At 32.8% G+C, this 72,089-nt stretch overlaps 6 protein-coding genes across 9 annotated transcripts; 4 read left to right on the top strand and 2 right to left on the bottom strand.

Annotated features, from left to right (window-relative positions):
• Nucleotides 1-4,196: 4,196 nt before the first annotated feature.
• On the top strand, nt 4,197-6,792 carry LOC100807933 (beta-1,4-mannosyl-glycoprotein 4-beta-N-acetylglucosaminyltransferase). Its single transcript, XM_003542584.4, has 2 exons — nt 4,197-4,477; nt 5,354-6,792. Exon 2 carries the CDS (start codon nt 5,400-5,402, stop codon nt 6,510-6,512), a length of 1,113 nt encoding a protein of 370 aa, XP_003542632.1. The 5' UTR covers nt 4,197-4,477; nt 5,354-5,399; the 3' UTR covers nt 6,513-6,792.
• A 15,068-nt stretch (nt 6,793-21,860) lies between these two features.
• LOC100799941 (topless-related protein 4) lies at nt 21,861-30,137 on the top strand. 2 transcript variants are annotated; one of them, XM_006594174.4, is made up of 26 exons: nt 21,861-22,083; nt 22,243-22,381; nt 22,495-22,674; nt 22,786-22,899; nt 23,001-23,159; nt 23,255-23,432; nt 23,520-23,643; nt 23,896-24,008; nt 24,249-24,417; nt 24,545-24,654; nt 24,756-24,825; nt 24,929-25,002; nt 25,163-25,258; nt 25,340-25,435; nt 25,805-25,932; nt 26,030-26,264; nt 26,349-26,513; nt 26,579-26,671; nt 26,760-26,906; nt 27,267-27,377; nt 27,465-27,644; nt 28,436-28,564; nt 28,669-28,764; nt 29,026-29,214; nt 29,334-29,497; nt 29,587-30,137. In XM_006594174.4, exons 2-26 carry the CDS (start codon nt 22,302-22,304, stop codon nt 29,783-29,785), a joined length of 3,399 nt encoding a protein of 1,132 aa, XP_006594237.1. In that variant the 5' UTR covers nt 21,861-22,083; nt 22,243-22,301; the 3' UTR covers nt 29,786-30,137. The 2 variants fall into 2 exon arrangements, with proteins under 2 accessions (XP_006594237.1, XP_006594236.1); XM_006594173.4 differs by having other exon boundaries at nt 21,892-22,083; nt 23,893-24,008.
• Nucleotides 30,138-32,417: 2,280 nt separating this feature from the next.
• On the bottom strand, nt 32,418-36,936 carry LOC100807397 (BRAP2 RING ZnF UBP domain-containing protein 1). Its single transcript, XM_003542583.5, has 11 exons — nt 36,549-36,936; nt 36,363-36,471; nt 36,154-36,268; nt 35,927-36,024; nt 34,798-34,904; nt 34,367-34,622; nt 33,720-33,773; nt 33,246-33,389; nt 33,112-33,176; nt 32,946-33,000; nt 32,418-32,856 (listed from the first exon to the last, which is right to left on the bottom strand). The coding sequence occupies exons 1-11, from the start codon at nt 36,839-36,841 to the stop codon at nt 32,698-32,700; spliced, it is 1,455 nt and encodes a 484-aa protein (XP_003542631.1). The 5' UTR covers nt 36,842-36,936; the 3' UTR covers nt 32,418-32,697.
• A 4,086-nt stretch (nt 36,937-41,022) lies between these two features.
• On the top strand, nt 41,023-43,935 carry LOC100806865 (ABC transporter F family member 4). The gene is made up of 2 exons (XM_003542582.4): nt 41,023-41,141; nt 41,466-43,935. The coding sequence occupies exon 2, from the start codon at nt 41,475-41,477 to the stop codon at nt 43,635-43,637; it is 2,163 nt and encodes a 720-aa protein (XP_003542630.1). The 5' UTR covers nt 41,023-41,141; nt 41,466-41,474; the 3' UTR covers nt 43,638-43,935.
• A 6,668-nt stretch (nt 43,936-50,603) lies between these two features.
• On the top strand, nt 50,604-52,888 carry LOC100799406 (probable clathrin assembly protein At4g32285). Its single transcript, XM_003541427.5, has one exon. The coding sequence runs from the start codon at nt 50,781-50,783 to the stop codon at nt 52,617-52,619; it is 1,839 nt and encodes a 612-aa protein (XP_003541475.1). The 5' UTR covers nt 50,604-50,780; the 3' UTR covers nt 52,620-52,888.
• A 1,854-nt stretch (nt 52,889-54,742) lies between these two features.
• On the bottom strand, nt 54,743-67,926 carry LOC100798884 (WD repeat-containing protein 11). Of its 3 annotated transcripts, none has more exons than XM_006594171.4 (20): nt 66,781-67,926; nt 65,387-65,873; nt 63,529-63,616; nt 63,231-63,412; nt 62,897-63,033; nt 62,315-62,381; nt 61,837-61,969; nt 61,599-61,716; nt 60,902-60,977; nt 60,624-60,806; nt 60,119-60,279; nt 59,347-59,452; nt 58,579-58,783; nt 58,205-58,491; nt 57,966-58,087; nt 57,495-57,639; nt 57,291-57,383; nt 55,704-55,777; nt 55,529-55,582; nt 54,743-55,453 (listed from the first exon to the last, which is right to left on the bottom strand). In XM_006594171.4, exons 1-20 carry the CDS (start codon nt 67,767-67,769, stop codon nt 55,153-55,155), a joined length of 4,008 nt encoding a protein of 1,335 aa, XP_006594234.1. In that variant the 5' UTR covers nt 67,770-67,926; the 3' UTR covers nt 54,743-55,152. The 3 variants fall into 3 exon arrangements, with proteins under 3 accessions (XP_006594234.1, XP_006594235.1, XP_014621064.1); XM_006594172.4 differs by having other exon boundaries at nt 61,599-61,713; XM_014765578.3 differs by lacking the exon at nt 62,315-62,381 and having other exon boundaries at nt 61,837-61,964.
• Between the last annotated feature and the right edge of the window lie 4,163 nt (nt 67,927-72,089).

The following is a 72,089-nucleotide window of genomic DNA, read 5'->3' as shown; positions in this document are numbered from 1 at the left end:
TTGGAACTTTATGTCATAATTAATTAAATCAATTCAAAGATTAAAATTGTCAGACAAAAAATAAATAAAATCAAAGATGAAAGTTGAATCGCCATTGCACCTTAAGAAAGAATAATCTCGAGACAATTTGTCGGTTATGAATTAGACAACTTTGTTATACTCCTATCAACTATTTTTTATGGGGATAGCTGGTACCAAAATTGCTAATATATATTCCAATGCAGTAAGATAGATCCATGGAATAAGAAAATTATTTCTTTAATTTTCTTTTACAGCTTGAATTGCCGCATCATTCCATCAAATATTACAACATAACAAACAAAAAAAGTAATATTAAACCACCTCAATAATAAATAAAATGATAAGAGGACCACGTCAACTTCACAAATCCCAACCAACTGATTCAATACAAGTTATTAATATATGATTAAGTATTCAATCCTTAGAAGAAGAAAAATATTTTTTTTACAAGATTTTACTTATATTAAAAAAAATCACAAATCAAAGCTTCCAAATCTGGAATGGAACTGTTTAGTGGTAATAATAGAGTTAATATTCACTTTACCGAAGATGAGCATAGCTAGGTTACAGATTTATCTGAAACTTAATACAACAACAACAACGCCTTATCCCACTAGGTGGGGTCGGCTACATGGATCAACTTCCGCCATAATGTTCTATCAAGTACCATACTTCTATCCAAACCATTAATTTCGAGATCCTTTTTTATAACCTCTCTTATAGTCTTTTTGGGTCTTCCTCTGCCTCGAATTGTTTGTCTTCTCTCCATCTGGTCTACTCTCCTTACTACAGAGTCTACCGGTCTTCTCTCTACATGCCCAAACCACCTAAGTCTATTTTCCACCATCTTCTCTACAATAGGCGCTACTCCGACCCTCTCTCTAATAGCTTCGTTTCTAATTTTATCCTGTCGAGTCTTACCACACATCCACCGCAACATCCTCATCTCCGCTACACCTACTTTATTCTCATGTTGGCTCTTGACCGCCCAACATTCTGTTCCGTACAAAATCGCCGGTCTTACCGCAGTCCGATAAAACTTTCCCTTTAGCTTGATCGGTACCTTTGCATCACATAACACCCCCGATGCTTTTCTCCATTTCATCTATCCTGCTTGAATGCGATGATTCACATCCCCTTCAATTTCCCCATCATCCTGTATTACAGACCCAAGATATTTAAACCGTGTGACTTGAGGGATAATATGGTCTCCTATTTTCACCTCTGAGTACCCTCCTTCTTTTGTTGAACTTACATTCCATATACTTTGATTTGCTTCTGCTTAGGCGAAAGCCATGTGTTTCTAGAGCTCGTCTCCAAGTTTCCAACCTCTCATTCAACTCCTCCCTCGACTCTCCAAGGAGGACTATGTCATCTGCAAAAAGCATGCATCTCGGCGCTATCTCTTGGATTTGTTCCGTGAGGACATCCAGAATTAAGGTAAAAAGGTAGGGGCTAAGGGTTGACCCTTGATGTAAACCAATTGTGATGGGAAAATCGTCTGACTCTCCACCCTGTGTCCTAACACTAGTCGATACCCTATCATACATATCTTGGATAGCTCGAATATATGCAACCCTAACCCATTTCTTCTCTAGAGCTTTCCACAAAATCTCTCTAGGCACTCTATCATACGCTTTCTCCAAGTCAATAAAAATCAAGTGCAAGTCTTGTTGGGCCATGCGATATTGCTCCATCACCCGCCGTAATAAATAAATCGCTTCCATGGTCGACCTTCCCGGCATGAAACCAAATTGATTCTCAGTAACTTGAGTCTCCTTTCTTAATCTCCGTTCGATCACTCTTTCCCATAATTTCATGGTATGACTCATGAGCTTGATTCCCCTATAATTTGCACAATTTTGTATATCCCCCTTGTTCTTATAGATTGGCACTAACGTGCTTCTCCTCCATTCCTCCAGCATGCGTTTTGACCTCATAATTTCATTAAAGAGTTCGGTGAGCCACTCAAGACCTCTATCTCCAAGAGTTTTCCACACTTCAATAGGTATGTTGTCTGGCCCCACCGCCTTACCATTACTCATTCTTTTCAACGCTTCCTTTACTTCCTGTTTCTGAATTCGACGATAGTACTTATAGTTCCGGTCCTCTTCTCTTGTGTCTAGACTGCTAGAGTCATATCCATATTCATCATTAAATAAGTTGTGGAAATACGCCTTCCACCTTTCCTTGATATCTTTTTCATGCACTAAGACTTTGCCTTCTTCATCCTTAACACACTTTACTTGATCCAAATCTCTAGTCTTCCTCTCTCTACCCTTAGCAAGCCTATATAGAGATCTTTCTCCGTCCCTGGTTCCTAGAGCTTGGTATAGTCCGTCAAAAGCTTGGGTTCTTGCCTCACTCACCGCCTTTTTGGTTTCATTTCTAGCTATCTTATACTTATCCCAAGTTTCAGAATTTCTACACCTAGACCACTCCTTGAAACACTCCTTTTTTACTCTAATTTTGCTTTGAACATTTTCATTCCACCACCACGATTCTTTACCCCTAGGTCCAAAACCTCTAGATTCACCCAACGTCTCTTTAGCCACTTTAATAATCTCTTGGGACATCTTGTTCCACATATCATTTGCACTTCCTTGTGATTGTCCACACCAACCCTCCCATATCTTTTGTTGGAAGATTCCTTGTTTCTCACCCTTCAAGTGCCACCATTTGATCCTTGGTGCTACCAGAGGACTTCTTCTCTTTGCCCTATCTCTAATTCTTACATCCATAACCAAAACTCTATGTTGGGTAGTCAAGCTCTCTCCCGGGATAACTTTACAGTTCAAGCAATACTTCCTATCAGACTTCCTGATAAGGAAGAAATCTATCTGAGAACATGTCCCTCCACTTTTGTAAGTGATAAGATGTTCCTCTCTTTTCTTAAACCATGTATTGGCTATAGAAAGATCCAAAGCCTCCGAAAACTCCAAGATGGATTTACCCTCCCCATTCATCTCCCCTAGGCCAAAACCCCCATGCACCCCCTCAAAACCTCTAGCCACGCTACCTACATGTCCATTGAGATCCCCTCCTAGGAAAACTTTCTCTCCTTGGGGTATATCCTGAAGTACCCCTTCTAGATCCTCCCAAAATTTTACCTTAAAGTGTTCTGCTAACCCAACCTGAGGTGCGTACCCACTAATAACATTAAAGGTGTCCTGTCCCACTACCAATTTTAAGACTATGATACGATCTCCTACTCTTCTTACATCCACGACATCCTTCTTCCACTCCTTGTTCACAATAATCCCTACCCCATTTCTTGATCTGATTTTTCCCGTATACCACAGCTTAAATCCCGAGTTGTCTAATTCTTTCGCTTTTTCACCTGTCCACTTAGTTTCTTGTAGACACATAAAATTGATCTTCCTCCTCACCATAACATCCACTATTTCCATAGATTTTCCAGTAAGTGTGCCTATATTCCATGTACCAAAGCGAATCCTCCTGTCATGAACTAGCTTCTTTACCCACACCCGTTCACGAAAATGTGGGAACCCTTGCTTACTTTTCACTACATCCGGGCGGCGATGCAGCGGCCCTTGCTCTTTTAACACTGTACTCGAGCCATACAGCACGTTGCTTCCGGACAACGACCTAGCATTCACATTATTACGTAATTGATCCATGTCATAGAGATTCGACAAAGTTTAATGTTGACTGTCGAAAGCCTAACACAACCCTCTCCTTTTATCCGGGCTTGGGACCGGCTAAGAATAGCAAAGCTACCTTAGGATTTATCTGAAACTTAATGTGAATATATTTAGATATAGATATTATAGGATTTACTAATTAATATGCATGTCTTATTTAAGTCTTTGAGATTAAATGTACGTAAGAAAATAATTAATTGTTTTAAAGTATATTGGTAGATTTAATTAATTTTAAAAATTATAAAATTACATTCATGAATGATTATATTTTTAATGCAGTATGTTTAAGTTTAAAATGTAATAATTAATTTAGTTGAAGGAATTTTTTAACTTATAAGTTTACCAATTATGACCGCCCGCGAGTAATATGGGCTAAGGAAGGAAAAATTTCATTTGAGAGATTAAATGGAGAAATTATTTTTATTAAGATACTTAAAATTTACTGTCTATGTTTTTATTTTTACTCTTTATAATGAATTTTAGGTTAAATAGTGGTAATGAGCCTAGTGTTGGTGTTGCTATCGAGAAGATGAACGTGTTATGTTGGTGATGGTGATGTTGAAGGTGTTGGTAACCATAACAGTATACTATTATTGTCCTTGTCTTCTCCCCCCCTTTCCTCTGGCTCTTTCTTTCTATTCCTACCAAGGATAGGATATTTACACCACCACCAGTGCACCACCGATTTTCTCTACTTTCCTCTCCCCTTCCATCGCACTTCTCGGCCTTTCTATGGATTCTTCTCTTCCATTTCCACCAATTAATCCTATCTCTTCTGCAACTTCTCTATGGTATTTCTTTCTCTTCTTTAGAATTATTTAATATTTTTTGTTTCATTCGATGTGGGGCAATATGCCTTCTTCACAATTCCTCCGAGAGGTCAATTCATTATTTTATCCTTGAGGTTTTCCATTCTATAGAGATAGATTCTGAGGAGGGTGGATCGGATAATTCGTTTCTCTTTTTGTTTGGGGGGGAATCCATTCAAATGATTCCTTTTGGGTTCTCTGTGTTCGGTTTTAGAAACAGCTTGATTCCAAGTTTCCGATTCCGTTCCTTTATGATTTATAACCCGGGTTTAGGAACGGACTATTATTAATTGCTATTTATTTAAAAGTTAAAGCCATTCCTTATACAGGAATGTCATGATACGAGGAAACAATAAAAAGTTGGAAATATTTGTGTTAGGTTAAATGATAGTATTCCTTTAAAGAGTTATGCTACAAGTTAGACAGATTGATTCATGATTTATTATCATTGACGATATAAGTGGACGACTTGGATCATAAATTTCTACAGTTTTCTTATTAAGAAAGCATACTCAAGGATCCTCTGTTCATATTTTCTAACTCTTTATGGAAATGACTTCAATGTGAGACTACTTAACAACCGCAAACACACCTCACTGCTTGGAAGTTTTGGTATCTCCTGCTAACAACTACAATATCTAGTTTCAAAACTCCCTTCTTTACCTGGAATTCCATATATGTAGCTTTGTGATGTTTTTGCATGTACTAACTAGATCCATGCTAAGAAATTCACTTTTCTTAGTAAAGTGTTTTCATCTTTATTATGGGGACTTATAATGCATTTTCATAGAATTTTCATTTCATATAATGTTCACATTTTATAATTGTTTTTAATCCCTTTTGTTGAAACTGCTGCAGGTGAACATGGTCTTTCTGAAACTGGGGAAATCCGTTAGAATATTAAATGTTTCCCCTTCAAGTTCGAGGTTTGGCTCCCCGGCCACACCTCATTTCTAGGCAAAAACCTCCCATGTTCTTTTGCGTGGTGCTTCTATTACTGGTGCCAATTTGTATGATTGGAATTTTTATCCATGGCCAAAAGATTACTTATTTCTTCCGACCACTTTGGGACAACCCCCCTGCCCCCTTCACAAGTATACCTCACTATTATGCAGAAAATGTCTCTATGGAACACCTTTGCCACCTTCATGGCTGGTCCCTTCGTTCCGAGCCTCGCCGCATTTTTGATGCTGTTATCTTCAGCAATGAGTTAGACATGCTTGAGATTAGATGGCATGAACTTTCTCCCTATGTATCAAAGTTTGTTATCCTCGAGTCCAATACTACGTTTACAGGCATTCCAAAACATCACTTCTTCGCCTTAAACTGGGCAAGATTTGCCTTTGCCAAACAAAAGATTGTCCATGGCATTCATCCTGGCAGAGTTGCTGTCCCCGGATCACACGAGGACCCATTTGTGCTTGAGTCAAAACAGCGTGGGGCAATGAATGCATTGTTATGCCGTGCAGGCATTTCCAATGGTGATATTCTTCTCATGTCAGATACAGATGAGATCCCAAGTCCTCATACTTTGAAACTGCTTCAGTGGTGTGATGGGATTCCTCCCATAATGCATCTTGAACTGAGGCATTACATGTACTCATTTGAGTTCCCCGTGGACTACAGCAGCTGGCGCGCCACTGCCCACGTCTATGGTCCCCAAACACAATACCGGCACTCGCGCCAGACGGATGTAATTTTCTCAGATGCAGGATGGCACTGCAGCTTTTGCTTTCAGTATATTTCAGAGTATGTGTTCAAGATGACTGCCTATAGCCATGCAGACCGCGTGAAAAGGAAATATTTTCTGAGTCATTCAAGAATTCAGGACAAAATCTGCAAGGGAGATGATCTTTTTGATATGCTCCCAGAAGAATACTCTTTCCATGAGTTGATTAAAAAAATGGGGTCAATACCCCGTTCAGCTTCTGCTGTTCATCTTCCTGCCTACTTGATAGAGAATGCAGATAAATTTAAGTTCCTTCTTCCTGGAGGCTGCTTAAGACCCCCAGAATAAGGACCCTTTTTTCAAAGTATCACATAACTTAGATTTGCACTTTAGCTTTAGATTTTGGTAGGATACATGACATAGCACTAAGTCTCGTAGTTTTATCATTGTTCTTGAATATGAAGCAGAAGGTATAAATTGCATGTAGAAACAGAACATAGCACAGTCACTATACATTTTGTAGCTGTAGATCGAAACTCATCCCGCTCACATAACTTTTTGTTAAGTGTAGGAGATAGTGGGAAGAACTAGTAATGTGGTGGCTTAATAAACAAAGACCTTCAACTGACAGAAATGGTGATAAAAGAAAATTAATACTTTTGTGGTTTTTGTGCTTGTTATGAAAGCGGTTTATTTTCACGAATGGATTGGAACCAGAAATAAATAAATTTCATTTGTCAATTATTATTTCTCTAAGAGGGTAAAAGACATATAGAAATGTTCGAAAGAATTGCATATATTTTTCTTTCTTTTTATCCTTTCTATGTTCTTGAATCTTGTTCGCCGCTTCTATTTTCATTTTCTGGAAATAGTTATTTTATAATATTATGATTATGGTAAGATTAATTTTTCTAAAGGACAAGTTCAAGATTTTGATTTATAGTTGTCATAAAGTCATTGTAAGAATAATTGGTTAATTACTATGAGGTAATTATCCAAAAACATTTCTTGGAATGCAAACCAAGCGTAACAATGTTTTTGGCGATGATAATAATTTTTTTTTGCTGCTGTAACGAGAATAAAATATACTAGCATAGAATATTCGTTCTTTTTTCAATATTTGATGCATGAGGGCTGATATTTAGTACGAAAGGCTTTTATGCACGATACTACACATGTAAAGCTTTTTAAGGTGAGCAAGTAATTACTTTGGATTTAACGGAAATCAAAAGAAGATCAAATATTAAATGCGTAACCAATCAAAAAACATTAGTCAATTTTTGTGCGGTCATTCTTCGTAAAGTTAAGCATTTTCCTTATTTTAATTGATTAATTGTTTGTATTAAATGCATATACCAAACATAAGATAAGATTAAGGATTACAGAAAATTATCATTGTAAAGTATTAAATGCATATTCAAGTATTTCTACTTAGATATCTTATCTACTTCTCTGCAAAAAAAAAAAAAAAAATCTTATCTACCCATATTTGGAGTATATGTAACATATTTTAAAAGATTGAAGTAGTAGCTAAGTATATTTTTCTTAACAAAAAAAAAAAAGCTAAGTAGTATATTTATTCTTTAGTTTAACTATTCAAATTTGAACTTTATACAACTAAGTATTAATTAATTAATTCTTCTAAATATATCAAGGCATAAATAATTAGTTGTCATATCTTCGGTTGAAATTATAATTGATAATGAGATTAAAATTTATAATATTTTGCGTACTACTCAAATTCTTCCATCATTGGGCCGATACTAAGTTGATAATTCATACCCTTGGAATATCAAAATTATGGTAAAAAAAATGAAAAATATAATTAGTCAGGAGTAATGGAGTAGTTTTTTTAGCCTTGGCTTAAATGGTTAGCTCAACAAATTCCTTCATGATGATAGCACCAGTTTGTGTTTCAGTTGGCTCTTGCTTGTTGGTTATTGTGGAAAGATAGAAATAATCTTGTATTTTCAAAGAACTCAACGCTATATATTAGTGAGAAAGGGTTTTTTAAAAGCAGGGGGAAAACTGGAAAGCGTACACACATTTAATTATCCATTTCAAAGTTTAAATGTCAAATTTAAAATCTTAACTTAGATTATAATAACTCAATATAATATATTTTGCAGGAATTACTTACTAATTCAAGTTCTATAAAGACTAAACTCAAAGATCTACTTTGTCAGTTTATTGCAATTTTCTTACAAAAACTCTTGCTAACGTAATTATATAAATACAGAAAAACATACGATATTAATAACGTTGGAGAACTTTGAAGAAAGACACTCTTTATATTTTCGTTCTTTTTAATTACATGTCAGAAAGTACTCTTCCTGCAAGGGGTTTCTCAAGGGATTTTGAAGCTTATACATGTCAAAAAGTACCACCAATTTGTAGATATTTTTACCAAAACCTTACCTCAAAATACCTTTCTTAGTATCATTTCTAAGCTAGGTATTGATAGCATCTTCCTCCCATCTTGACTGGGGGTATTGGATCAAGGCTTCTAACCAACTTTTGTTTTTTTGTTAATTTTGTTGTAATTCTGTTTTTAATTTTTTTTTTTTTTGTTTCTCCTCTTATATATGTGTATAGCTGATAGTTAGAGGAGATACAACTTTGTGCTCTTCCTGCAAACTAATCAACACAGATTCTGAGTTTCTTCAGCATCCTTTTGTTTCTTTCTTCCTTCATATATTTTCTTTTCAAATTATTACAAGGCTAATAAAATTTAAAAAAACTCTAATATGATAAAGATACTAATTATTTTTAATACATGTATTGTTTCTGAAACAAACTGATAAAAAAAACAGAAAGTAACTTTTTTTTTCTTGTATAATTAAGCTAAAATGACAACAGACTTTTAACCCGAAAAGAACTCCAAAAATTAATTGCACTTATAAAGTGATGTGAAATAGTTGACAACAATGGGGTAACGACATAAATAAAAAGGAAACTAATGAGAATAATTTCCTCTTACTTTTTGGTAGATGAAGGAAAAAGCAAAACCAGAAAACAATAACTAAAGCCTCAAGAAAGAGACTAGCATGACGTCAACCCAAAGTAAGGAAGCTAACTCCAAAAGAAGAAGATCGTGGAACATGATCACCCTTTTCTTGGCTAGGGCATCCGCACACTGATTCCCCTCTCCCAGAGAATGCTTCAACTCCACCCTTCAAGAAGTCTCTAATATGCTCTACAATAGCAGCATATATAGTAGCCTTGAACTTGCTGCTTTATCAACTGAACCGCATGCAGTAGTGAATCAGAAACACATAGAACATTGCTACAATTCTCCTCCCACGCAATTCTCAACCCAAAGTGCAGACCCAACAACTCGGCCTTTAAGATATCTGCAAAGCCAATGTGCCCACAAAAGCCCTTGATCCACTCATCCTTGGGTCCTCAAATAAGCATAGCAGCTGGCACTCCTGCTAGGGCCCCTTTGCACCTGTCTCTTTAAAAATGGATGGACGTAGATTTTATTGAATCGAGAGTGATTTTTTATTTATCAAGAAAATTGCATTTTGTTTGTTTTCTGCTTCCAACTCTCTTATTCACCACAAAAAAAAAAAAATGTATTTTTCTTCAATTGGGTAGGATACACGTAGGATACATTGGATAATTATTTATCATTAAATCTTGTTTCTATTTAAAAAACAATATCTATATTAAGAAGTATAATTAATATTTTCTATTTAAGTTATGACTAAGATATGTTTTTTCTCATAAAATTAGAAATGTTCGAATTTTATACTTGATAGTTTTATAGTATTTTTTTCATCTTCCCACCTTGAATTTGTGATATTGTGATATTTTGGTTCAGATATATCTAAACCTATCATTTTAATTTAAATTTTAAAATATGATTTTTTTTGTCAAAAATTGTTACAAAATGTCAAAAAAATCACCACAAATTTTTTAACCCCTTTTCTTCTAACCTTCATCTTGTTCGAATCCTATTAAACCACTATCCCAAAATCACAAATCAAAACCAGAGTCATTGAATGTAATGACAAAGCATAAGAGTCAAGTGCTAAGAATCGAATGTAAACAACACAACATGCAAGCATATCACAAAAATCACAACTGAAAACAGCTAAAAACGAATTCCCAAAACCTTTATGAGAAAATGCAGATCATAGTTTCATGGAAGGAGTGAGCAAGGTTAGGGATGGTGGTGGGTGGCGAATATAGCCGAAGGTGGGTGTTAGTGTTTTTGGGATGGTGGTGGGGTGACAGATCTAGTAAAGGTAAAGAAACCCTCATAAGTGCTCCTACTACTCAAGTTCTAGATCCGGACCCAGATCAAACAACAAGCAATTCTTCTTATTTTTCCTTTTTTTTTATAGGCATTGTTTTGTTCCCTCTATGCGTGTTTCATTTTGTGTTAATTTTTTATTTTAATTTGTGGGAGGTTTAACTCCTACAAATCATAAGAACAAAGTAGCCAACCATGAGATAGTGAGGGAGGGACACCTAAGAAAGAGAGTGACACATAGGTATATGAATCAATTGAACCTAATTTCATGTTAAAAAATAGTATACTTCAATTTTACAATGATAAACAAAGTATTAAAAATTTTGTGAGATTTTTAATTTTATGACAACTAAAAATATATTTTAGTCTAAAATTTTTAATTTTTTAAGGTAGCTTTATTGTTTTTATTGTTAGTTTATAAAAAAAATATTAATATTGTCTTGGATTTTTAAAAGAAACAAATAGTAACAAATTTTTCATTTAAAAGCAGACAAATATAAAGTAAAAGATTTTTAGCTGCAATTATTTTAAATTTTTTATATAAAAAATTAGAAATTACTTTTGATTGGATCCTAATATGCATATTTTACACTAAAATAAATAATAAAAAATACATTATTTATTATATTAGATCAAATTAAACACAAATGAATATGATATTTAATCAAATTTAATACAAATTAATGTGTTGTTAAATTTAATATTTTTTCATTCATTCACTTAATTTTTTTTTTCAATATTTTTTATAGATGTTAAATTGATAATCTCCATAAAAGTGATTATGATGAAATATTCTATGATTTAGTTTTATTTTAAAAAAAAATGTATTACTATTTTTATGTGAGTTATATTAGTTTCATTTGTTCATACAAACTTTTTTAAATTTAGGAGAGCAATATTGCCAAAATTAAATTTATAGTTGTATTAAAAATTAATCACGTTTAATTATTTTTTATTATATTTTATAAATAAGTTCTATATTATGAATATTTTAATTGATTATAGAAAAAATTCTTCAATAATATAAAAAAATGATGTTCCAGTCCCAATTTTGCACGGGTACTATCTAGTGAGTATGGATATTTTGATTGCACGTGATAAAATAGTGATCATTATGGAAATTTGTCCTTGTGCACTAATGGGTTTAGTCTTAGTATGTTTGTTAAAACTCGAAAGAGCCAAAGGAGAATTGGTTGGAGGGGATAGTCAAATAAAGCAAACAAAAGAGCGTGAAGGGATGTTGCCACCACTGGTCCATGAAGCAACCACGAAAACTCAGAGAAAGCGACTTGTGTTGGAGAAGATGCATATCAAAGAATGGGGGTCCCCCTGCAAAGGAAAATGCTTTCTTTGATGCTAAAGTAGTAAAGTACATCACTTGCCGCTATAGTATGTTTTTATTTTTGGGTCTTTATTAAGCCACGACTTTATTTGTTATAAAAACAGAAAAAAAGTCAAAATCTAGTACCTAATTACTATTCTCATAATAAAGGCTAATCAAACCGCATTTAGTCGTCACCTTTTATTACACAAACTAATAATAATTTATAAAATGAAAGTAAAATAAGGACAAACTGAAACCGAATCAAGTTATTCAAATATGGCATATTAAACCTGGGAGGAAGAATATACAAATTTAAAGAATAAATTGTAATTTGGGTTCCTCTAAAATTTTAAATTTATGATTTTGGTTTTTTTTTTAAATCAAGATATTTAGTTTTTTTATTTTTTCAGCAATTTTGATGTGGTATATTGATACTAACATGACACTTATATAGACTATTCATATGAGGTTTATGTGACAAAAGGTTAAATAAAATAAAAAATAAAAAGGATTTGAACTCATGGCATTTTATTCAAAGATAAAGTAATAAACAACTAACACACACTTGTTATGTTTATTTAACTGTAATTTTGGTTCTCTTATTTCTAAATGAAGATATTTAATCTTTTTATTTTTCATAATAAACAATTTTTGTTCTTCTGTTAGTTGATCGTTTAAAGTTAAATATTAATTTTGATGTAATATATTGATGTTGACTGAATGCTTATGTGACAAGGTATTAAATAAAGATAAAAATAAAAAAAAATTTGGTAGGAGTTGAATTCATGACCTTTTATTTAAAGAAAGATAACAAATAACTAACAGGCTTATTTTGTCTTGGTTAACTTTATAAACATTATTTTGTAAATATCATTAAATAAGAGTTATTATTTTTTTTTAATTATAATTTTTTTATAAAAATTTAATATATAAATCTTTTAAATTTTATTTTATGTCATTTTATATATTTTTATTTTGATTAGTTTGCATATTTTATTTTATTTTACCAGTTTATAATTAAATTTTATAAATTAATATATAAATTATTTTGTAAATTGATTTTAATACACATTATTTCTACTCTAATGATATAAATCAATATAATTACATCAATTCATTTTAATGGGAAAACTATTTTTTTAACTATCAAAACTTATTTATTAAATGATTTTTTCAATACCAATTGCACAAATCAAGAAAATTACATTAATATGAAAATTATTTACATAAAATATTTTATGTAATTTATAAAAAATTATGTAAATTTATTTTTATATATGAATAAAAAAATATTTTATTTTAATTATAAAAAGGTAAAAAAATATTTTATTTTTTATAGTATTTAAATATTATTTTAAATTTACTTAAATTTATAAATTGCATAAAGTAATTTTTTAAATAATCTATATACTAGTTATGTAATTTAAAAAAATATAATTAAATAAGAACAAATTTTATATATAAGAATTTATTAATTTATGTTAAAATGAAATTTTATAATAAAAATAAATACATGTGAAATTAAAATATTAAATATTATAATTTAATTTATAAATTTTTATAATTAAAAAATAATAGTAATTTTTTACTAATGATATATTTAAAATAATTTTTATGAAATTAACAAAACAAAACAAGTGTCTTAATCTTTTATTGTTGTGACTTTAAATAAAAAATCATGAGTTTAACTCACACTAAGATTTTTTTTTATATTTTACATTTTATTTTACTCATTATCACATAAGCTCATGTCAAAAGTCTATATATGCGTCAAGTTAGAGCTAATACACTCCATCAAAGTCAATATTTAACTTTAGATTATCAACTAAAATTGATAGAAGGAAGATCAAAATTATCTATTATGAAAAATAAGAAAACTAAATGTCTTGATTTAAAAATAGGAAAATCAAAATCGTAAATTTAAAATGATAGGAAAATCAAAATCACAATTTAATCAAATTTAAATATAAAATTACTTAAGATTATATATAAAATATACATAGTAAAATTTTAAAATTAAGAAAATAAAAATCAATAATGACATACATTATTTTTAAGAATATCATATTGTATGCCTTTAATTAATCAAATATTTTACATACGTAACTGTGAATAATAGTGTTTTCTGTTTTTTTTTATCTTTATTTAAATTTTAGGAATAGTGTCACAGTCTAAGATAAAAAAAAAAAGTTTTTAAACTCAAAATATACTTATAAAAAACTTACATTTATCCCACCTTATATAGACAAAAACTGAATTTTAATCTATGCAATGTATGAATAACGTTCATTCTTTTAATAATCCTAACATTTAAAAAAAAGTATAAAATATTATGTATTTTAAAATTTAAATAAAAACATTTAAGAGATAAAGATATTTTTATTTCATTGTTTGTTTATTATTATATAAAAAAAATCATGTAAACAGTATAAGACGAGAACAAATTTCAAATTTCAAATATTAAGATTTTTCTTTTACTTTACTTTATTTTAAAAAATGTTCCTACATTGTTAACCAATAAAAAAAATTAATTACTTTTTAAATAATTTTTAATGTAGTTATTATAATACTCAATAAAGTTATAGTACATGATAGTTTGTAAAATGATAGTATAATTTTTATATATTCTTTATACATACATTATCTATTCTATTTAAATATAATAATAATAATTATATAGGTAATGTTAGATAAGGATACGTTTGAAATTTTGTATTTATAAGAAAAAAAATTATTAATAAAATTGTCATTATAATTTAAAATTAAATTAAAATAAAAATTTCACATGAAGATAATGAGAATGAGAAATATTGTCTAATCTTAATAAGTAAGTAAAAGTCACACTCAAAAATTAAATTAGAAGAACATAATAGTGTTAGAAAGCTAATATTAAAAGTAAAGTATGTTCATAGCTGTTATTCATTTCTACTATAGCCAATAATTATGTGGCATTTTAAAAAATATATATTAAGTGAATGTGTCATAAAAATGTGTTTTATTTAATATATAAAGGTAATGTCTTGCAGATAAGACTAAATTGACATCTGAATGTAAACTATACTCTTACTCAATTGAAAATATAAAAAATTACGTAATGAATTTATTAAAATAAGTTTAATGAAAAAAAAATAAAAAGATACTATTAAAAAGATAAAACTTAAAAATAATATTATTCTCTAATTAAGATTGACATTTTATATTATTGATGATAATTTTAGTTATTGAAATTAGAGTAGTAATAATTATCAAGATAAATGTGAATCTGATTTGGAGAATAATATTTGTAATATCATATACAGGTTTTGTTTATTAAAAATTGACTATTTTCAATACCAAACAAGAGAATAGATAATTTATGTATTCACGATCTAAAAGGATTTTATTATAACGATTAAATATTTTACATTATTGATAATGTGTAAATATTAATTTTTAAATAAAAATACTTATATTAATTTTATTGATTTAATTTAAATTAATAAAAAGTAATATTTATCTTCCGAATTAAAAAGGTCTTAAAATGAGTACTGTTATTTAGCAATTCTGAGTTTCTGACTCTTGATGCTGTCCAGGTGCCAGGAGGATACAATCAATCCGTATTTATTCTCATAAAAACGACAAGTGGCACTTTGTAATCCATATTAACATCAATCACGTGGAGGGTCAAAATCAAATATAAGTGATAAATAAATTAGGACAAAAATAGTAATAATAATAATTATTATTATTATTATAATTAAAAAAAAACTATTTGTCACAAATTGCCCATAATATCAAAACATCAGGAGCAGATATTTATACAGTACCAATTCTGAGTTAAGAAAAAAGCTAAAAAGAAAAGAAGAAGAAAAATGATATAGAAGTGGAGAGAAAGTCGCACTTATATATTTATTATTATGATAATGTGAATGGCACTCCTTCTTTCTAGATAAATACAAAAGCGACCTGATTGGAACCGTTTAAAATGTCTTGCGTCACAGTGAATCGACTTGCGGTTCTTTCTTCACGAGACAATGACGGGAGATAAATTGACACCGGGATTATATATATCGCGATACGAAAGGTGGCGATAAATTGAGTGTGACTTTTCATTGCGTTTCTTTTCTTTTGTTTGTTTATCCAATTTAAATACAAGTCTGTCACACGCATGTATAAATTATGCAAGGCCATTGATGTGAACAATACGCGCGCGAGTAGGACTGAATGCTTACTCGCCCGTGCGTGCGCGTTGTTTTGGTAACTCCAAAGGTCTCATTCAATCCAAACTGTTTCTAAGTTTCTTTGCTTTGCTGGGGTCCATTCTTGACATGCTGTTATATTCCATCCTTTCATTCTCCTCTAGCGTTCAAGCCATATATATCCTTTTCCTACAATCTATGTCATTCCTAAAACAATATTAGACTTTTTAAATATAAGCATGTTTAGATGAAAACACACACAAAGGGAAGATAAATAATCAAATTCTTCCTTAAAAGTGAGCGTTAATAAATTACTCTTTAAAACACCATATGTAGTAGCTTCACTCATTCTCTCACACTTTCTTTGTGAACTGACCCATCACCCAATTACTTTTGTATCCCTGTAACAAAAAATACTTTTGTTTCATCTAACCCAAAACACCCATCAAAATCACCGAAAAGTCGAAAACCTCTACTCCATCAACCATTGAAAACATAATCATATAATTTATAAATTATTAAAGATTACAAAACACATTCAAAATTTCTTAGTATCACTCTCACTCTCAGTGTTTTATTTGAAGTCAAGTGAGATAGAAATCCATATCAAATTTCCCAGCAAAATTAGACGTGTTAAATGACTAGAGATTGCCTAAACCTAAGTTGGACGTAGGAATCACCAAAGACAAGTTACCAATGTCACTGATCTAATTGAAAATGGGTACAAGAGAGGATGGAGTGAGAGAGAAACAAAGATGTAGGGACAGGGGGAAAAACGAGATAAATTTGGAGAGAAAAGAGACAGAGTCGGGAAAGTTTAACGGGTTGGGCGAAAGAGATAAACTTTGATATTCGCACATCTTTAATAACACAAATTAATATTCTCTCATTAAAATTAAAATATTGGTGAATATGAAAATAGTAAGAAAGAATTCCTAGAAAGGAAACGGTAAAAAAAAATGGTGTTGTTTTTGTATTGTTTGATATGGAAGAAAAGAAAAAGGAATCAAAAAGACAAAATAAAAATTAATAAATTGTTGGTATAAATGAGACTCAAATCCGTCCTTGAGGTTATGCCACACATATTAGTTATCAGCAAAATTATAAATAATTTGTATTAATGTCATGGGTTAAAAAAATGATAATAAAATAAATCATTCTTTCTTTATTTGATTGGGTAAAGAATATGAATAATAAATATTTTATCTCAAACACAAATATTCTATTTTGTATATAAAAAATGAGTATATTTGAAAATAAGTATTTTTCTTTCACTTTTCTTTCTAAAATGGGATAAATGAGATAAATAAAATTAAGGTGAAACTCACTCATTTTTTCCTCTCTTTCTTTCTACCCCTCGTCAAATAAGTAAATTTTGTAAATAATTTAAACTCTTTCTCACTTTAAGATCAAGTTTTTTATGAAAAAAGCACTATGGTTAATTAGTTAAAGTTTATTTTAATAAAATAAATATAAGAAATGCAAGAATTACTTTAAATATTTAAAGGAACAAGAACAAGATTTTTTCTAAAAATTACAATACTTACAATAACCATGGAACACATAAATCAACTAGTATTTGAATGTATTTTTTTAGTCATTTAAAGATTTCAAAAGTTTTGTTTCAATTGGTATTAGTGTCAAACAATGTTAATCGATGACATACCACTGACATGTCTATTGACTTGTTATGTTATCAAAGAATCTGACAAATTAGTCACATGTATTTTTTGTTATAAATTATATTTTTTAATTTCTTATTAATTTGTATGACATCATCAACTATTTTAAACAAACGAGGATTTATACAAAATACACTTAGGAAGATGTAACAAGTCAATGAATTATCAATATTGTGTTTACAAATTTTTATTACATGACAACAAAGACTAAAACAAAAAAAAAATCTTTAAAGGATCAAAATAAATAAATGAATAAAAACCTATTAAAACAAAAATCTTTAAAGGATCAAAATAAATAAATGAATAAAAATCTATTTTTAGGGACCAAAACATTATTTAAGCCTTGCTTATATTAGTATTCTTCACAATGAATTATATAAGGTTAAATAACAATTTGATCCTCATAAAATGTCTTATATTCTGTTTTAGTGCGTCCTTTAAAGTTTTTTTTATTTAAATTTTTTTATACTTATAATATACTTCTTTCTTAGTTTATTGTCTATTTTTTTATTTTACTATTTAACATTTTTTAAAATTTTACTTTTGATTTCTACGGTTAGTCTAAGTCTGTTAGGTGATGACATGATATGACATTCTGTTAACCTATCACACCGTCAATTAAATCGATAATATGATATTTTGTTAACTTGTCACATCATCACTTAACGAATTGAGACTAACAATAGATATCAAAAGCAAAAGTTTGAAAATGTGTAGTAAAATGATAAAAAATAGACAGTAAACTGAAAAAGTGATATATTACATGCACAAAAAATACATATAAACTTTTTTTGTCTTAGTCCCTATATGTTTTGTTTTTTAGTTTTTCAGGTCAAGTAACAATGTTAGCTAATGATATAATAATAATGTTGTCAACTCATTGATTTGTCACGTCATCAAGGAGTGTAACAAAACAATCATGTGTATTTTTTTTTCTTTTTGGTAAACTATGTTCTTAGATTTTCATTTATTCATAAAACCCATGAAGATTTACTTTTTAACCAAACATAACTTTAAAATACTCAGGAATGTTATCACTCGGTATATCATTCATGGGAATAAAATTAGATAACTTGAAGCACATGTGATTATTCTATCAAATTCTTTGATGACATGACAAATCGATGAATTACGAACGTTATTGTTATGTCATCAATTAGTATTGTTACTTAATCACGAAGACGAATACATGATTATTTTGGTCCCTATGCATATAAACCGGTGACAATTTAATTCCTAGAAGAATTCTGATTAAATCTCTAAATGTGTAAAAAAAGCTTGACAATTTCACCTATCGTCAAGTTTGTAAAATCATTTTATCATTAAGTTGTAATATTAAAGAACCAATTTGATGTTAAGTTATATTGTGTTATATAATATCATTTTAAAGTATACCTAAAATTCAAATAAGGTTATACTTAATTCAAATAACTGCAAAGTAGACCTGATTATCAAAAAATTATGATTTGTACTTAGAGTTTAATTCTATTAACAAATCATCATTTGAATTATTTTAAGATAACTATTTTAAAAGTTAATAAACTTATCATATTATTTTAAGATAATTATATGATAAATTATGATTTGATAATTATATAATTTTTTTAATTATTTTAAAAGATAACCTTTTTACTCTTATACTTAATTCAAATAATTGCAAAGTATACCTAAAATTCAAATATTGTTTATACAATATATCATTGTTGCCACAAATTTCGTATGTCTAAGGTATTTACATAAACAAAGTTTGAGTATGGATAATTATCTAAAAGGTTTTTGAGGTATAACTGTGAATCTGGGTAAGGTACTACCTAATCTTATCGTGCGGTTAATTTATTTCTAATAAGTGTGGATAATTATCTAAAAAAACTTTATGATTAAGATTTATTTTCTTTATTATCATAAAATAATTTTATTTATATTAATATATATATATATATATATATAATCTTATACAAATAATTAAAATTAATGTATAAAAAATGCCATTATTTTATTAACTGTTATTTTTTATTTTCTATAATATTTAAATTTGTATTATTTTTAACTTTTATGCGTAATTGTAAAAATTAATATCTAAATGAAAAAATAAGATATGTATTGATAATTTAAAATAATTTTACATTGTATCACTAATTGTAAATTTATAAATTGATAAAGGAGGTGATGTAAAAATATAGAAAACATTAATAATACTGGCCTTTAAGAGAATACCCATTTTAAATATTTCAAAACTGGTAAGATATTGTTGAAAAAGAAAAGTTTTTATATTTATTAATACAAATTTGTAATAAACATTGTCTTTTTAAACAATAAATTAATTATTAGATGATTAAAACGAATCTTAAGGCTAATTATCAACATAATATAAATTTAATAAGAAAATGATAAATACAAAACTTGAACATAATTCTCCTCTCTCTGTATAAATTAGTTTTTTTTTAGCGTGTGATGCATGAAATAAGAAGAGAGTTAGATTGTGTTTTATTTAAATTTTATTTAATTGTGAAAATGAGTATAATCAGACGTTTATGTGAAAGATATAACATTTATTTGGGTGATTTTTATGTCTTAAAAGTTAATCTTATGACTTATTTTGAAAGTTAATCTCATGACTTGTAGCTTATGGGAATATCTTATTTTTAGAAGTTAATTAAAATTAAAAAATATTTCAATTCAAATCAATGATATATATATTTTTCATTTTATTTATTTGTTTGCTTGTAAATTCAATCCCGCAAGATAACATCCATTATTTATTTATTTATTTTACCAGGCCGAGCCTTTATATATTGTACTTCTTGTCATTAACATCACTATTTTATTATTATTATGTTACTTAGAGTGTTATAATTACGTGCCAGTGCTTCGCAAGTGGGTGAAGTTGGGTGTCACCGGAGGGGGTTACCTTTTACAATTCTAAAAAACACGCATATAGATGACGATGATAACATGGGATCCACCACGCATGGAATAATAGTAACTTTACCGATAACATCCTAATCTTCCTTATCAGGGAAAAAAGGGTCAAATATTTATATTCTAATAATATAAGAAATATTTTGCCTTTTCAATCAATCAAAAACAGAAAAAAAAAAGTTGTATTTCCTTTCTTTTTATTACAAAGAAGTTGAAATCTCTTCCTAATAAAACCACACAGACGTACCTAGACACAAAAAAGCCTAATAGAGGAAACTCATAGATGACAAATATGGCCATAACATAATATATTTCTTGATTTAATCTTTTTCAAAATCTTAAATATTAAATTAAAAAAAGATTAATTACTGTTTTTGTTTTAGTTCCTGAATGTATACTTTTTAGTTCCTAAAATTTTTAAAAAAATTTTAGTCCCTAAATTTTGATAAATTATTTTATTAGTTCCTAATATAATAAATTAACACTTTATATATATATATATATATATATATATATATATATATATATATATTAGTATTTTGTGACAGTTTTTTTAATACTTTATGATAACTTTAAAATACAAATTCAAAATGAATTAAAATTATGACTTAATTTGAAAAATTAATTCTTTTTTTTGTCAAATTAGTTTTTCAAAATTTTTTAAAATAAATATAAAAATTGATCTTTGGTATCAAAATTAATTTTAAATAAGATTTAATTCCTGTTTTAGTTTTCAAATTTGAAATATGTATTTTTTTAGTTCTTAAAATTAAAAATTAGATTCTTTTCTAGAATCTTTACAAATTGTTCTTTCTACTTCTTAGTTAATAAGTTGATATTTTATGATAATTTTTAATTTTCATAAATTAATTTTAATTTTTTAATTATTTGAATTAACATTTTAAAACTGTCATAAAATGATAAAAATTATCATAAAATACTAATTTATTAGGTAAAAAATTAAAAAAACAAATGATCAAAATTAAGAGATTAAAAAAATATTTTTAAATTTCAAACACTAAAAAAATATATCCTCGAATTCACAAACTAAAACAATAATTATACTCTAATTTAATAACAAATCTAGCCCATAGCAAAAATTAGAAAATAATTAATGTTACCGGTGGTTGAAAACACCGCGAGTCCACCCGAAAATAAATTCAAATCTAGGACTCTTGATAAGCCCATAGCTTATCACAGACCACATAAGCATGTCTGCTTATCAAAAGCGCATATAAGTCAATCTACTTATCCAACGACTTATAATACAAACCATGATTCCCCATCTCATCTCGTGCTATTTAAACTGTCTGATGATACCATTATTTCGTCGCTCACAATAATTCTTCTCTTCTCTTTCTATCCCCGTTTTCTCTTTCTCTTTCTTCAAATCCCTAGCCCCCTTTTGTTGTATAAATACTTAACCAGAAGAGCTCTAACACAAGAAAAGCTAGAGAGAGAGAGAGAAAGTGGAGCGAGAAAAATACTGAAACCCTCCTTCGCCATTCTCGTTCTGCTCCGTCCCTCTCGATCTTCGCCAGGGATTCTCTGGCAGGTGAGAGCTCCTTCGCCCTCTCATTTTTGTCTCTTGTCGCGCGATTTTTCGGTTCAATTTAAAGTTCGTTTTGTCTGTGATGTGTTTGTGTCTTCGTGTTTTTGATGAATTTGTGGTTTCGGATGTATCGGCGGTTGAATTTCGTGTTTCGATGTTCAGGTATTGTTGATCTGTTCGGTTCTAGATCTTTTCGGGCGGGTTTTGTTGACGGCTCCGTCATGTCTTCCCTCAGCAGAGAGCTTGTTTTTCTCATACTTCAGTTTCTCGATGAAGAGAAATTTAAGGAGACTGTTCACAAGTACGTTAGTTTTTGCGAAAAATTAAATTTTTATTCCAGGTTTTTGTTTTTGTTTTTTTTTTTATATATTTAATTTAATTTGTTATTATGTATCTGAATTTGTGAACGTGAAGGTTGGAGCAAGAATCGGGATTTTTCTTTAACATGAGGTATTTTGAGGATATGGTGACGAATGGGGAGTGGGATGAGGTGGAGAAGTACTTGTCTGGTTTTACGAAGGTGGATGACAATAGATACTCCATGAAGATCTTCTTTGAGATACGGAAGCAGAAATACTTAGAAGCATTGGACAAGTAGGTTATCTGTGGTGTTTGGCTGTTGTGTTATTATTTTCCAATTTGCTTACTGCTTAGTCATTTATTTTGTTGCTAGTTAAAAATTGAATGGGAAAAATATTGTCGCAGGCAAGATCGAGCTAAAGCGGTGGATATTTTAGTGAAGGATTTGAAAGTATTTGCTGCATTTAATGAAGAACTTTTTAAGGAAATCACACAGTTGTTGACTTTGGACAACTTTAGGCATGGAGATGGTTACCCTTGGATTTTATGTTTTGGTGCCTGGCTTATTGATGTATTTTTTTTTCCTGGCCTATATAATGTGGGTTTTTATGATTTTCCAGACACAATGAACAGCTATCCAAGTATGGAGATACAAAATCTGCACGAGGCATAATGCTGGCTGAACTGAAGAAATTGATAGAAGCTAACCCTCTGTTTCGTGACAAGCTTCAATTTCCTACTTTAAAGAACTCCAGATTGCGGACTCTAATTAATCAGAGGTTATTAAAAGATCTTATCTTTGATGTGTAAATATAATCCATTCTTTGATAATTGTGATGTTACTCACGTTTATTATTTGTGTATTGACTTTCAGTTTAAATTGGCAACATCAACTTTGTAAGAACCCAAGGCCCAACCCTGACATAAAGACCCTTTTTGTGGACCATAGTTGTGGGCAACCAAATGGTGCGCGAGCCCCATCTCCCGTTACCAATCCCTTAATGGGTGCTGTCCCAAAGGCTGGAGGATTCCCACCCCTTGGTGCTCATGGTGTAAGTAAAAGAGCAGGAGATGATCCATCTTTGTTTTACTAGTAATGCCTCTTTATACTTATTATGACTCTGTTTATACATTTTCAGCCATTTCAGCCCACACCAGCTGCTCTTCCGACATCCCTTGCTGGATGGATGGCTAACCCATCTCCTGTTCCACACCCTTCGGCTTCTGCTGGACCCATAGGTTTGGCAGCAGCTAATAATGCAGGTAAGGTCATAAGTAACTTTTTTTTAGTGTTTCTAATAACACACGACCTGGGAATTGGCATTAGTTCTATGCTAGCAATATGTGGTTTGCTATCGATTATGAGTATAATCACTCATGATGGAGAAAACACATGCAGTATGCAATAGCGGCTAATGTTCCACCATTCAATGAAACTGGATTGCACGCTTCATTTTCAACCAAATTGATTTTCTTTTGCCCTTTTTGGCTTTCTACTTGTGATAATGGTAGCAGCTATTTTAAAGCGGCCGAGAACCCCTCCTACCAATAACCCAGCTATGGACTATCAAACTGCTGATTCAGATCATGTATTGAAGAGAACAAGACCTTTTGGATTATCAGATGAAGTACAGTACCTGCTTTCTATTTGTTCCTTTGTCTCTCTCTTCTTAATTTAAAAATTAGAGTTTGAAGTTGTTATCTATACCTAAGGGTATTCCCTTTGTTTCATTGTTGTTTGTGTGCACATGCATTTTATAGTGATAGTTCATTGTATATGTTTTATCCACTAGACATTTTTGAAAAGTGTAGTGGTTAGAGTGATAGTTCATTGTATATGATTGGTCCCTGTTAAAATGTTTCAACAGGTCAGTAATCTACCAGTAAATTTGCTTCCCGTTGCTTACTCTGGCCAGAGCCATGGTCAGAGCTCCTATTCCTCTGATGACTTGCCCAAGACTATTGTGATGACTCTCAACCAAGGTTCAATTGTCAAAAGCATGGATTTCCATCCACTTCAGCAAATTCTACTTCTTGGTAAGCCTCTTTTGGTGTGTATGTCAGCTATGTATTGGTAATTTCTTCTTTTTCTGTTATGTTATATGTTATATCAGTGTTATATTTAATATTCATTATTTACTTATTTATTTTTGTTGATTGTTAGTTGGAACAAACATGGGTGATGTCATGGTGTGGGATATAGGCAGCCGTGAAAGGATCGCACAGAGAAATTTTAAAGTATGGGAACTTGGATCATGCTCTGTGGCTTTACAAGTATGGCTCTCAAAATAAAAAATTTCAATGCTGCATATTTGTTGATTGTTTTTTAAGACTGTTGTCATGTGGTGATTACTAATTCCCTGATTCTTATATAGGCATCTCTTTCCAATGATTACTCAGCATCAGTCAATCGGGTGGTGTGGAGTCCTGATGGAACACTTTGCAGTATGTTCTAATGAGTTTTTGTGTGTTGTGATGTTTCTGCTGTTTGCCTCAAAGACAAATTTGCAAGGAGTTAAAGTTTGATTTATCCTCATTGATATTTCAGGTGTTGCTTATTCTAAACATATTGTTCACATATATTCCTATCAAGGTGGGGATGATCTTAGAAACCACCTAGAGGTTTGTTTGTCTCTCTAATGTCCATTAGATCTTCTATAAGCTTGTTATTTTCTATTAAATTTATAACCATTCCTTTTATGTCCAATCTATACATTGAAAGCAAAAGGCCCACAACTTATGTGCTTGATATGTAGCTGCTTACTCAGTTTTTGTGGTTCAGATTGAAGCTCATGCTGGGAGTGTCAACGATCTCGCTTTTTCTTATCCAAACAAACAGCTTTGTGTTGTGACCTGTGGAGAGGATAGGGTCATCAAGGTTAGTTGTCACATAATTTGTCATAGATATCAATATCAATATAAATAAAAAAACCAATTTCAAGTGTTCAAGATTTTGCAGGTATGGGATGCCGTTACTGGTGCAAAGCAGTATACTTTTGAGGGTCATGAAGCACCTGTATATTCTGTATGCCCTCATCACAAAGAAAGTATTCAGGTAATAATTTATATTAGTGTGTATGTCTGTGTGCATGCACACATGTTTATCAATTGTCTAAATTGAGAGGGACCAAGTAAGAGGAAAAAGGAGAAAAAAGAAAAATAAATTGTGCAGGGAGCTTTCATATATGTAATTCTATAGTTCATGGTATATGTAATTCTCAGTGAGCCACAGTAGTTAACTGGTTAAACTAGATCAATAATAGCATTATAATATGGACATATTTCTCAATCTGGAAGCTTGCGTGTGGTTGTCATATTTTCACATTGTTGGACTGGCCTTGATATATATATATATATATTGTTTTGATTCACATTTTCGATTGTGTTATAAAATTTTCAACTGTGTTCTAATATGGCTCTGCAGTTCATCTTCTCAACTGCAACTGATGGAAAAATAAAAGCATGGTTGTATGATAACATGGGTTCTAGGGTTGACTATGATGCACCTGGTCATTCTTCTACTACAATGGCATATAGTGCTGATGGAACAAGGTTAAAAGATAAATGTTTTTCCTCTTTTTATCTTCCCTTGCTCTGTTTGATGCATGAATTAGTTTAATGATTTTCTTATTATATGTCTGGTTTATAGATTGTTCTCGTGTGGCACAAATAAAGAAGGGGAATCATTTCTAGTGGAATGGAATGAAAGTGAAGGAGCAGTAAAGCGTACTTATCATGGTCTTGGGAAGAGATCTGTGGGTGTGGTTCAATTTGATACCACCAAGAATAGGTTCTTAGCTGCTGGTGATGAGTTTATGATCAAATTCTGGGACATGGATAATACAAACATGTTGACAAGTGTTGAGGCAGATGGTGGATTACTGGTAATTACTGGGTTGACATTGTGTTTTATTTATCTGATGATAATTTCATTATGATGTAGTAATACATGTCTATAAAATCTGCAGGCTTCTCCCTGTATTAGATTTAACAAGGATGGAATACTGTTGGCTGTCTCCACAAATGACAGTGGAGTTAAAATTCTAGCTAATGCAGAAGGAATTAGGCTGCTTCGAACAGTGGAGAATCGTACATTTGATGCTTCTAGAGTTGCTTCTGCAGCTGTTGTGAAGGTAAACTATTAATATTTTGTTAATCTTTTGCAAGTACATCTTCTGAATCCTTCATGTTAATTCAGGCACCTACCATTGGAGCTTTTCCTTCTACCAATGTAACTGTTGGAACAAGCCTTGCTGATAGAGCTCCTCCAGTAGCAGCCATGGTTGGGATTGTGAGTTTCTTCACATACAAATCTTTTAATGAATGAGGATTCTTTTTCTCTTTCTGTTTTTAATTGTACATTCTCTTTCTCATTGTAGAATAATGATACTCGAAATTTAGCTGATGTGAAACCCAGAATTGTTGATGAAGCTGTGGAAAAATCTAGGATATGGAAGCTGACAGAAATTAATGAACCATCACAATGCCGCTCCCTGAAACTTCCTGATAGTTTATCATCTATGAGGGTACTGTCAGATATTAAAATCGTATATATTCATAATATTTTTTTGGTATGTGAAGCTGATGGCTGTACTTGTATTCTATTCTCATCAATGCATCCATGCTCTGCTTCCCTATTAAATCATAACATTTCTGCAAAATTATATATTAATCTATAAATAGATGTTATATTGCTTGTACAGTTGTACTTTTTGTGTAGTGTATGACACTTTTGCCTGTATAGTATTTCTGTTTGCTTGCTGTGTTCAAAATTTTCTAGTGGGGTATTCACCTCTCTTTTTTCTTTTAGGATGCATGCATCTTATTACAAGTATACAATATTCGTTCAACTGAGTATTCATTTAACATGTTAAATATTTTTTCAGGTTTCTAGGTTAATTTATACAAATCAGGGGGTTGCAATTTTGGCTTTGGCAGCAAATGCTGTTCACAAGCTTTGGAAATGGCAGAGAAATGAGCGGAACACTACTGGGAAGGTAACGAGCATCTATTATACTTGGTTGTGTGTACATGTCATCATGTTAATGTTCATAAGATTGTTAAAACAAGTATTTCTTATACAGGCAACTGCAAGTATTCAACCACAACTATGGCAACCTTCTAGTGGAATACTGATGACTAATGATATAAGTGATACTAACCCAGAGGATGCTGTGTCATGTTTTGCACTGTCAAAGAATGATTCATATGTTATGTCTGCTTCAGGGGGAAAAATTTCTCTATTCAATATGATGACATTTAAGGTATGTGGCTTTCATTTTGGATGTTCTTATATTCTAATAATTTAGGAAATTATTAAGTAGGTCATGTTGCTAATTCTTTATTTAGAAAGAATCTATGTACTGGTTATTTGTTTCTGATTCTTCAATAGACGAGATAATAAGCACAGTGACTGTCCGTAGATATTTATGCATTTACTGGTAGTTAATATTACTATATTGAATTAGGACTGCGATTGTTGTTGGGATCAATGAACAGTCCTCACTTCTCAGTGCAACATTATTGTTGTCAAAGACTAGCAACTATTCTATTTGGTGCACAGAATAGCCTGTTCTCAGATTTATCATATACCCCATTAAATTAAAAGTGTCTACAATTGAGGCTTTTATGAATGCCTAAGATTGGAAAGACAAATAAAAGAGACTTAATTTAGTTATGAAGTTGCAACCAAGACAATTGGAAAACACCAACTTGGTTGCTTCAGTTGGGTGAAGTAGTTTGGAGCCTAACATGTCTTCTCACTCCTTGTTTCTCTCTCTCTCTGGGGGGGAGAGAGAGACAGAGACTAATGGTGCTCAGATTATTAGTAGTTCCTATTCTCTTTGATCTTTAAGTGGTATTGCCAAAATGGACAGACTATATTAAGAAAAAAAATGCAACTCCACATAAATTAGATGATAGTCTACTATCTACTTAGTAATTCAACTATGCTACCTTTTGATGGTTTAGTTTAGTATTTCCAGACCTCAGTATCATTTTTTTTGTTGCAATTGTATATTGTGGTTACATTAATTTCTGTGAATTTCAACTGCAGACAATGACAACTTTCATGCCACCTCCACCAGCTGCTACATTTCTTGCATTTCATCCTCAAGACAACAATATTATTGCTATTGGCATGGAGGACTCTTCCATACAAATCTATAATGTTAGAGTGGACGAGGTATTATTCTATGCACAATGCCTTAAGATATTAGTTTAGTTTCATGCATTATAGGTGTTTTAAAAATTTGACATTGAGCTTTTGTTTAATTTGTTTTAATCTAGGTCAAAACTAAGCTAAAGGGTCATCAGAAGAGAATTACTGGTCTTGCCTTTTCTCATGTTCTAAATGTGCTTGTATCATCTGGAGCTGACTCTCAGGTAAGGAATTTTATCTTTAAGCTCTCTTGTTATTAGTTGTCAAAAGCTGAAGTAACCTACATGGAAGAAATTGGCTTTTGTTGCTCTGACAGTACAGAATATTTTCCTGAGATTTGTTGTGGTTTTCTGTGCATGTATATGTATGACTGGGTGGAAAATGATTACATAAAATGACTGATTTTGGAAGCATAATTTTGAAAACCATCTATTTATTGAATAGAAATCATGAATGTATTCCGTTGATTTTCTTTATGTCAACAGTTGTGTGTTTGGAGCACAGATGGATGGGAAAAGCAAGCAAGTAAATTCCTACAAATGCCCAGTGGACGACCACCTGCGCCTCTTGCAGATACTCGGGTCCAATTTCATCTAGACCAGACACATTTACTGGCTGTTCATGAAACCCAAATAGCCTTGTACGAGGCACCAAAGTTGGAATGTATAAAGCAGGTGTGCTAGTTATATATATTTAATTTAATTGCCAGCTCTATTTGGCTTTCTTCATTTCAATGTGATCTCTAGCTCAAGCCTGCAAGCATAACATTGTGCTTCATTTTTTGTATGATCAGTTTTCACCTCGGGAAGCCAATCCAATCACACATGCTACATATTCATGTGATAGTCAGTCAATATATGTAAGCTTTGAAGATGGAAGTATTGGCATTCTTACCGTCCCAGCGCTCAGATTAAGATGTAGAATAAATCAATCTGCTTATCTCCATCCAAATCCAAGGTGCGTTTTTATTATTAACTGTAATGGATCTGTTATTGAAACTTGAAAGTTTCTTTCCTCGTATCTCTGACGAAGTTCTCTTTCGACAGCTTGAGAGTGCATCCTCTTGTGATTGCTGCACATCCCTCCGAACCCAATCAATTTGCATTAGGACTTACAGATGGTGGAGTACATGTACTTGAACCACTAGAGGCAGAAGGAAAATGGGGTACTCCACCTCCAAACGAGAACGGTGCTGGGCCTAGCACTACTTCAGGTGCTGCTGTTTCAGAGCAAACCCAAAGATGAAGGATAGCACATTATGTAGAACTTTCTCTAAGGACCTTTGAGTGTTTGTTTTGATTGCATATGATCCCGCTCCCTGGTGCCTCCATTCAGTTTGCAAAGGGAAGCTGCGGAACGTAGGTGTTTGTAGGTTTTAGGACAAAATCAAGTTGAACCAATCACCTTGTTATTAGTGGCTTCTTAACCGTGGGATTCGCACAGTATGTTATTTTTTCTAACATAGGATTACTGTTGTAAATTCGGCTGGGGCGTTGCAGAGTGGAGGCTCATTGTTATTATTATTTTTTTCTTTGGTCCTACCTTTATTTGTGTAGTATTTTTTTTAATATATATATATAGTGAACTAGTCGTTATAGATTTTTTTTCCAGCTAAAGTTAGCTATTCTGATATTCTGTTTTATTTTTGCCATCTATGCAAGGGTTTTTTTTAGAGCCTATTTACGTGTTGGTTGAAATATTTCGGGCAACGATCAACGATGACTTTATTAATGGATTTTTCAGATGTGCTTTTGGATCATTCAGATTTCGCAATAACAATTATGAATTAATTGCTGAATAGTAGTTATAGTTGACTTTGTTGAAGATTTGATTTTAAAATAATGCTAAAACATTTTAGTAATGGATTTTGTTAGGTATGCTTTGGGTTTATTTAGATTTCGCAATAACAATTTATCAGAATTAACTCTTTATAGTCTATAGTTGACCTTGTAGAAGATTTTAGTTTTACCCCCTTTACTATAGTAGCCATCGTAGGTGGTCGTGAGCATGTCCCATCTCATAAAAGTAACAGACCTTTTAGGATAAACTAGACACACAGAACAAATCTTTTAGGAAGAACTAAACACAAAACAGATCTTTATAGGAAGAACTAGACACAGAGATCTTAGACAACCTTACTAGATGATGCATTGCATTTTAGTTAATTGTTAGCTATAATTTTAGTTAAAATTAGTTGCACTATTAGTTGGTTAGGTCTTAATTTTGCATATTTCTATTTGTTTTCAACTTTTTGTCAAACCTGTTAGACTTTAAGGACTAAGCTATTTTGAAGTAGATTTAAAGCTATTTTGGTGCTAGCAGAAGGTTGCATAGGCATGCAAAACTGTGTATGAGCGAGCACATCCCGAATGGTCTGTTTGGGTGCTGAACGCAACTTGCATAGGCGTGCAACGACCCTGCAAGAATTAATTTAATTTGTTTTTATTTTATTTAGTAAGAATCTGGCTTAAAACTGTTTTGGCCGGTAGGTTTAAACATGATGTTTTCTTTTCTAGTAGGACTTCGAACCCATACACATTTATGACATGACGATTTTTAACATTTGTGATGGTTTTAAAATATAAATTCTAATGACTAGAAAATAAAAATCAATTTTTGGCCGCACCAAACGGTTAGTTATTACCCATACTTGCCCTGCTCCAGTGTTATCCCTACCTGTGAATACTTATCTAAAATTATGCTAAATTATATTTTGACATGATTTTAGATGCCTCAAATGTAAAATCAAACACATTTATTAACTGAGAATTGTAGTTTAAATTCAATCATCATCTGTTTAGACATGTAATATATATGAAGTATTTTTTGTACATGTACAGAAATGAAAATATACAAAAAAACATTTATAATCTTGAAAGAATAAAATATTTGTTAAAAAGAGGGATTTGATGGTCAGTTGGTTCATCCAATTTGACTAATTCTGATGACAAGAAACATTTATTTGTTATCACTTGTTTCTTTTTTTAGTCAAAAAAGAGTTGCATTGCTCCAAAGGCAGAAGAGGGAGACATCCCAACTAAATTGGCATCTCACCCTCTACTGCTGGTATGTTGTCACTTGTTAGTTTGACACATTTTTAATGAGACGCAGACTAGCATTATTGGAGAGCCTTTCAAATCTCTCACTGTGGAAAAGTAAGCTGGTGCGTCCAATATAGGTTTTTTTTCGAGATATGAGAAAAGTATCATGAAAGATAAAATATTTGTTAAACAATGACGAACTCATAGGACGAGATGAAGGCCTCCATCACTGGCATGAACACCGGCCACTGCCACGACGTCGTCACTCCCGCTGCAATCTCCATCGAGAACGCGATCGATACCCTCGCATCGGTTCTGCACTCGCTCGGCAAAAATTGATTCCTTCAATGTCAACATTTATGATCTGGTATTGTTCCTCGGCGCGAGTTTGAAGAAAAAGAGGAAGTTGCCATAGAGGATGGAGGTAATGAGGAAAGAAGGGATAAAGAAAAAGCCACCGGGGAACAACGGTCGGAGATGACGTTGGAAAGGGTAAAAGGATCTAGTGTGAAATAATCTATAATAACATGATTCATCTCATGGTTAAAAATCATGATCCACTTTAGACCACCTATTAAAAATACCCTCATCCATAACCATTTTCAAAATTGCAAATCTCAAGCTACTGGCCACCACGCCTCGTCTAGGGCAAAGCAAACAATTTACAAGAGAAATATTAGTAATACATTTGATTATTGGTTAAAATTTATTAAGACTTATGAAATAATGTGAGATTGATTAATATGGAGTGAAATTCATATCATTTTGTGAATATATTTTAATGAATTTCAATGAATAATAAAGAATTTACTGAAAATATGACTCTGACATTGCAATGGAGCTAAATTGTTACTTGCTAATTTTTGGTTAGTTACCATCGTAACCACGAACGGCATCAGAGAGGAAAGGGTTAGGACCACGAAATTCGTTAAACTAACTGTTTACAAGAATAAACTATACAACATCTAAAATATGCAGACAGCAATCCATGGCCACGAGTTGGAACTGCCTCTATATATCAACAAGTATCAGTGTAATAATCAGAAGCAGTGTCCTTCCCTCCTAAAAAGCAGACTACCCATAAGTTCGAATATTGTGTTCTGGTTGAGGTTGCAACTAATTCCTCCTTCGGCCAGACTTTTTGTTTCTCTTACTGTGGCCTGGAGAAGATTGCTCATAAGCCACCGGCAGGACTGTTCCCTCCTTGATCCCATTTGAATCTGACATTTTATCAATTGTTTTTTGTGCTTCTAGAAAAATCTTGATATCTCTAATCTGTTGCATCATCATTTAACCCATCACATGACAATAAATTTGGAAAACTGTAAAACTGCACAAAGAATCATTGAAGCTAGTTGCAATACCTGTTCCTCCAAATCAATTATCCTCTCATTCATCAATTTAATTGATTTAGCTTCCCTAAATGATCATATATTTAGACAGGGATCGAGAATGAAGTTATAGTCTGAAGTGGTAATTTCCTGTTATATCAAATTTAAATAAATATGAAATATATAAAAGCATATGTACCTCTCTTCAGCTTCTTTAAACTTCTTCCGCCAAATCTCTTGATTTTTTATGAGTTTCTGATTGACCTAAGGTAAGAAATAATGGGTAAATAGCCGAGAATTCAAGCAAATAATAAACCAAATGTATGAAGTTACCTCAGCAATGGCATTTCTTTCTTCTGTACACTTTTCCAGTTCATTTTGGATATCCTGCATTTCAGAAGCTGCAGCTTTCTCCACTGCTTCAGACATGGAACTTTCCATTTTACTTTTTGCCTCCACTAGTAAAGATTCATAATACTAAAACAAAAAATCATTAACATAATCAGATTTCAGAAACACACCATCAGGAGTACTATTACATCAGAAGATCAACAACATATGGAGAGTATCATAACATTTGTGCCAAAGCCTTTCATCATAAGAGAAAGCTACCAGACTTGATGTTCCTAATCCAAACCACACGAAGAGTAATTTCATAACTTCCAATGACATTTCAGAAACAAGTAATTTTCAGGCATAGTTGATGACATAAAACACTCTACAGTTCTGTACATCCAATTCAAAGACTCCTTTTACAGAATTGTTCACATCTCTCAAATAATTTTAAAGACATCAGGGTTAACTCACTTGTCTTTGTGTCTCCAACTGAGATGTAAGAAGACGGTTGTATTCATCCACAATCTGTTCTCATGTTAACAACTAATTAGTGATCATGCAGGGCAATGAAAAGTGAAAAATTTAGAGTACCATGTTAACAGCAATGGCAACAATATACATCAAGTACCACATAATAAACAACCAAACGATTGAGATGGGGTCATTAAATGATTTTGCAACTTCCATACAAGATAGCTTTTTAAAATTTCATCCCCATATTCTATTTGAATTAACTATATGGGCCTATGTCTATAAGACAGTAATTGCACCAAGTGCTACTATGTGCAAAGTGTCCCATGTTAGTTATAGCATACAAAATCATACCAGTGATGCCAAGGTTTGTTGTTTCAGACAAATCTGTCCAAGCAAGTCTTGGAATAAATAAAGAGTGATGCTATATCCTACTACTAATCCTCCCAATACTTTTATAAAAAAAAAAGTATTATGTGCAAAAATTAATGCAGTTGATGGCTTGGAAATATAAAAAATATTCGATACTTTCTTCATTCAATGTAGGAAGATTAGTAGATAGAAAATGTAGGAGGATTTAGAATTATTCATGAATAAAAGGCAAAAAGACATTCAAGAGTTTAATATGTGACTTATGAGAACCATACCGTTTCAACTTTGCTGTTGAAAAGGGCCCCATTAATTCCCAAATCTTCACGGCATTCGCACATACCACAATCTCCTTCCAGTGACATACAGCGAAAATTCATCTCCTCCAACTTGCCATCAATTTTAGACTGGTCCTGGTTCAGTCGATGGACATAACTGTCACCCACATAATCCCAAATTTGCTGTGTTTTAAAATCAAGAGAATAGCAATGCTGAGTATCTTTCCAATGCTGAATGGCATGTCCTTCTTTATATCTAGATAAAAATAAAATAAAATCACGGCATTAAAGTCTTCCCCAACAAAACAAAAGTACATGGCATATCAAGGACAATTTTTTTTTACTTTTTCATATATTAATATATTAATTAGGGGCTTTCAGTTTCATACACAAGTTTATCAGTGAAAATAGAAGAAATGATAATATGTTACCTTCCACATCCAACAAATCCACAAATCATACAAACCCAGAGATCATCTAATGTTCCACAAATAAAACAGGTTGGCTTCTCATCCTGTTGCTGACAGAATTGACAAACCTACAATATAAACATGAAAGGCATTTTACAAAGAATTTTCCATCAATAAGGAATCCTTCTAAGTGTACTCCAAATAAAATCACCGCTTTCAAAGTTCAAACTGCTTTTGGTGCAGGAAATTACAGCATAATAAACACAACATAAAACTATATAACTGCTTTGAAAAAAAGTTTCTATTTGCACTTCTAATTAAAAAAAATATTACTTTATTTTCACTTTGGTTCCTGTTTTCAAAGGTTTGCATAAGAAACTGTTTAAACAATTAAAAGTTATTTTCATTGTTTTGTATAAATTGCAAGCCTTTGAATATAGAAAACAATTTGAAAACAAGGTGGTATTTTTAAAATTAAAATCAAAAACAAGAAACAGAAATAGAAACTACTTTCTCAAAGTAAACAAGCCATAAGGATTTTAACATCCAGAATGTGAATCAATAAGAGTCCACATTCCATCTTGATACATGAATTTGAGCAGATGAGATCAAAACATTTTGGCTATAAAAAATTTGCATCACCTTTATACCATTCATTTGGAACCTAGTGTGAAATCCTGATTTATCACAATGATAACTGATGAGATGTCCATGCAAAATTACAAGATACTTTCAACTTCCATAGACAATGCATCAAAAGTATTAAGTTATCAAATTCTATCCAATTAAATCCTTAAATCTTGATAAACAACAGGAGCTTATGGCAACCTGTAATTAACCTCCAGATTTATTTTTTGGTGTACAACGGTGGTAATGGGGATCGAACCTAAGTCCTCGTGCATCTACCCCAAACCCCCACCACTAGGCCAACCCTAGTGGATTAATTAACCTCCATAGTTAGCGTAAAGAAACCAAAAACAAATGTAGCAACATGAATGACCAAGTTTCTCATCAAGTCTCACAACGCTCCAAGAAGAATTTATTCAGGTTAAACCAACACGTTAAGACAATAAAATCACCTAAACCAACATAAATCAGAAGTGTAATAAATTGCGCAAACTAGATTTAAAGGAATGAAGAACCCAAAAACCTGGCAAGACAAGTACGTCCACTTTGAAACACAAGGGCAATCAAATGAGTGGTCGCAAAGTGTTGTGAGAATCCCACTCGTATCTGGGTCCAACCTCTCTAGCATTCCATAAAAAACAGATATCATAATTCACAACCAATACCTCACAAGAGTATCATTGCCAGGGACAAACAGAAAAACAGAGAAAAACAAGAGTCTCTAAATAAAGACACACAAATGCAACTCACCAAGACAAACAGGACAAGTTGGTATTTCCGTACAACCAGGAGGCGGAGTCCCAGCAACTTCTGCATATTCAGAATACTCCACGGATTGCAGAAACAAAATATGGCACACCTCTGCCTAAATTTTGATTATCATTTGAAATATTAGAGCAAATTGAAAACCAAAAAGCTAATGAAGATATGAGGGGGTGTTTCTAAAAAAGAAAAAGTACCTCGGCAGGAGAAAACTTCTTGGCATTGAAATTGGTAAAAAATGCGTCGGCGGCAAAGTGATCGGCGAACTCGATGAGGACGCTATAGCGATCTTCGGTGCCGTCGTTTCTGTTAGGCACGTGAAAATGAAGGGTTAGTTAGGGTTAGCATGTAAGAGAGTGGAACTGAAGGGAAGGGAAGCTTACCTGATGAAGAGAAGGTGGTGGAAACGGTCGAGGTGGGGTCCACAGAAGGGAATGAAGTCGTGGAAGGAGAGGTAGTTGGGGACGGCGAGGATGAAGAGGAGAGAAGAAAGAGAGGTCTGGGTTGGGAGCGAGGAATGGGAAGAGGTTCGGAACAAGTGGAGTGCGCCTCTGCGTTCGCTGAATTTAGGGTTGTTGGATTGGGATTGGGATTGGGATTGGGATTGGGATTGGAAGATGGTTTGGGGATCCAGAGGGTGGTCCTCTTCCACCGAGTGGACTCGGAGCAAGAACATGCCTCGCCGGGATTCTCAAATTCAACGGTGGTGTTTCTGTTTATCGGAATATGTGTTTGATAGATTGTTTCTGAGATGAAAATTAATCAAAGCCAAAGACTTCTTTTATGATAGTACCACTATAAAACAAAACTATTTTAAAGAATAGTAGCTTTTAAGTTAAAAATATTTTTATTATAAATTATAGACCTATATTTTGAAATAAAAAAGATTTAAAATATATTTTTTTACTTCAAATTCAATTTTGAATAAAAATAATTTCACCAAATCAAAATTATGTAAAAGCCAAGTTTGCAAATATTCAACAAATGCATACTTACTAATTTGATTAGGATGATTTTATATTAATTAAGATTAAATTATTAACTATTTTGTTCATTGTGAGGAATTAATCACAAGTGAAGTATCCAGAATTATAAATTAAGATTTTTTTAAAGAAAAAATATTTAAAATAACAAGTGAAGTATCCAGAATTAATCAAAACATGAATTTAAAAGAAAGTACTCAAAATTATAAATTAAAGAAGAATGTAGTGTGTAAAAGGAAAATAAATTAAAATAACAAAAAAAAATAAGAATGTTGTTTATTCTTTTTTAATAAATCCTAAATTAAGATATTGAGTTATTTTTAAATTTTTTTTATAATTTAATATATATATATTATCAGTGTATCAAGCATATGTTACAATATAGTCTTAAGATGTGTTTATGAACATATTTTCTTAGGGTCAACCAAAAAATTTGTTTAGAGAGTAAATTCATCTTGATGACATGTTTGACATAATTTTTTTGCTTAAAAGTTTAGTTTTGTATTACAATACTGTTGCTTTTGCAAATTTAAGTTTGATCAAAACTTAAATTTGTAAATTTAAATCTAAATATACACTTAATTTCCTAATAATTGTTTAATTACTAGGTTGATTTTTGGTAAAGAAATTTTATTTTTTAATCAACAACTATACGAGGAGCTCCTTTGATAATTAATAACATGAGATGTGTGGTATGTGACTCAAAATCACAAATGACACAAGTGAGAAGACGTTGAAATAGTGTTGTCATAACTGTTTTCGGTTATTATAACTGAATTGGTTTTGACATCAAAGCATAGCTAGAGTGTACATATATATATTTGATCATGTAATGTAGTGGGTGGGTTTTTGAAGAGGCTAAAAATAAAGAAAAAAAAAACTGCAGAAATCAGAGAGTTCTAAAGGGAGGTAGTGAGGTAGGTGATTGAGAGAGGTTTTGTCGAAAGAGAAACTAAGAGAGATCAAAACTAGCTGTTGCTTGTATTGAACTTGTAATTTCATGATCAATGTGATGATGAGGAACTGCACTTTTCTGTAGATGTAGGCACATTGTTGAACCACGTAAATCTTTGAGTTCTTGCTTTATTGTATTTGTTTGCTGTGTTTTCTGTTTTTCTTTTTTGATCTTGTGCAGGTTTAAGAGTTGCAAAACTGATTCAAAGAACCAATAAGATGAGATTATGTTAACTGAAAACTTAAATTAAGATAAATTCTAAAACACTAGTTTTTCTTTTTGCACAGCAAAAAAAGATTATATATTGATTAAAGTGAATTAAAATCTGCCACAAGGAGTGTCAGAGATCACTCACGACAAACATGAAGTGTTTGCCCCTTAATGGGATTAAGAACCCCTACATGACACACGTTCGCCTCCCAGGCTGCAATTTATGCACTAAACATACATAGTTGCAATCACATCTCCTATTACCTTTCCCCGACTTATACATTCATATTCCTCACCGAAGGAAAAAAAAAAGCATCACATGCCCTGGAGCCCGAAAGCCACTACCCGATATTCAATACACAATTTAAAGGATCCAAACACCATACATACAAAGATGAATCAAACCCTTTAAAAGAAACCTTGCACCAGCTCCAAGTTCTGTATCGTGAGAGCTCCCAAACCGCTTTTGAATCTCAGCTAGCTTGATTAAAAATGATGTCATTTTTGTGGTTCCATATTGTCCACACCACAAAAGCCCATGAGGTCCACCACGCCATCCTTACCATTTTACCATTTATGTTTCCTACATGCTGCCAGAAATGCCATGTACATTTAGAAGGTAAAATCCTGATTTCTCCCAGCCACATATAGCATCCCGTCCATATATATCATGAGAAATCGAACATTCAAATAGCAAGTAATTTATAGATTCCACCGTAGTGTTACAGAGCACGCAATAATTACTGCTTCCAATAAGAGTAATGTTCCTCTTCCTCGAGTTATCTTGTGTTTGGACACTATCATGTGAGACCTTTCATATGAATCCTTTAACCTTTTATGGAATTGGTAATTTCTATAGTTTTCTGGAAAAAAAAAATTGAATCCTCCACATTTTCCACTTCATTCAACTCTCCTTGCATTACCTTGATCCACGTGAATGACCACCAAGTTGCTTTTGAAGAAGTTCACCTTTAACCCTATGCCAACTCAAAGCATCTAAGAATTGCTTTCAATGTAATAATATCTCTCATGTCTTCTTTAAAAAAAAATAGTGTCATCCACAAATTGGAGAAGCAAAACCTTCAAGTCACCACCACCTATACCAACCCCCGGTAAAGCCCCTTTGCTTTCGCCTCCCTTAACATGCCACTAAAGCCTTCCGCTACCACCAAAAAAAGAAACCAAGTTAGATCTCCTTGACGAAGTCCCTTTTGAGCATAAAATTTCTTTGTTGGGCTCCCATTCACAAGAACGGAAGTAAATGAAGATTGTAAGCAACCCCACATCCATCTAATCAATTTCCTACAAGACTCCAACCTATGTAGCATGTAGGCTAGAAAATCCCATCTTACTGAGTGCTATGCTTTCTCAAAATCGGCTTTGAAAATGAAACAACTGTTCTTCTTCGTCTTAGCTTCCTCAACAACCTCATTTACAATCAAAACCTCATCCAATAAGGGAAATAGGCCTAAACTTTCTCAACCCTTCAACATTCTCCTTTTTAGGGATAAGTGTAAGAAAAGATGAATTTGTTCCACTTGATAAGTCTATGTGTTGTTTGTGTTTGGATCCTATCTTGAATCTTGTGTTTGTGGGAACAAATGGTTAGGTGGATGAGTTTAAAAGAACCTCGTGTTCGAGAATGTTAGGACACAATACTCTGATAGAATATGACATTGGGGCATGAACTTCTGTATTAATTGCATGAAGTTCTAAACATATAGTTTTTATCATTTTTGTTTCACATGTTGAGTCTTTAGGTCATTCTCTAAAATTTTGAATGATCTTGTTTTGAGTCAGAAATATTTTTATATCTTTAATTGATAAGTATTTAATTTGGTGATTAACGTAAATATGAATATTTTACTCATGTGAATTCCTTTATATTTATTGAATGAAATTATTTTATGTAATTTGATATTTTTATGTATTTTATTATATAAATATGTATATCGGAATAGAGGGTGTTACAACATTCATCCTTCCTCCTTGGACTTCATTTGAAAGTACTCTTTAACTTGACTCTTGATTTTAATTGGCTCCTCACACCACACTCCATCCACCATCAATCATTTTAGACTATTGCTTCTTTTAGTGTGGTTAACAATGGCATGAAAATTTTGCGTGTTTACATTCCCCTCCTTAAGTCATTTGATTCTTGATTTTTGACACAAAATGGATTTTTGAATTTTTGAGTTTCTACAAAATTCTTTAATCATGTCTTTTCTTTTACATGTTTTCTCCAAATTTCATTTTTATATTTAGCATTTAGAATCAGATCGATATAATTAAGTTTTAAAGCAACAATATCATTATTATTATTATTATTATTTATTAAGAAGAAATATTATGACATTATAAAATTCAATTATAATTTATCATTTATAATAAATTTATTAACTTTTAAAATAATTATTTTAATTTAAATAATAATTTATAATTAAATGACTATATAAAATTATTAGAATATTTAGTGCATCTGCATGACTTTTTTTTAGTAAAAATGTTACAATGTTTTTAAATAAAACATGTACGCGGAACGGGTAAACCATTTTAAATATGATAATAATTATCTTATACGAGATTTCAGTAAAAAAAAAAAATTTATCTTATACGAGATAAAAGGGTAAAATAAGTACAATAGTATTTAATGACTATTTATTTATTTAAGGTTCACGTATTTATTCTTTTATATTTTTTTTATCTAATAGAGTAATAACATAATATTATCATATCTCTTGTTGATATGTGAAAATCTTTCACGGGTGGAGTGAAACCCTAACTCACATCGACTCGACTACGAGTGTGCCCAGCTTCTGCGAAATCAGGTTCGGCACTTGTCTGTCTCTTCTCGCTGCAATCCAATTTCAATTTCCAATCCGATTATTTGTTTTTCTGTTTTGGGTTCCTTGATCTGCTGCATCCTCCTCTTCCCCGGTCGATTGTGTTCTAGCTAAGCCCTTGTTTGTTCATGCTTCTAATATATGCATTTTCTGATTGACAAATCAAATCAAGATAGATTAGATACAATTAATTATATTTCCGTGTGCCATGCTCGTTTGTTTCATGCTTGTGTGTTTTCAATACTTGCCACCTTCACAATTATATAGGATTTCCTTTTCTTCAATAATTTTTTTTTCTGCTTGTGTCAGTTTTCTACAATGGGAAGGAAAAAGACAGAGGATGCTGGCCCATCTGCTAAGGTCAAGGCTAGTAGCAAAGATCCTGCTAAGAAGGAAAAAATTTCTGTCTCTGCCATGCTGGCCAGTATGGATGAAAAGCCTGATAAACCTAAAAAAGTCTCTTCTTCCTCCAGTAAGCCGAAGCCCAAATCTGCTCCAAAAGCTTCCACATACACCGATGGTATTGATCTTCCTCCATCCGATGATGAAGATGATGATCTCTTGGAAGAGGAGGAAGCCAAAAGGTCCAGTCAGCAGCAGCAAAGGCCTGGTTTGAAGCCACTTGATGTGCCTATTGCTGAGAAGGAGTTGAAAAAGCGTGAAAAGAAGGATCTTTTAGCAGCACATGTTGCTGAGCAGGCAAAGAAGGAGGCTCTCAAGGATGATCACGATGCTTTCACTGTGGTCATTGGAAGCCGGGCTTCGGTGCTTGATGGAGGAGATGATGCTGATGCTAATGTCAAAGATATAACAGTAGAAAATTTCTCCGTGTCTGCACGGGGTAAAGAACTTCTGAAAAATGCAACGGTGAAGATATCTCATGGAAAGAGGTATGGTTTGGTTGGGCCCAACGGAAAGGGCAAGTCCACGCTGTTGAAGCTTCTTGCTTGGAGGAAGATACCGGTACCTAAGAATATTGATGTCCTTCTGGTTGAACAGGAGGTAGTTGGTGATGATAAAACAGCTCTTGAAGCTGTTGTTTCTGCTAATGACGAACTTGTTAAAATTCGACAAGAAGTTGCCTCTCTGCAGAATGCAGCTTCTGTTGAAGACAAAGATAATGATGAGGAAGACGATACAGGAGAGAAGCTAGCAGAGCTATATGAAAAACTACAGCTGATGGGATCTGATGCTGCTGAAGCTCAAGCATCAAAGATATTAGCTGGTTTAGGTTTTACAAAGGATATGCAAGCCCGTCCTACAAAATCCTTTAGTGGTGGCTGGAGGATGAGAATTTCTTTAGCTCGAGCACTTTTTGTGCAACCAACTCTATTATTGCTTGATGAACCCACAAATCATCTTGACCTGAGGGCTGTTCTCTGGTTGGAAGAGTATTTGTGCCGTTGGAAGAAAACTCTGGTGGTTGTCTCACATGATAGGGATTTTCTCAACACAGTGTGTACTGAGATTATTCATCTCCATGATTTGAAACTTCATTTCTATCGTGGAAATTTTGATGATTTTGAGAGCGGGTATGAACAGCGTCGTAAAGAGATGAATAAGAAGTATGATATTTATGCCAAGCAATTGCAAGCGGCTAAGAGGAGTGGAAACCAGGCTCAGCAAAAAAAAGTTAAGGATCAAGCTAAGTTTGCAGCAGCTAAGGAAAAAAGCAAGGGCAAGGGCAAGGGCAAGGTTGATGAGGATGAGGCCCCACCAGAGGCACCTCAGAAGTGGAGGGATTACAGTGTGGAGTTTCACTTTCCTGAACCTACTGAGCTCACACCCCCACTTCTGCAGCTTATTGAAGTCAGCTTTAGCTACCCAAACCGGGAAGATTTCAGGCTCTCAAATGTTGATGTTGGCATTGATATGGGGACTCGTGTTGCCATTGTTGGGCCTAATGGAGCTGGAAAATCTACGTTGTTGAATCTTCTAGCTGGTGATTTGGTTCCTTCTGAGGGTGAAGTTCGAAGGAGTCAGAAGTTGAGGATAGGAAGATATTCCCAACACTTTGTGGACCTTCTAACAATGGATGAAACAGCTGTGCAGTATCTTCTGCGTCTCCATCCAGATCAGGAGGGACTTAGCAAGCAGGAGGCTGTCCGTGCAAAACTTGGTAAGTTTGGGCTACCAAGTCATAACCATCTTACTCCTATTGCCAAACTATCAGGAGGGCAGAAAGCTCGGGTGGTCTTCACATCTATCTCCATGTCAAATCCACACATTTTATTGTTAGATGAACCCACCAATCATCTGGACATGCAAAGTATTGATGCATTGGCCGATGCACTGGATGAATTCACCGGTGGAGTTGTTCTTGTTAGTCATGATTCAAGATTGATATCACGTGTATGTGAGGATGAAGAAAGGAGTCAAATCTGGGTTGTCGAAGATGGTACTGTCAAAAATTTCCCAGGAACATTTGAGGATTACAAGGACGACTTGCTGAGAGAGATTAAAGCTGAAGTTGATGATTGAGCTTCCTTTTCTGAAAAAAATTATTTTAGTGACAATTTGTCCTCATATATCTACATTTTTGGCTTCCTGTATTTTGCTGATAAAGATTACTTGCCTCCCGCCAATGCTGGACTTTGTCCTCCCCTTCTCCTTGTTCATTTTCTTGTATTCTGCAACTCTGTAATTTTAGGTTGCGGGAAATGCTATTAATACACTAGTGAGACTTGTGGTTTTTGGATTACCAAAGTTTGAGTTAAGAATATATAGGAACGTGTAATTTAAACTGTTACGACTAAATAAACATCTGCTCTGTTCCAAATTTTGTTTGTGTTTCTGTAACAAATCACCTCATAATGTTGTCTATTGATTCAAATTTTGAAGTGCAATATCCAACCAATCTTATATATTTTTTCTGGTGCAATTGAGTTTACAAACTTTTTTTGTATGAAGACTAAGGTGGATGCATTTTTTTTTTGCACAGCAAAAATCAGATATTATTATATATAACTCAGTACTAGGTGTACTGGAAATAGGATACAAATATATAGGGCAAGTTGCCTAACCCAACCAACATAAAGATAGACACAAAGCAAAAACAACAGAGACATAACCCCCCTAAGACAGCTGCTCCTTCAAGTTAGAAGACCACTGGTTGAAATGCATATCAAAGTCTTTGTCCATGCATTTTAGCCAAGACCAAGTGTGGAACAGAGCTTCGTCCATGACTTTTTCGGGACTGAAAATCTGGTTATTGAAAACCACTGAATTCCTATGTTTCCAAATAGTCATGGATAGAGCTATCCAAAGTACTTCCCATCTCTTGACTATATGTCTCTTGCTGTTCCAGTGAGAAAATTGAATAAAATGATTTATAGGGTCAGTGGGGAAAGGGCCCACTCTACTAACCCAATTTAGAACCTCCCACCAAAGGCTCCTAGTTGCTGAACAAGAAAACATAATATGGCCAACTGTTTCCTCCTCTACATCACATAAAGGGCATCTATCAGATGGTAAATCTACCTGCCTCCTTCTTAGATTAGGCTTAGTGGGCAATCTGTTTTTTAAGAGCCTCCAAGAGAATGCACTTGCTCTTGGAGGAATTTTCAGATTCCACAAACTCCTGTAGACACTGTCTTCAGCAGCAGAGGTACCATCACCCATCAAGAGACTGTATGCTGATTTTGTGGAATAAGACCCAGTAGAATCAGCCCTCCACTCAAGACAATCCATACTAGAAAAGTGGATCTGAACATCAGCAATGTCCTCCATGAAGGCAGCCATCATATCAATCTCATGATCAAAAAAATTTCTCCTCCATAGAATTCTCCATTCCCACCTGTTATCAGCAAATTGGCCCATTAGGTTGATAGTAGAGTCTTGGTGAAGACTGATTTGGTACAAAGCCGGGTACTTGTCTTTGAGGGTGTAGTCATCCCCCCTCCACTTATCCAGCCAGAACTTAACCTTGTCCCCTTTACCCACCTTCCACCTCAAGTTGCTGGTTAAGATATTATGATGCTGCTGCTGGAAGACTGATTTTAAGTCCCTCCACCAAGGAGAGATGTGAGCACTGTTTTTATCATATAGTAAAGCATGCCATCCTCCATATTTGGACAATAAGATTCTTGCCCAAAGCTGATGCTGATTATTCACCAGGTTCCAGCCCCATTTGCCAAGTAAGGCTACATTAAACTTGTTCAAGTCTTTAATTCCTAACCCCCCTCTGCTCTTAGGAAGACAAACTATGTCCCATTTAACCCGACTAAGGTGGATGCATGTGCACTGCTGTTCAAAAAATCCAGTTGGGCTCAACCTGTCCAAAACCAAACTGGCACAAATAACATCTGGAGAAGAGTGAGCTGCTTGTTGGTGTTAAAAATGATGGCAATTGAATCAAATTTGATACTTGTATTTTAGCTTGTAGTTTGATGCTTAAGTTTCTTAGTTTGTTATGTTTGTCACTGCTCAGTAGTTATGCCTTTCAGATTTGTCTTGTAACACTTAAACATATTGATATATTTGGAGTGTGGAAACAGAAATAGAAAATAGAGGTATTCATGCATTAGCATATTACAGCGTATTTTGCCAAGCTTGAATGTTATTGCGATCAAGGCTAGTATTCACCTTCCTTTTGATCATCGTCTGCTGGTTCAAAATCTTACTACACAGGTAATAAGTTGCTGAATATCCAAATAAAACGCGGCTATTTATTTGTCATCAAGAATTATGCGGCCTGTATTATTGTAAAGGATTTATTATGCTTTGATAACAAATGATAATGATTCTAAAGAATTTAGAACCAATACTAGGAATATGTTAATTATTTATTCTAAAAAGAAAATTTAAAATATTGAAAATAGTTTGGGCAGTAAACTGTTTAGTATGTGTTGTCTAGGTGCCGAAGACTGGGTTTTAAAATACTATCACTGTTAATCTTCATATGGCAATGATTATTTTATTTGCCTTCTATATTGGCAATGACTTTTAAGCATATTTGTGTACGAATATCATTTAAGCACGTGAACAGAATGTATGATTGAATTTGATTATATCTCAAAATTTCTTCTTAGCTATTGGAGTATTTCATAAAGAGAAAAGTAAGGTACTGAGATAATTTTCCATGTTCACTTTGTCCCAGAAATTCTAACTATATCTAACTCAATCTTTGTTAAACAAACTAATTATAGGTTTATAAAAGTCAACAAAAGATTAATATAAATAGATTTACACTAGTGATAGCATCCCCATGTCCTTTCTCTTGCTACAGATTGAACAAGTTAAAGAACATCTAACCTAAACACTACTACCAATCTTCACAGTCAAGTTGGATTGGACAATTCTCTACTGTTCGTGATTCTACCTGTATATAGTTAATTCATTTTCTTTGATCCTTTCATTTCATTTTCCTGATTTGCTTTGTGATGAATTTCAAAAAATACATTGGTTCCATCTGCATCCCTTGTAAATACGGATTGTGTTTAGTTATATCCCTCTGAAACATGTTTTATTTGCATGTGTAGGCTTTATGATTATCGTACAAATCTATGGAAATTGGAAATGTGGTGCTGATGTCTACTGTGGTTTGTTCTCCACAACTGAGTGACAAGGATGCCGATGATGGACTGTTAGGAGTTATGAAGATTCCAAACTTACTTGGAATTTTGATTGCTTGCAATTTAGAAATGGTTTTGTTAACTAAATTTTTATGGGATGACACTATGAACATGTTAACTCGATGAACAGCATGATTTAACTACTTGTGTACAACAATCTTGCCGTTTAAAGCTTCCAAATTCTTATCATTTAAGTCTTGCTGTTCGAAGCTTCCAAATGCTTTTCATGGAGTAGTCAGTTGTTGCTCTGTATATTTGCTTGCCAGGCTGATGATCATTGTTTTTTCTTATGAAGTTTGTAGTGCTGGTGATTATGGTTGGAGCACACGGCCTAATCTAGATCCCCTTAACTAATCTAATTTTTGAGTAATATTGAAGTAAAAAAGTTTCACAACATTGTTTATAAAGGAATACTTGAGTCCATTTCAGGACTTGTCTTCTGGCAAATACTACTTACCGTATGATTTTTTTCCTTCTTAATTATAAGAAATATTGAATTACTTTTTTAAGTGTATTAATTGTTAATTTGGTTATCCTTGATTAGTCGTGAGATCTATTGATATAATATCTATATAAAATAAAACAAATATAATAAATATAAATTTATAATTATTTGAATTTGAGTATGTATTTTTGTTATTGTGAATACTATGTTTAAATTACTTGAATTTTGTGTTATAATTAATCATTTTAAATTTTTTTATTGAGAAAATTAAAATTTTATTTTAAAATGATATTTTTAATCATTTTGAAGATATCAGTATAATTATGTGATATTATTAAAATTTTGAATTGGTTAATCTCGTTACCGCTTAAACAAAACTTTGTCAATGTAATGAGATTATTGTTATTCTTGTTATATTTATTAAAAAATAATTATCATTGTTATATTTTAAAGTTATTAATCTATAATTGCTTCAAAAATTGACTTTATCTATGAAGATTATTATGTAATCCAAATGTTATATATTACTACTGCAAATGTTATATATTACTACTGCAATTTAACTGTTATAAGTATTATTTATTTATAATAAATATCATTGATTTAAATATTAGTTTAAAATTAGCTAAATATCTATAAATTCTGTATTTTCAGTGGTTCATAAAATATATTTTAATAATTAAACTATTAATACTCTAATATTTGGATTTAATTGTAACAACAAAATTAGCCAATACATATTACACTATTAATAATAACCGTAACATATACATATACATATGTTATATTTCACAAAACTATCTAAAAATTTAATTAAATATTAAAAAATTAACTAATAATTGAAAGACAAAAATTTAACTTATTAAATTAAAAATATTTAAAAATAATAAAATAATGGCTTGTTTAAAAAAAATTGAATAAATATATTAAGGATAAAAATATAAAAGTTATAAGCTAAAAATTATCATTTTAAAAATGATAATTCAAATAAAATTTTAAAAAAATTAAAAATTATTAAGAAACAATTAAAATAAACTTATTTACCGATCTATTAAATAAAATTTTCAACCAAATAAAAAAACATTAAAATTAATTGGAATGTGTGGTCCCAACATACCATAGCCATAGACAACATATATGATTCAGTGCGTCTAAAATTTTCAATCTTAAAAATTCCGATTAAATTACTTACGTGATTATACAACCAGGCGTCAACAACTTTATCTATTACAAAAGTGAGTTCATAAATGTGAGTTTTTTTTTCTTTTTTCTTTTTCTGATTTTTACTAATTTTATTAGAATCGTTAGCATGTTACTTAACAACGCAAGCATGTTCTCCTGAGTAGATTTGTTAATATAATTTGATTTAAAAAAAAAGAAAGTAGAAATTTTTTAATAAAAGATAAGATTGAAATTAGGAAATTAAAATAATGATAAGGATGCGTCGGTAATGACTATATTCAACAAGTTATTTTAATTATTTTTAATTTTTTATTAGTTGAAAATTTTATTTCACTTAAAAGAACTTTAAAAACAAGTTTTTTATGTAATTTATAATATTTTTTAAACAACATTTTTAAAATATTAATTTTTATTTTCTTTTTATCTATAAAATATTTATTTAATTTTTTTATTATTCTTTTTAAATATTCATTATGTTATTTTATATTTTTGAATTAATTTTATCAAATACTTATAATTTAATAAGTTAACTTAAAAGTTTTCAAGTATAAACATATTTTTAATTAATTTTCCAGCTAATTTTATCAAATAACTGTAAAATTGATTCAAACCAAATCATAAAAAATAATTAATGTAATTTAGTTTAATCAAACTGTACGTAATTTTTATCAAAAAATTAAACCAAACCACAATGCAAACATTGCTAATATAGTTATTAAACTCTAACTTTTGATCAAAACTTCGTTATTTAATGATCGCTGACTAGGCCTAACCTTTCTTTTTCCTTGATAGAAAAGGCTTGGTGCGCGTGTCCACATTTCTTATAACCGAAGATATGTGATTTAAACATTTAATTTTTAAGAAATAATATTTTACCAATTTAAATGTTAAATTAAAACATTTCATAAATATACTACTAAATTTACAATATGTTATATAATTTAAAAATTAATTAATATTGTATCATATAATACAAATATAACTCAGATTTGAAAGTTATGAAGTTGAATTAAACTAATCTAACGAAGAATTGTACGCAGATATTTTTCAAATGGGGAGGATCCAGAAAAAGATATTTAAAGTATTTATATACTTTTCATCCGTTATGAGAGTGGACAACAACGTCAGCATGTCCCGTTACGCCGACAGCGTCGTATCATCATAAAAAATTTCATTGCGATATATGTAAAGTCTTTTTTTTCATATAATATTTTATAAAAGATAAATGATGATTTTGAGTTTTGAATGGGTAAATTAATGAAAATTTGGTAGAAACAACAAAATTTTTTATTTAATTTATGAATATGTAAAAAATATGATAATTATGTCATATTTGTATAATTATTTTGTTATTAAATTATAATATTTAATAATCAATTACATATAAGTATTTGTTATGATTAATTTGATATTTAAATTATAAATTTTAGGAATTAATTTATTATTAAGTTGTATATAGGACATGATTATCATTTTTTTTATATAAATTTAGAGACTAAATAAAAATTTTATTCTTACACAAACTACATTTTTATCCATTTACATATTGACCAAAATAATTATTTAGTCTTTTATAAGCATAAACATTTTTATTTAATAAGAAATTATTTTATATACAATTTTTAAAATAATATGAATCTAATAAATATATATTATGAGTCCAATTTCTTCACAGTGGACATCAATAAAAATACCTTTTATATGATTTTTATAAAAATTAGCAAATTTAATATATAATTTATTTATGGGAAAATAGAGTATGCACAGATAGTATAGATAATTTTATCTCATCATTTAGTTACAAATCACGAAGTATAATAATTTTATTAATTTTTATGATAATTATTTTAAAAGTCATATCAAATTATTAATAATAATTTATAATTAAATAATAGTATAAATTTACTTTATATAATCAGTCGATGATGACTAATTTCTTTATTTATTCATACAATATTAAAAAGCTATTGCATTGTTAATATTTTGATTAGATTCCTTTTTTTTATTTTATCCTTTGAATAAATTATTGACTTTACACAAGTATAAAATATTTTTTTATTCTTTTTAATAAGAAAATATTTATAATTTATTTTTGTAAAATTTTTGATATATTTTTTTATTCTCACAAAATTAAAATGTGTTATTTTTTTTATATACAAACTTTGAGTTATTTAAATTGATTATGCATATAATTATTATAAATATGATATTTTTGATATCAATTATAAGCCATGCACGTAGGTTCCGGACAAAAAAGGACATACTGAAAATCTTTTGATAGGAGAGAAAAAAGTATAGTGAAAGTAATAAAGGAATATAGGGCATGAAAATCCGCCGTCCATTACGCTTTGTCTTCCTCTTCACTCTTGGTTCCATTACTGTGAGTTACAGACACAACACAACGCACTTCTTCTCACTGTCCCCATGGCATCGAGCACGATCCGCAAGGCGATTGGCGTGGTCAAGGACCAAACCAGCATCAGCATTGCCAAAGTCGCCGGCAATTTGGCCCCCGACCTCGAGGTCTTAATCGTCAAAGCCACCAGCCACGAACAAGTCCCCGCCGATGAAAAATACGTCCGAGAAATCCTGACATTGACGTCGCTTTCCAGAAGCTACATCAACGCTTCTCTCGTCACCATTTCCAAGAGGCTCAACAAGACTCGCGATTGGATCGTCGCCATCAAAGCCCTCTTGCTCGTTCACAGGCTCTTGGTCGACGCTCACCCCGCCTTCGAGGAGGAGATCGTGCACTCCACGCGCCTCGGCACCTCGAGGATTCTCAACATGTCCGACTTCAGAGACGACGCGCATTCCAACTCATGGGATCAAGTGGGTTTCGTTAGGGTTTACTCGCTGTATCTCGATGCGAAGGTTGATTTTGTGGCTTATAGGAGAAAATTAAGCGGCGGTGTTGTTGAATCTGTGGAGTTTAGGGATGAGTTTGGCTCTGCTGAGAGAGAGAGGAATGAGGTCACTCCTGTGAGGGAAATGGGAGCTGAGAGAGTTTTGAAGAGGTTGAACCGTTTGCTGCGGATGCTTGATCGTGTCTTGGGTTGTAGGCCCAGTGGTGCTGCCAAGAACAATAGTTTGGTGCTGGTTGCGCTTTACCAGGTTGTGAGGGATAGTTTTAAGCTTTATGCAGAGGTGTGTGATGTTTTAGGGGTGTTGTTGGATCGGTTCACCGAGATGGAGTATGAGCATTGTGTGAAGGCCTTTGATTCTTATGTTAGTGCTGCTAAGATGATGGATGAGTTGGTGGGGTTCTATGGTTGGTGTAAAGACACGGGAATTGCGAGGTCTTCTGAGTACCCTGATGTGCAGAGAATCACTGATAAGCTTTTGGGGACTCTTGAGGGTTTCTTGAAGGAGATGAGTTGTAGGCCAAAGAGTCCTGAGAGGAAGTTAGAAGTGAAGGTAACTGTGAATGAATCACAACCAGAGGCAGATATGAATAAGGTGAAGGCTCTTCCAGCACCTGAGACTGAGAGTTTTACACCTCCACCACCCATGTCGGTTGCACAGCCTAATAAGATAGCTCCCAATTCTCAAAAGCAGACGAGTGATTTGGTGGATCTAAGGGAAGATGGGGTTTCGGCGGATGAGCAAGGGAATAAGCTAGCTTTGGCATTGTTCTCTGGGGCTGCAACTGTGAGGACAGAAGGTTCCTGGGAGGCATTTCCATCAAATGGGGAATCTGAAGTGAAATCTGCATGGGAGACACCAGCTGCTGAAGCTGGGAAAGCAGATTGGGAATTGGCATTGGTGGAGAATACTAGTAACTTGTCAAGGCAAAAGGCTGACTTGGCAGGGGGGTTTGATCCACTGTTACTGAATGGGATGTATGATCAAGGGGCTGTGAGGCAACATGTGAGCACAACTCAGCTGAGTGGTGGGAGTGCTAGTAGTGTGGCACTGCCTGGACCCGGGAAGAGCGCCACCCCGGTTCTGGCTTTGCCTGCTCCGGATGGAACTGTTCAAGCTGTAGGGCCGCAGGATCCGTTTGCAGCATCACTGACGGTGCCGCCGCCTTCATACGTGCAAATAGCAGACATGGAGAGGAAGCAGCATTTGCTTGTGCAGGAACAACAGCTGTGGCAGCAGTATGGGAGGGATGGGATGCAAGGGCAATTGGGCTTGTCTAGAGTTGCTGGTGCTCCTGGTTACTATGCTCCTGCCCCGCAACCTATGATGCCTTATGGAATGCCACAATTTGGAGGCATTGGGCAACCTGGAGGCTATTACCCTGCACCTTATTATTGAATTGAAGTGAGGGAGGAACTTGTTTTGAGCCAAACTGTGTTTTTTCATGGTCTTCAAGCTCTCCGGAAGATCGGACTCTATTTTTCTGTCTTTGCGTTTGGGATATAAATGTTCAAAATATGTTTGAAGAGTTTCATACTTCGCAAGTTATAAATGATATGTAGTATATATGAAATATTTAAGTCCTTATTTTTGGTCGTTCATCACTCCCTGCCGTGTAATTTTGACACAAATCTGATATTCTAATATCAATAGTGGACTTTCGGATAGTAAGATGACTCAGACCCTCTGGTATCAAGTGTTTTCTACGTAGTTTTATATACTATGAAAGAGAAATGATAGCAACATGGTCACTAACTAAACACGTTTCTAGAAAACGGTGGTGATCTCACAAAAAATAAAATGGCTCTTTAACTGCAAGAAAAGACCCGAATGATTTAGGTTGAGAAGAACTAACGCATGCTTGAAGTAACCAATTCACAATACACAATACATGAACCACTTAATGTTAATCTTCATTTCTGATCAACCTTTAGCAGCTGTGTTTATAAATGACATCTGTCCCAATTCTAGAATCATACATCTACTTCCCAATAGCTTCTCTACCATGAATATTGCAGAGAAGGAACTAATATTTCTCTACCATCTTCTTCCTGATAGCCTTTCTATACTTCTAGAACTGATTTTTCATTTGGTTGAGAAGAACTAACTGCATGGTCGTCGAACTAACCAATTCACAATATGCAATACATCAACCACTTAATACTATTTTTTATTTCTTATCAATATTGTTTTCAACAACCATGTTTACAAATGACTCTTGTCCCAATTCTAGAATCACAACTAAGCAGAGCTGTGATCCTAAAATTAATGAACATGATTGTTAAAAAAATACAAATCAAAAATGAAAATCAACATTAAGTGGTTGATGCATTGTGCATTGTGAATTGGTTAGTTTGAGCATGTCGTTAGTTCTCAATCAAATGAAAAATTGATTATTCGATTTCTCGATTTTATTAATCGCTAGAAATTGTTAAATAGCATGTTAAGAGTCATATTAGCTTTTTAGAAATAAGCTCTATAAACAGAGCACTTAGGTACTGTTGTTTGTATCTTCTATGGTGCCACTTACATTTCTCCTCAATTTATCTCTTCTGAAAAGTCGGATATAGCATTTAAAAATTTTCAGTTATGCATTTTTTTGCGATTTTGGAAAAAAAAATCACCACTAATAAAATAATAATAAAATTAATATTATGTCAACGGTCAAAATAGACAAAATAATTAAAATTTAAGATGAAAAAAAATTCGAAAACTTTGGCATATATCAACAAAAAATTTAGAACCTAAAATTATAAATGTCAAAACATTGGGGGATTAAAATCATAATTTATCCTTAAAATATTTTTTTGGCGAATGCAAGTGGTCTCCCGCTGTGGGAAAGAGATTTTTACCCGTTGGATATGATAGTTTTAAAACCAACGGTTTAGGTTTTTCTTTCCTTTTTTTTTTTCTCTATTTGTCCCATTATTTCCAATTTGTGCTGATACCGCTTCTCTCTCTTCAACAACTCAGATCTGCAAGACAAGCCCCTAAACAAAGCGATGTTTTTCCGAAAGAGGTTGTCAGCAGCAGCAACAATTCCGACGGTCTTTGAAGGGGAGAAGGAAAGGTGGGGCTACTGGAAGATGGGGGTAAAATGGGAAGGAGAGTGAAAAAGGAATTAAAAAAAATAATTCTATTCATTAATTTAAAGATAAGTATATCAAATGGTTAAAAATTCCTTTCTCACGGTTGGAGACATGAGCGCCTTAACCCTCGCCATATTTTTTGTTAAATCAACAAAAACTCCCTCTTGTTATAGCAAACTATATCAGTTTATCTTCTTTTTTTTAAAAAAAAAAAAACCAAAAAACTTGTCGATTATAATCTATTTTTCCTGTACCGTCAAGGCAACATAACATTAGCAGCAAATTACTGTCAGTAAGATAAAACAAATTAAACGAGAAGCACGTAAACTCATCCAACACCGAAAACGATCGCGTATTATAGTTACCACAATTGATTTAACATAGTATTCTCACGTTGCATGCAAATATAGATGCAACTGTTTTCGTGTCATATAAATCAAATAACATACAAATACTATTTAATAATTTGTTGCCTACAAAATTTTATGTAAGAGCTAAACGGGGTCAATTACCCCATGTAATTGCAACTTTAAGAAGTTCATGTAAACCATTCTATCTGTGCAATCAATAGGAATGTGTTTAATAAGGGTCTCAGGTATCTGCCTACCTCCAAGACTCCATGCCGATCTATGTCATACCCTTCCCAATGTTTTCCATCATACACTTTTTACAACAACATTAGCAATAAAAGCATCCAATACTCTGACACTAGAGAATGCAGGCGCCAGGTAGTACTGGAACGGCAATCAGCCTACAACTTTTCATGGCAAGAATTAATCAACCCAACAGCTCTTCCATGAATATAGATGAGAAAATTGAATCCATTTCATCAAGCCCTACACTTATTCAGAGAAAGGCTGTGAATCCATGCATAGATGCACCAACTTTCTTTGATATTGCCCTAAATATTCATTAACTGCAATGACATCTTCATTATTTGGATCTAAAGCTCGCAAGTTTAGTAGCTCATCCTTAACTGATGAACTTGATTCTTCGTCAAGAATACCTAGGTTAGAAACTACTTCTGCATGGGTTTCACGGCATGCAAGGATAAACATTGCAGCTGTGTCAGGTAACTGAGCCTCACGAAGAGCAGCCAAAGCCTCTTGCAGTGCACCAGCGGCAACATACAAAATCAGGGCCCTGCATTGGGTCATTCAAGATCAAATGAAGAGAATAGTCTTCAAAGAGAAAAAATTTAAAGAAAGACAGTAGTACCTCCAGATGTTATGTTCAGTGTGCAGGACATGGCTCGCCCATCTTTGCAACACTCTGCAATAATAACAAAATGTAGGTTATGCTGTAAATAAATGTGATGTTTGATCCCACTCATATATATATTGAAGTTAATTGATGTGGACAAAAACATTTATTATCAAGAAAGAGTAAGAACCTTGCATAGTCTGATCCCTTTAAGTGGCTAGCAGCTAAGGTTGCAGCATCCGTCCAGCACCCAGCATCTTGTAGCTGCATAAGATGTCATTCCATTTCTCTTAGAAAATCAAGCACATTATATTGATAACTTGTCTCTTAATTTTTAAATTTGTAAAACCTAAAGAACTATTCAGAGATTTTTTTTCAGAAAAATCCAGAAATTTTCCAATTTTGATCTATTTTTCAGGAATCTTTCTGAACTGAACTGAACTTGCATTAAAAAATGTATGTTAATGAGTAAGGCAGGAAGGGAGGCCACTTTACATTCAGCACGTTGAGATATATTAATCTGCTATACAAAGAATCTCTTGTACCTACCTGGTCAAAGTGATTCCCATAATTGTCCCCAGGAGTATCTCAGTCGAGCAATATGTACTCTAATATGGAGGTCTCATTCGTTAAAAATTGGTAGGGTAAAATTTATGATAGGAGATGCATTACATTCAGTTGTATAGCCCAATTTCTGATGCAATATAATAAAAAAAGCTTCCAAACATGTCTTTTAATTAATGGAGTTTTCTATTGTGTGCCCATAAGCATATGGTATGAAAGCATTAGTATACTTTATTAAATGCTTTAAACTACTTAAAAAGGCAAGCATTGAATGATTTTTGTATTTTCCATATAATAAATATTCTTTTTCAATTAAAAAAATTCTGTTTTTCTATTTCCTATCATGAGTCTATAGTCACACGATAGAAAACCTCTTGAGGCCTTAATTAATGTCGTAACCATGCCTAACAGCTTCTTTCTCTAAGAAGGTTGCTTCTGCAGATTCCAGCAGTTAAGGTGATCAAATCTACTTTGAAAAGCCACAGTTTAAGATATTTTAAACAATATTGATTTTTGAGAGATTATTGATATTAGCAGAGAATGTAGTGCAAGGAACTCCGTTACATTCAAATATTAACAATTTAACCATTTTTTGTCTTTCCTATTTGACACCAATTCAGACTGATGTACTGAGTAGAACTTACAGTACACAGAAAAGGAACTACCTTATAATAAGATGTTTCACTTCCATAATAACAATAGAATTCTGCAGCCACTCTTTCCCATTAGTTTTTTTTTTTTTTTAATGTTAGATAAAATATGCTAAATCATGAATCCAGTTATCACCTAAATGGAGAAAATAAAATTTCCTTGACATAATTTGAACTTGAAAATCACCAAGAGGCCATCATGCAAACAGGCTCTTGTTTTCAACTTAGTAAAATCGACAAACTGAAACCAGCCAAGAGATCATATAAATTGTGTATCTGTTTGAATGTATTTTGCACTGAAATACTGAATTCAAGAAAGCAGGGACAGTACACTTTTTTTAGAGAAATGGCTAGCAACGCACTCTTTTCAACACACTTTTCACTTTTTACTATTTGTTGAAATTTATTAGAAATCACAAAAAAAAAAATTTCACAGGTCCCAGTTATTATTTAACTTGTCTCTCCTGATTTTGTAGTTTTCAATAAATATTAACCAAATGATAATGTGTTTTAGAAGGAGTGTGTTCCTAGCACTCAAATTTTTATTATAAATGCAGCCTGACCTGAGAACATGCTTCTTGATATCTTCCAACTGCACATAGAAGATGCATGCCAGAGAGTGACCTGTCAGCCCTCACCATGTTGGCTGCAACAACCTAAAAAATATATTTGATGTTATAAAATACTGAATACAGAACTATATTCTTGTATACTAACCAGAATTTGTATTTGATGCCTAAACATGTGCATGCCCAAGTTAAACTCACCTTCACTGCAAGTTCATGAAGAGACCTTGAAACAGCAGAAGAGAGAGCAACTGCACGAAGTGCATTGACGTAGAAATAAGAGCTCTCTGGAGGTGTAGAAAGCAATAAACTAACTGCAGCTTCTAGGTTTCCAACTGACACCAGCCTGGTAGCATAAAAAATTGAGTATTCTAATTGGAGTAATAATCCCATTTAAAGCATTATGGAAAAGAAACTTCAGTGGTTTCTGTCACAGCAGCACCTTTTCTGTTCAGAACAAAATATGAATTTGTGGAGTGCTCACCTCAATACAATGTCTTGCATATTATAATTTCAAATAATGAAGTACTAAAAATGTGAAGGATTTGGACTACAACTAAGGAGTTTGACATGAAGATATTAAGCTAAAATGCCTTCTTCTGACCTTAAGTCAAACTAAGCCATATGCTCATACTCTCAACAAAATGATAAAAAGAAATGATGCATACTTACTCATGAATACGTTTCTGTATAGCCTCTTCACCTTCTAATTTTTCATGCCAAGAAATGCGTTCACTAGCACTTTTCCACAACTCTTCTCGGTCAAAAGCCATTAACCTTAGTTGACCTTGACTCTGCTAACCATAAAGCAAAAGTCACTTGGAAGAATTTGACACTCAACAATTGGAATGTGGGACACTACAAGATATATCCCAAGATAGAGACTCAAAGGAAACTATAATACATCTTACCAATACATCTCTTCCTGTTTCTTCCGTCGGTTTTCCCTTTGATGATATCCGAGATAGTAGAGATGTCTCATCATCAACATCAGAGATAGGTGCTGCTGTGGATTCTTTTGGTGGAGGCTTTCTCAATACCTTGTTCAACAAATGTTTAAGTGCCTGAGGCAGCTGTAGCCAAAACAGAGCTTCTGAGGATTCACCAAATATTATAGCTGCAAATGCAAACCTTGCGGCACAACCTTTATCCACAATACTAGCATACAACTTTGCTCTCTCATCATCAAGCATGCAACCTTAAGAAATGGAGATATTGGTAGTGTTTTTAACACCAAAAACAAAACAGAAAAAATTGCATTATCGAAACTCTATAAGATACAGACCTTCTTTTCTATATGGTTCCAATACTTTTAAGAGCATCTCAGGCACCACTGAGTCGCCAAGAGGTGGTATGTCGATCATGTAGGTGCGAAGATCCCCTTTAGATGAAGGAGTTCCTGGAATTAAGTGAGGTCTCTTTTCTATGGTTGTACTGCAAGTGTTAAACCAAGAAGGTTTAACACCCAATTGTAAAATCATGCGCAATGCCTGTAGCACATTAGTACATATTCATTATTCAATGAATAAATAAATAAATAAATAAACAACAAAGATCTGATGACCAATGTAATCATAATTAATACGAAACTAGTAAAATTTGTACAATATTTAAGGAAATTGAAAAAGAAAATCTCAATTTGTATGAATTATACAGACCTAGACTAAATATGGACTATTGTCAACTTAAAATAAAGAATGAAGCCTAAAACTGACTTGTCAATCATAACAAAGGAAAGGGGAATATTCAATTTAATTTCAATTTCTTTTTTTCAGCAAGAAAACTTGTTTGATATTAAATGAAAACAGATATCCTATTACCATGAGAAATTCAAAATGATTCACACTCCACCAAATCATTTCCATTTCATTCTTCAAAATTTTCATGTTACTTCTTACATCCATTATTGCACATGAAATCTGTTGTCAATTATGTATTTTCGTCTATAAAATGCAGACATTCACTGTGAGAGATGGTTATAGAGCTTTGGTAGAAAACTAAATTACAAGAAGAAAATATAATTTAGTTAGTTCGGTAAACTCAGTAAATTTACCAAGGCATGTGGTAAAGGAAGAAGTATGGGACAACATATAGGCATTGACCGGAATCTCTCCTTTGTATTTCTGATATGGGGTGCATAACCAAATCGTTTATCATTTCTGCATGAAAAGAAAAGAAAAATATGTCATTCACATAGTCAGTCCATTTTAGAAACCCCTGAAATTGTGACGACTATTATTAGCTATGGGTCATCAAGATAATGACAAGCACTTGGTGATTCATTCACCTTGAAGAGAATACTAAAACTCTAAAGGTTAGAAACTAATGAACTAAATATCCATTGATGTTGAACTGTGTTGAGATTACAAAACACGAATATTTGAACATTGCACACACACAGAGGATGTGTGCCAGGCTATACATTTAAAATGGATGGTTAGGATTAGATTTAACTAAAATAAAATTATCCATCCAAGTATGGTTATATGACTAAGAGTAACTCCTCTCCCTCTCCCCTATCACGCTCTTACGAGATATGTCCCCCTATATAGATATATATTGTTCAAAATTTTATAATCTCTTTCGCCTTTCAGGTGCAAAGGAGCTTAAATGCAACAATTGATTGACATCACATGTCATTTATCTAAACATAGTTTTCATCTAGACATTTCAATGTCAAGACCAATGTTCTTAAAATTGCTAAGACATTTCCCACCATCCATTATAATCTAAGTCATTAAAACACCATAAAGACCACCAATCATACGTTGATAATAATAATACAAAGAAGCTCATATTTTTTGAGAGTGATTTGTGGCACTTACGCATTAACTTCAACAAGACGAAAACTACTATCTGCTCCAGCAATGCACAGTACCAGTGGATCATTCTTAACAGTTCGCAAGGGCAACCAATCAAGTTCCAATACAAGGGTTCCAGGAAATTGAGGTTGCAAAAGTGAATTAGCTAAGGGGTCTGGTGAATCCTGCAAAAAACATGTTGAGATTTATGATCAAACAATTACAAGAGATGTTCTCAGTATTTCAAAAAGAGAAAATTTATTTTCAACCTTTTCTTTTTCTGCCCCAAATAGCTAAACAAGATCTATGAAAAATGAGAACTGGCAAGCTTATTTGTTAATATAATAACATTAAGTTTCTTAGTCTTCAATCCCCCGTTAAAACCAATGTTAGAAAAGAATTAGACAAAGTTATGAAAATGCTTAACATAAACAGTACAAATATTTATGCAAAGTAAGAAATGAAATAAAAATTAAATTGCACCAATGATCCGAAAAAAGAACAAAAAAAAAGTGAATTCCCATCTTACCAAATCAAATACAGAAAAAGTATTATCATAAAACAGAACAGCTATACGCCCCCGGCTCTGGTCCCCTGGTACAAAAGGTGAGAATTTGATTCGCCGGATTCCTTCTCTGTGAGTGTTGAATGAGGAAGAATGTCCTGTTGTCACATCCCACCATCTTATGTTCCCTATTCTGTCTCCCATGACCTGAAAAACTAATTTGGTCAAAATCATCATTCAATTTAGAGCAAAATTGGATTAGATAATATAGATAGAACCAATTCTGAAGTAATAATGCATACCACATGAGGCAAACGGTAGGCCATTGCAGTGATTAATCCATCCGATGATACAAATGAAGAAGAAGGCCATTTCGGTCTGTGGACAATGCTAACTTAATCAGAGAAAGCAAGCATTAAAAGAAGAACTGCATAAATAATGTATAGCATATTTATCAATCCAGGATACCAGCGTATAGCAGCCAGCTCTTAAAACACTATAGCAGGCTAGCAGGAAACAGTGTGACCACTATTTTAACTATTATAATACAAACAAAATAATTTGTACTACATATACAAATAGTCAAAAAGAAAAAAACCCAAAAATTAAAGAAATTTATGATAAATAATAAGTCACAGTTTATACACACAATCACCATCAACCTAATAACAAAAAGAACATAGTAATGAAGTAAAAAAAACTGAAAGACAATGTTTAAATTAATAGAAAAGGAACATAAAAATTTCGATAAGAATTAGCAAAATGTGAATTGGGAAGTCTAAAGGGAGAACAGAGCACAGCAAAAAATAGATCTGCATAGTGAAAAGGAACAAAGGTCAAAATAGAGAAAAAAAATTAGTGAATAGTCAAGGAAGGAGGGTTTCAAATCCTATAAAGTTTTTAAAGCATTAGAAAATGGGAGAGAAATCACAATTTTACTCCCCACCCCAAAGGGAAAAAAAACTAATCAACATTGTTTCAGGGGTAAAAAGTTATCACCTAAAATCTCGAATTCTTCGACCATGCACTTCAAAAACTCCAAGTGCCCCATTCACCAGAGCAAATGCAAAACTTTCAGACGTGTCATCCTGAGATCCCTCTGTGCTAGAACCCTCTTCTGAAGGAAATCAACACCACTCATAAGCTATTTTAATCTTACACAAAAAGGGAAGGAATCATTAATTCTAGATTAGCAGATATGTTGATAATGTCTAGGCACTTTAAGCAAACAACTAACTTGAATCTGAAGAGGAAGTTTTTGATAGTTTGGATGCTTCATCTGATGCCCCAGATGTTTGATCTTTAGAAGGACGCGGAACAGTTGGAAGAGTCCATTCTAATACCGTAAATGGAAGAGCTAATGATCTAAGCTACATAGAGAGAGAGAGCAACCATTATAAATATCCAGAAAAGAACATATAGCGCCAACCAAAATAAATAACAATTATACTACAGATATTAGAATTAACCTTCCTAATCTAAAAATAAAGAACACTTTAAAAAGCAGGACTTTGAAATTAAAAAAGAATAGTGAAGTCAAGACATCAATCATGAACACAGGAAATTAGCTTGTGATAACCATGTCCTACTTGCAATCATAAAGGAAATATTTGGAGACAAAAGCAGGGTAGAAGAGGGGGAAAAGGGACAACAGGTAGACTTGGGAAAATATTATTTAAAGTGGCAGTGGTTTTAAGTACATAAAACCAACTTACCATGATGGGATTTTTAGTCATTGCCCAAACCTCGACAGGTGCATCACGAAACAAAATTAGAAGATACCTGAAATATTGTGGATATCAAACTACTGAAAACCAGGACGTAATCACAAATCTATCTGTTAATGTAGGGTGGAAGTAAAGCAAACAATTCCAGTAGACCATGATGGAAAGGAAAACAAAACGGACATGAAAGAAGCATTTTTTAAAAAAAAGAAAAATTAAACACTCAAACTGGTCACTAACACCAACAAAAGATAGGGTTTGAGTCCCAAAAGTCCCATCATCAGCAAGGATTACAACATTACACAAGACATCATTTTGCATAACCAGCCAGGGAAATGTAAAATTTACTAAGATCTTAAAGGTAGGAAACACAAAGCATATATACCTGAACTAAATTATGATTCCATCTTGCTAGTACAAAATTGTTGATATGACTAGAACATTAGGGCTCACAAGTTTTGTATTAACACATCAGTATAGAAAGAGAAATAGAAAACTGTGCTACCAAAAGAAGATTCAGAAAATAAACAATGAAGTAAATGATAATAACAAAAGTTTAGCTTTGAGATTCACCTTCCAGATGAAGATGTTCTCAGAGCTCTTATTGGTGCACGTTCTGGCTTTTGCATAACTCGGAACATCTTGTTAAGGCCACTTCGAAGGCAGGTAACAACTAGCTTGTTAATATATCCTCCGGATTTTTCATTAGCCTGAGTCCAAAAGCATAAGCATAACAATTGAACAATGACGAAAAAAATACTTTAAAAATCATTAAGCTTATCTTGCAGAGAGATAAGATACAAATAATTACCAAAAAGGAAAAAAGAACTGCAACAGAAAGAAACAAACTATGCAGGGAATTAACATAAAGAAAAATCTGTTTAGACATGAGTATTGAATTATATACCTGAGTATAAGAAAATGAAACCAGTCTGGAATTTCCTAGCCATCGTAGTCCCCTAACAATACCATTATGTACTGATAAACTTGAAGCAACGGCATTGGCTGAAACATCAACAACATCTATTGTCCCACTCTGTGTTCCCAAAGCAACCAGGGGAACAGCTGCTGCTGGATAATTTCCTCCACCTTCACATAAAATTATTTCATTAATCAACACAGGAAGCATGGTACGCATAATAACCTCTATATAAGGGTAACCTATATTTGAAAAAATATACAAGTTGGTGGGAAGATAAACTAACGGGCCAGGGTGGCTGTTAGAGAAGGGGTTGGTACTGCCAGCATAGTCACTGTTGAAGAAAGAAGCTGAAGCTGTCCAACTAAGCTAATCTGCATTAGAAAATTAGAAAGAAAAAATGAAGTCAGTTAACTTCAAAAATTTGAAACCAACACAGGAAATCCAAATAGGTGCTATCTAGCTTTTAGATGCTGTTTTTCAGCAAAGAAAAGTCAGGATTCAGATTATCACATAGATCATAATTCGTAAGTCAAATAATAAGAACTCAAACCCCAAGTTTGGGATATTTGATCCTACCATCTGCCTCTTGCAAAAAAAAAAAAAAACATTGAAATGTTCACTTCAGAGCAGGACAAATGATGCAGACAAATATTATTCTTTTGCATCTTTCTTTAGCTTCTTTATTTTCTTGGAAGGCAGAGTACCTTGTGAAGAATGGCTATTCAAGGTTGGTTCATACAGATAAATAAACAGGGCCAAAATAAACAGCAAAGAAGACTGCCATAATCCTTGCATGTATGACTGTATGCGGGCACACAAGCTCTATATATGCATACGCTCAACAAAGGTGCAAGGATTAATATTCACACTATGTCTCACTTGAAAAGCACAAATTGATTACTCTTCAATTAGATGCTAAATTGAAGGTTCTACCACTGCACCATTATTATTGATTTCATTGTAAAATTGTAATTGCCTGTATCATGTGTTTTGACGTGTTTAATTTGAATTCCTGTAACTCACGTTTAATGTCCTTCTCCCATTGGTAGCCAAACTTGATACAGGAGAGATGGGCTAGAATGCTAGGTAGAAAATCTGGAGTTAACCAAAAGACAAGGATATTCTAGGAATGGGATTCATAACTAAAAATATAAGTTGTTATTCATTTTACATTACACATAGCAAGCCCTCTCATAGGCAAAATAAACTTGACTAACCACCTAACATTTCTCCAAAACTTGATTAACCCAACCCATGCTGTAGGAGCTGTCAATTAGGAACGGGCAGAGCTGGCTCACGCAATTTAAATTTAGTTGCACATTGACAAATAGCTAGCCCAGCCCAACCCAGCCCTTCACAAACTGGCCCACTAGCCCACTTTTTTAAAGAAGTTACTTCTCAAGAATCATAACCACATCAATCAATAATATGAAAACTAACATCTATATAAAATGCAACTTACTTTCCTACCATGTTCTTGTATTTATCATACTTACTGTCTTAAATTAACTTACTATAACACAGTATAAGCCACCTTAAAATCACCTAAGATAGTCCAAGAAATTTTCAAAAAGAAAATTGTATTAAATTCGAGAATCAGCATATAATTATCAATGAACCATGTATGCCTTGCATTAGTTTTCCTCCAATTGAAAAGAAAACTCAATCTTGAGCTTTTAGGTTGATCCTGAAATCTTCCAGAGCATATATATTGAAGAAGAACTAGAACTTTTTTATTTGTTCCCCAAATTTCAAACAACTAAGATTCATCTGCATGAATCCTTGACTGATTTGCGTGATCAAATGTTAAATGGAATTTAAGTAGAACAAAGTCAACAGATCAAACATAAGGAAATCACTGCAATGCATTACCAAATTTGACATTGAAAAGATCATGGGTCATAAAAGTTACTTCTTGAACTACTCAAGAAGTAAAGCTGATTTAAATATAATAAAAATGCTTCTTCCTCCACAAAGTTAGCTAGACTGGCAGACTGGTGGAGATATCTAATCTCACATATTATCCCCCATTGATTTCATTAATTGGTTTCCTTCAAAATATACCATTTACCCTATCCCACCCCATACCATTTTAGTAGCAGATACAATGTAGGACTGTAGGTTAGAAAGTATGGACTTACCTTCATTGAAATTTCTTCCTGGCCAAAGACTGAGGTCTGCAGGCGGCTTCTATTATCATTGAAACGCTCTCGTTGCCTGCCTGCATTTAGGTCACGTCCACCAGCAGAAGATACTAAGGTGTTAGAGTTGGCCCCAGGATGTGATACCGTATGGTCATTGTTGACCAAATCTAACTTCTTATCATTTTTTTGGGTGTTTGCTTGCCCTTCAGCAGTCAAGAGCCAGTTCCACATTTTTCCATCATCAGAAATGGAGATCAAATGTATCTTGGAAACAATATTAGACTCATAACAAAAATCAAAAGGATTCTCAAAATCCTCACGAAGGTAAGGAGAACTTGGTACATCAGAATAATTCTTGCCAATGTTCTGAAGTATGGAATCTGATTGGCATAAAAGGACCGAGAGTATTGAAGGAGAAGGGACAGAGGTACCAACTGATGGCATCAACTCTTCCAATGAGTACATAACGTGTACCTGTTCCCCACTGTGATCACAAGCAGATAAGTATAACTCTTAGTTTCAGAATAAAAAAAGCACATGTGAGTCAGTATATCAATAGGAGTCACAAGACCATTAACATCCAGAAATGAACAGGAAGGAAAGGAAACCAGAAGTGGATGCTAAGATATTTTGGCATTGAATACTTTGTGCACACCCATTGCCCAAAAGGGAGCTTGAAAGGTCAAATGAGATTAAGAGCCCATTTGCTCGGGTTTTTTAATTTTAGAAAAGCATTTTTTAAATTAAAAAATATGATAATTATGCAAGTTAAAAACAAAAACTGTTCAGTGCTTAGCTTAGAAACTAAAAGAAATAGCTTCAGAGAAAAAAAAAGATATAAACAAAAAGTATCATAATTTTTTTAAAATCCTAAAATTTGTGGAGCACAAAGCTCTTTATATAAAACAGAACAAACCCAATATGGTTACTGAAACAGCTCAAAAAAGGAAAATACACATATTAAGAAAGCTAACATCACCATCTTATAATCTTATCCTTTGATCATTTAACCACGTCACTTAAAAGTGATTCAGCTCTCATGGGCAGGGAGGGCTAACATCAAATAAGGAGAATCTCACACAAAATGCCAGCATCTTCATACAGCTGTCTTAAATACAAAGAACTAAGTATTTTTTTACACTTGCAGCAACCAAAATTTGACAAACAAAAATGCAATAACAAGCTAAACATATAATGAAAGCTTCTGCTATTTTATATCAAACGGGTATATCCTGTATATATACGAACTGTCAAAGCATCTTTCTGTTACTCTCTTGCAACAACCAAATATACATAAACTATACTACACACTGTATTTGCAAATGCACGAGTGAACTTTGCCTATATACTCATCTATATTCTAAATTCGGAGTAAAGGTAAAAACGCTTACGGTTTCCTCCTCCATGTGCTGAGCTTGCCATCAAGATGAGCACAGTAAATCCACTCGTTACTCGGATCAGGCAGCACATCGAGAAACTTGCCGCAACCACGCGGCAGCGCGGTGTTAAAAACCACCGTCTCATACTGCAAGTCAAACACCACCAACTCCCTCGGAAACGTGACGAACAGAATGTGCCTCCACTGCTGGGAGAAGGCGAACTTCGCGGTATAAAGTGGAAAGGCGGCAGCCGCGGGCGACGCCGCGGAGGCGGTGGCAGACGATCCGCCGGCACCGTCTCTCTCGAGCTTAACCAATTCGCTGGAATCGGTCGGAATCTGAAGCTCCTTGATGACGACGGCGTCCTCGGAGTCTCCGAGGAGGACGATAGACAAGAGAAAGCCGCGGAGGCCGACGGCGCAGATGCGGCGCGAATCGAAGGGATCGCGGCGAATGCAGGAGAAGTATTCAGGCGAAGCGTCGTATTTCCAAACGCAACGTCCGGTGGAGGCGTTGTAGAGAGAAAGAGTGGAAGGACCGTTAATCGCGGCGAGGAGGTAGGAATCGGGGCGGGCCTGGGCCCAGCAGAGGTCCTGGACGCCTTGTTTGGAGTCGGTGTCGAACCAGAGGAGGGCGGACTTGAGGCGGAAATCAAGGAGCGCAATGCGGCCCTGGCGGTCAGCGGCAGCGAGGAGGAGGTGGTTGGAGGAGGGTTCGGAGGAGAGGAGGTGGCGGCTGAGGGGGAGGGGGGACCAGCGGAGGGCGGTGACGAAGGGCGCGGCGGAGGAAGGTGGAGGAGGGATGGGGAAGGAGGAGAGTAACTGCATGGAGCGGGTGTCGACGATGGAGATGGAGCTGCCGGAGGGGAATGCCATGAGGCCGTGAGGACTCAGATCTGCGGATCCGAAGTTGTTGCGGCTGGGTGGGCCTGGGAGCATTGATTCCCATGACTCTTGCGGTTGCGTTGTTACTGTTGCTGCTGCTCTCGGACTCGCCAGCATCCTTCACTCCGATTTCGATCCAGTGCAAGGGCCCAAGCGTGTTTTTCTTGCCTTCGATCGTTCGCTTTTGATTTCCGCTTCTTACTTACTACACAAATGAAATGAAAATCGTTGAGTACCTGTTGCAATAGCACTAAAGTCACCTTTGACCATTTTCTACCAAACAAAACAAAAACAAACCTTTAATTTGCCTGTTTTTAACCAGGGTTCTGTCTAAAATTCTAAATCGTTAAGGAATTGAAAATAGAAAATATTTATTAAAGTTTACATTTGAGAATATACTAGAAATCACGTATAAATGTATTCATGAAGAGGAAAATATGCTTTTGTTGAAAATGTTTTCTATAAAATTATTTTTAAATAAAATATGTTAAAAGTATGAAGATTTTTAATATATTTATTATAAAATTATGTATGAAAAGATTTTTCAATTTAATAATATTTATTTATTCTAAAATTTTATTTAAAGTAACTTTTAATTGAATAATTTTTTTTTAAAATTGACATGATATTAAAATTAAATTCAAAATTTTAATGAGTTTAATTTTTATGCAAATATAAATGTAAAGATTTTATGATTTTATAATTAGAAAATCACTTTAATAATGACTTTTAAAATAACTATTAACAAACATTAATAATTTTATTACATGTAACACTTTATTATCAAATAATATCGTAAAAAACTTATACTTTCAATATATTTTAATACTACTAATTTTTTAAAATGATTTTAATTTGTTCTACAAAATTATCTTTAAATTCTCTTATTTTATCAGATAAAAAATATTAAACAATTTCAAATTTTTTAATATTTAAAATTTAATTTTTATATACTTTCAATTTTACAATATTAACCAATAAAAAATATTATTAATATGAGTTTTATAATAATTATTATAAAAATTAACAAAATAATCGTATATAACAAATTATAATTAAATAATAGTCAATATATAAACTATTTATTCATATATATTTATTTTTTTATTCAATAATTTTCTTATAAAAGGTATATCATTCCTCATGTCATTTGTTTTCTTCGTTAAGTTTTGAAAATGAAAATGAGTGACAATGCCGTGACACGTTTGTTATTAAATGAATATTAATATTAATTCATTTTCCATCTTTTTTGCTAGTAATCCTGTTAGTTATTGATTTTATATATTTATATTCAATGAATTTATTACATATTGTAAGAATTTTAGAATCTATAATTCTCTCATCCCTTTGAAAGTAAGTAAAACTTACCTTAATTCATGAAATACATAAGTTTTTCAATTTTTTTATCTTAATTTATCTCCTTCTTTCTTTTATTGTCCTCTCATGTTATTCATAAGTTAGTTATTAGAAGTTTATTAATTTTCCATAAGTTTATTAACTTTTTATATTTGTCTATAGGTCCCTTTATTTTATTAAATCAAGTTTAGACCCCTAATTCACATGAGTCATATTATCATGTTATTTAATATTTTTTTCTAACATTCTCCCACTTGACTATGTCATAACACTTCATGATTTAATAATTACACAAATCATAATGCGCATTAAAAGATTGCAAATAAATTGGCTTCATCATTAATCATAATTAAAGAAAAAAAATAATAAGAGTCATGGCGATTACATGTCATTTAATCAACATGTTCCCTTTCATGTACTATTATCCTTCTCTTTGATATGACGGTAAAATGAGAAGTTCATAATGGGTTCAAACAAAAGTCATTCTTTAATTAGCAAAAATATAATATGTTTTCCACATCATAATTTGCATGCATATACACATAAAGTAGAAAACACAAATTTCATAAACTTACACAATAATGAGCCCAGAATGTCAAATAGACATTATTAATAATAATAACATTCAACATTCACTAGCAGACATAATGCTCATATTCACTACATGGCCAGTAAATACTTTGGGCGGTAACCTTTTTGTTAAAGGGTCAACAATCATTAGATTAGTGCTAATATGTTTTATTGACACTATATGTTTTTGAACTTCTTTAACGACAAAGTATTTCAATTCCATATGCTTAGCACCTTTAGAATACTTGTCGTTTTTAGAAAATAAGATAGTTGCGGTATTATCACAATAAATTTTCAACGGTTTGACAATACTGTCAACTACTCCAAGTCTAAAATAAAATTCCGCAACCAATTAGCCTGAACTGTGGCCTCAAAGCATGCCACAAATTCAGCCTCCATGGTGGATGCAACAATGACTAACTGCTTTGCACTTTTCCATGAAATCGCTCCTCCGGCTAAAAGATACATATAACCAAATGTAGACTTTCTTGTATCTATACAACTAACAAAATCTGAATCTGTATATCCAATCACCTTAAGATGACCAAATCTCCTATAAGTAAGCATGTGATCCTTTATCCCTTGCAAGTATCTTAAGACTTTCTTTGCAGTTTTCCAATGATCCAATCATGGATTACTTTGATATCTACCAAGAATACCAACTGCAAAGTTAATATCTGGCCTTGTGCATGTTTGAGCATACATTAGACTCCCAACAACAGATGCATAAGGGATATTTTCCATCTGTTTCCGTTTCAAATCATTCTTTGGACATTGCATGAAACTAAATTTGTCTCCTTTATGTATTGGAACGAGAGATGTTGAACATTTATCCATTTTGAATCTCTCTAAAACTTTATTAATATATGATTTCTGAGACAAGCCTAACAGTCCCTGTGATCTATCACGGAATATTTCTATTCTTATCACATAGCCTGCCTCACCATATCTTTCATTTCAAAGTTGTTAGAGAGAAACTTCTTAGTCTCACGTAATAGACCAAGATCATTAGCTACAAGCAAGATGTCATCAACATACAGAATAAGAAATATAAATTTGTTCCCACTGACCTTCAGATATATACACCGATTAACAGTGTTTTCCTTAAATCCAAAGAACGTAATAGTATCATTGAACTTAAGATACCATTGCCAGGAAGTCTGTTTAAGTCCATATATTGATTTCTTAAGTTTACACACCATGTGTTCCTTTCCTTCTTCAATGAACCCCACTGGTTGGTCCATATAAATATCTTCCTCTAAATTCTCATTCAAAAAGGCAGTTTTAACATCCGTTTGATGCAACTCAAGATCATAATAAGCTACTAGTGCCATGATAATCCTGAAAGAATCTTTCTTAGAAATTGGAGAAAATGTTTCCTTATAATCAATGTCATTTTTTTTAGTAAAACCTTTAGCAACAAGTCGAGCCTCGTGTCATTCAATATTACCATGAGAGTCACGCTTAGTCTTAAAGACCCATTTACACCTAACTCTTTTGCATCCTTCAGGCAATTCCATAAGATCCCATACACCATTTTGTGCCATTAATTTAAGCTTATCTTTCATAGCATCTAATCATTTTCCAGAATCTTCACCATTAATGACTTCTGAAAATGAAATTAGATCATAATCAATGCTTAAGCTTGTAGATAATTCACATAGTCATTCGAAATAACAGATCTTCTTTCTCTTTGAGATCTTAATACTATTTCTTGTGATTGTTCTACTATATGTTCATGGTTCAACAGTATAAGGAACAACAATTTTTGAAGTAGAAGCACTAGTTAAAGGAACTTGTACTCTAACTTCTTTAATCTTCACATTTTGTGAAGCTTCACTCCCACTGGTTTCACCATTCTCAATGAACCTGACATTTCCAGTTTCAACAATTCTTGTACGATGGGTAGAACAATAAAATATATACCATTTTGATTTTACTGGATAACCAATAAAATATCCATTAATTGTTGTTGCATCAAATTTTTTTTCTTGTGGATTATATATTCTAATTTCTGCCTGACAACCCCAAACATGTAGGTGTCTCAAACTGGGTTTCCTACCTATCCACAGTTCAAAAGGTGTCTTTTGAACTACCTTACTAGGAACCCTGTTCAACAAATACATGATAGTTTTTAAAACATACATCCACAATGATACATGTAAAGATGAATTACTTAACATGCTCCTAACCATATCCATTAAGGTTTAATTACGCCTTCCTGACACACCATTTTTTGTCCCAATCTATCTCTTTCCTTCTTTTATTTTCCTCTCACGTTTTTTATGGATAATTAGAGAGAAAAACTCTTATGGCAGTGATAGAACCTTTTATTTTTTATTAACAAACTTCCATCAAGTTAGTTATCATAAGTTTATTAATTTCCCATAAGTTTTTTAACTTCTCATATTTATCGATAGGTCCCTTTATTTTATTAAATCAAGTTTAGATCCTTAATTCACATGAGGCATATTATCATATTATTTAATATTTTTTTCTAACAAATCCACC

Source organism: Glycine max, chromosome 13 (assembly GCF_000004515.6).
Source record: "Glycine max cultivar Williams 82 chromosome 13, Glycine_max_v4.0, whole genome shotgun sequence".
NCBI lineage: Eukaryota > Viridiplantae > Streptophyta > Magnoliopsida > Fabales > Fabaceae > Glycine > Glycine max.
Note: the sequence above shows the minus strand (reverse complement) of the source record. Positions and strands in the feature narration are given on the sequence as shown.

Bases quoted from the DNA above. Each gene is read 5' to 3' on its own strand.
- LOC100798884 (XM_006594171.4), bottom strand. From the start codon at position 67,769: ATGCTGGCGAGTCCGAGAGCAGCAGCAACAGTAACAACGCAACCGCAA. The intron at 57,384-57,494 runs GTGAGTTTAACT...TATATTTTTTAG, and splicing joins TTCATGAACTTGCAGTGAAG to GTTGTTGCAGCCAACATGGT. The intron at 55,583-55,703 runs GTTCTTACTCTT...TTATTATTGCAG, and splicing joins AAGGGATCAGACTATGCAAG to AGTGTTGCAAAGATGGGCGA.
- LOC100799406 (XM_003541427.5), top strand. From the start codon at position 50,781: ATGGCATCGAGCACGATCCGCAAGGCGATTGGCGTGGTCAAGGACCAA.
- LOC100799941 (XM_006594173.4), top strand. From the start codon at position 22,302: ATGTCTTCCCTCAGCAGAGAGCTTGTTTTTCTCATACTTCAGTTTCTC. The intron at 22,382-22,494 runs GTACGTTAGTTT...GTGAACGTGAAG, and splicing joins TTTAAGGAGACTGTTCACAA to GTTGGAGCAAGAATCGGGAT. The intron at 22,900-23,000 runs GCATGGAGATGG...ATGATTTTCCAG, and splicing joins TTGACTTTGGACAACTTTAG to ACACAATGAACAGCTATCCA.
- LOC100807933 (XM_003542584.4), top strand. From the start codon at position 5,400: ATGTTTCCCCTTCAAGTTCGAGGTTTGGCTCCCCGGCCACACCTCATT.
- LOC100806865 (XM_003542582.4), top strand. From the start codon at position 41,475: ATGGGAAGGAAAAAGACAGAGGATGCTGGCCCATCTGCTAAGGTCAAG.
- LOC100807397 (XM_003542583.5), bottom strand. From the start codon at position 36,841: ATGTTCTTGCTCCGAGTCCACTCGGTGGAAGAGGACCACCCTCTGGAT. The intron at 36,472-36,548 runs GTAAGCTTCCCT...CGTGCCTAACAG, and splicing joins CACCACCTTCTCTTCATCAG to AAACGACGGCACCGAAGATC. The intron at 36,025-36,153 runs GTGAGTTGCATT...ATGGAATGCTAG, and splicing joins AACTTGTCCTGTTTGTCTTG to AGAGGTTGGACCCAGATACG.